The 54283-nt window shown below is 36.1% G+C and overlaps 5 protein-coding genes across 9 annotated transcripts; 2 read left to right on the top strand and 3 right to left on the bottom strand.

Moving 5' to 3' along the window:
* Positions 1-5185: 5185 nt before the first annotated feature.
* On the top strand, positions 5186-5809 carry LOC123691033. The gene has a single exon (XM_045635209.1). It carries the CDS (start codon positions 5186-5188, stop codon positions 5807-5809), a length of 624 nt encoding a protein of 207 aa, XP_045491165.1.
* A 1053-nt stretch (positions 5810-6862) lies between these two features.
* Positions 6863-9876, bottom strand: LOC123691422. Of its 2 annotated transcripts, XM_045635803.1 has the most exons (5): positions 9660-9876; positions 8568-8861; positions 8344-8380; positions 7374-7826; positions 6863-7194 (listed from the first exon to the last, which is right to left on the bottom strand). In XM_045635803.1, coding segments are annotated over exons 1-4 (768 nt in total). In that variant the 5' UTR covers positions 9662-9876; the 3' UTR covers positions 6863-7194; positions 7374-7391. The 2 variants fall into 2 exon arrangements, with proteins under 2 accessions (XP_045491759.1, XP_045491758.1); XM_045635802.1 differs by lacking the exon at positions 6863-7194 and having other exon boundaries at positions 7231-7826.
* Positions 9877-15875: 5999 nt separating this feature from the next.
* LOC123690850 lies at positions 15876-17619 on the bottom strand. Of its 2 annotated transcripts, none has more exons than XM_045634928.1 (2): positions 16920-17619; positions 15876-16465 (listed from the first exon to the last, which is right to left on the bottom strand). In XM_045634928.1, exons 1-2 carry the CDS (start codon positions 17340-17342, stop codon positions 16088-16090), a joined length of 801 nt encoding a protein of 266 aa, XP_045490884.1. In that variant the 5' UTR covers positions 17343-17619; the 3' UTR covers positions 15876-16087. The 2 variants fall into 2 exon arrangements, with proteins under 2 accessions (XP_045490884.1, XP_045490886.1); XM_045634930.1 differs by having other exon boundaries at positions 16926-17618.
* A 5146-nt stretch (positions 17620-22765) lies between these two features.
* LOC123690851 (ubiquitin-conjugating enzyme E2 S) lies at positions 22766-29956 on the top strand. Its single transcript, XM_045634931.1, has 2 exons — positions 22766-23345; positions 28823-29956. The coding sequence occupies exons 1-2, from the start codon at positions 23198-23200 to the stop codon at positions 29203-29205; spliced, it is 531 nt and encodes a 176-aa protein (XP_045490887.1). The 5' UTR covers positions 22766-23197; the 3' UTR covers positions 29206-29956.
* A 6281-nt stretch (positions 29957-36237) lies between these two features.
* On the bottom strand, positions 36238-50719 carry LOC123690849 (lens fiber major intrinsic protein-like). 3 transcript variants are annotated; one of them, XM_045634926.1, is made up of 4 exons: positions 50527-50719; positions 39402-39937; positions 38056-38136; positions 36238-36699 (listed from the first exon to the last, which is right to left on the bottom strand). In XM_045634926.1, exons 1-4 carry the CDS (start codon positions 50564-50566, stop codon positions 36565-36567), a joined length of 792 nt encoding a protein of 263 aa, XP_045490882.1. In that variant the 5' UTR covers positions 50567-50719; the 3' UTR covers positions 36238-36564. The 3 variants fall into 3 exon arrangements, with proteins under 3 accessions (XP_045490882.1, XP_045490881.1, XP_045490883.1); XM_045634925.1 differs by lacking the exon at positions 50527-50719 and adding an exon at positions 40941-41328; XM_045634927.1 differs by lacking the exon at positions 50527-50719 and adding an exon at positions 41214-41324.
* Between the last annotated feature and the right edge of the window lie 3564 nt (positions 50720-54283).

The following is a 54283-nucleotide window of genomic DNA, read 5'->3' as shown; positions in this document are numbered from 1 at the left end:
TATTTTTAGGCCTAATTTGTGAATAATAATTTAATGGTATTTTATTGATTAAAAAGAAAAATAAACACCCCTGGACAATATTCCAGGGAAAAGCACACAACACCCTGAGATGGCGGGTGCTTTTAAAAAAAAAAAAAAAAAAAAAACCTAACCTAACCTAACCTAACCTAACCTAACCTAACCTAACCTAACCTAACCTAACCTAACCTAACCTAACCTAATTATGGCCGCCAAGCTGTCTGGCGCAGTGGAAGTGGTCTTAGTCGGAGATGTAAACCAACTGCCGTTTATCGACAGAGATAATCTCTTTCACATGAGATACTGTCGGCCCGACTCTATCACAATGATCCACCAAAACTTACTTTGCACACACCGCAATCCGATGGATGTTGCCTTCGCCCTCAGTGAAGTGTACTCTGGCATATACTCATCTCAGCCCAGAGTGCACTCATTAATCCAAAAGGGATATAGAGATGCGGTTATCCCAAGATCCTTGGAAAATACCCTCTACCTCGTACACACACAGGAGGAAAAGAGCACCCTTTCCAACCAGGGCTATGGAGCGGGGTCGGGTTCCCGCATCTTAACCATCCACGAGGCACAAGGCCTAACGTACGAAACCGTCTTCATCCTGAAATCAAACGCCAAAAAACTCAGCCTGCACGACAGTGTACCTCACGCGGTTGTCGCAATATCTAGACACACCAAGACCTGTGTCTACTTCGCTGACGACTGTGGCGACGCGATCGGCAGGTTGATAGGGAGGGCACAGAGGGCCAGTACCAAGAACATCATGGAGTACTGTTTAAAAATGGCCCTCAAGGATAGAAACGGCAGAGTCGTGGAGGCCCTCACAAAATCAATTAAATAAAACCACCTCACCTCCAAAAGCTTGGATTGCGGCAACAATAACCAATACTTCATACTCCTTACCTATCCACTCAATAATATGTATTGTGTTTTTGGCTTTAATAGATTAAATTAAATTTGTATTAGAATTCATTTTAATTGATAAAATTAATAAATATCACTATGTATTAGATTAAATTTGAAACTGTTATAAATTAATTGTATCACTTATAATATTATGTAAAATAGCATGCACAAAAAAAAATATATATATATATATATATATATATATATATATATATATATATATATATAAATACCAACTTGGGCACTAAGTTGATCCAGCCCGACTGCCGTGCATTCCTGACTCCACCTTTTCCCCCATATTACTCGACTCCGGTTGCATAGATCTTGCCCGGAGTGGCAAAGGCGCAAATATTTGGGCGACGTTGCCAAACGTATTCATGGAGAAATTGATATACTCAACATTTTTATTGCTAAGATCTCGAACTGAATCGACTCCGTAACGGCCGAAATTCAGAAACCCATAAACACTTGTTGGCTCCATTTTATATACCAAATCCAAAGTCGTATGTTGATCAGATCCATTTATATTATCAAAATTACAGCTTTATTTGATCCGACAAAACGAAACTGTATATTAAGTAACGTAGATTAATTTTTCGTAATCACTACAGTATTTGTTGGCTCCGTACACAAACATATTATAGTTAGGTATAATGTTCCATACATTGCTAAATCCGCCTAGACTAGACGAACTCGACTCAGTAACGGTTCAAATTTTGAAATGCTCAAACACTTCTTGACTCCGTTTTATATACCAAATCATAAGTCGTATGTTGATCTGTTCCATTTATATGCACTTGCATGATATTGACATGGGGATATGAAATTAGGGCTAACAAAAAATCTCCTGAGTTTTATGCAAGTTGAAGAAGTTGACCGTAATTCAATTGAAACTTATAGAAAATGTTGTGAAACTAAAAATACGGAACCCTAAAAAGATAGATATTTACGAACCTTTCGTCATACAGTGACGGTGATAATTCTCAAGTAGTATGCATCCTACAAATAACAACCTACCTCTTGAATCATCAGTAAATATCAAGATAATTATCATAATATTTATTGACATGTAGCGTTCGCCTTTGCCCTGATTCTGATATCAATCTGATAAAATAATTAAAATGTTAGATTTAGGTCAAACAAATGACGACTCATATTCCTGCACAAATTATCCATTGCGGAGTAAATATGAGTGTACGCAGATCGCCAACACGTTTAACCAGCAGTGGTGCAGTGGGTACTACCGGTGGATCGCATCCCGATCTATCGAAGCTAAGTTCGTTTTCTACGAGTTCTACGCCAACTGATACTCAAATTACTTACAGAAAACGGAAACAACCGCTAGAACAAGATTGCAGATTTAGTGATGATATGAAGGATATTCGGTCGGAGTTGAGCCGTATTAGAACATTACTTGAAAAATATGTATGCTCAAATGAACAAAATAGTAAACAAAATTCATGAAAACATTTCTGAGGTAAAAACACAAATTACCGAAATTAAATCGTCCAACGAACAATCTTTGAATTTAATTTGCCAAAATACGATCAAATCAATGAAATTAAGTCATGAGCATGTATGATAATTACTGAACAAAACATATTATTGAAGAGTACTATTTCTCAATTAGAATCCCAGATAAACCAGGGTGAGAGTAAAATAAAATTACTGAAATTAAATCTTCAATCAATAAATCAGTCAGTCATGAGCCAACTCATCGGGTTTTACGTCTAAAAATCAACTTCATATAAATAAAAACTTAATCAAGGAACTACGGGACAGAAAGAGCCGCGAAAAAAATGTAATTTTTGCTGGTTTCCCAGAATTGACATTTTATAACTCAGAGGAGAGGAAATCTAAAGACAACTACGAAATTTTAAAAATTACCTCACTAATAAGTTCAGACCTACCGAAGCCAGTAAAAATATATAATTATAAATAAGCTTAAAAACTTACTTCAAACTGTAGTACAGGTCTTGATGGTATTACTACAAAAGCAATTAAATGCATCAAAGAAAAATTAAATCATACCTTAAGCGACTGTTTTAACCAAGCCATAATTCAAAGACGTTTTCCGGACTCGTCAAAAATAGCGAAGGTAACTCCTATCTATAAGAGTGGCTCAAAATTTGAACCTGGTGACTATAGGCCAATTTCGGTTTTGCCAGTATTGTCAAAAATATTGGAGAAGATTTTACACACGAGATTAGAAAAATATTTAGACTCATTTAATTTTATTTCAGTGCGTCAATACGGATTTAAGCCAAAAAGTAACACTCTGTCAGCGACTATGGACCTAACTATTTAAATGAAACAGAACATTGACACAAACAATATAGTTTTGGGAGTGTTTATTGACCTACAAAAGGCCTTCGATACCGTTTCTCACGAACTTTTAATAAAGAAATTAACATCCATTAACATTAATGGTAAAGCACTAGATATGCTGAAATCATAATATTTAAAAAATCGATAAATATTTCACAAATAGTTACAATAGATAACCACGATAGCATTCCCTTACCAATTACATGTGGCATACATGGTTCGATTCTAAGCCCATTGCTTTTTTTAATTTATATTAATAATTTACAAGATTTAAAGCTAAAGGGTCACCTAACACTTTATGCGGATGACACTTGTCTGTTTTATTTTGTTCCCTCTATACATGACATGATAGCGCAAGCACAAAATGAATTAAATAAATGGTTTCAATGCAATCTCCTAAAAATAAATATATCTAAATTCAAAGCTCATAACAAAATTATTCCGCCATACGCTCCATTTAAAATTAACGGTGTTGTATTAGAACATAAAACCCACGAGAAATAACCTAGATTTGCGAATCGGCAGCTCTCTGAAATGGAATTATCACATCGACCATCTAAAAAATAAATTATCAGCACTTCTTAGATCTCTGCTAATATTACTTCTTGCATACCCCATAAATTACGCCACACCATCTACAACACGTTAGCAAAGCCGCACCTAATGTATTTAATAGAAGTCTGGGGGAGTGCTTACAAAAATAAATTAGCGCCACTCCAAATTTTACAAAATAAAATCATAAAATCATCTTAAACTATCCTTTTTTAACTTCTACAAATAAAATCTACGACGACACTAAAATAATGAATTTAAAACAATTATACTTTTTATAATACGTGTATGTTCATCCGCAAAGCGCTACATAAAAACATAAATACAAATATTATAATCTCAACATCAAATCGCCACTATCCTAATAGACGAGCTAACTATCTTGCCCTCCCGAAGATCCGAACAAATTATGGAAGGCGAACGGCAACATACGTTTCTATAACGGAAATAAATGTCTTTAAACCTTCAAATGGCTAAGGCCGCAAGCGACCAATGGCTGAGCTCGGTGGGCTCTGATTGGCTCATTTGAATCGGATCAACAAGAGCTTAAACGCAAAAAAGGTGGATTTGTATAAAAAGCACGTAATTATTATTATTACTGATGGTTACACTTGTGGCTCCGTTCGGATCCACATACGGACGGTGGTGTGGCAATGGATCCACAAATACCAACCGGATCAACAAGTGAAAACGGATCAAATAATTACTAACTATATGGCACGTTTGATCAACATAGTGCCCATGGAGATATCTATATATATATATATATATATATATATATATATATATATATAATAAAAATTAAAAAAAATAAATAAATAAATAAATAAATATGTAAAAAAAGAAAAAAAAAATACTAATAAAAAAATAATAACAAAAAAATATATATATTATAATAAAAAAAAATATATTAATTATAATATTAAAAAGAAAAGAAAAAAAAAATACTGCATGTTATAATAAAAAAAAAAAAAAAATGCATGTTATATTATAAAAATTATGCATGTTATAAAACTAGTTAAGAGACTAAAAATAATATGTAATTGTATTATGGTAGTTGACGGGACTACCTCATTAATTGTGACGAGTAAACCATCCTTTTGAAAAACAAAAAATTATATTATCTAAAAAAAAAAGGCACGGACCTTGAGTCTGTGAAGTTTGTTTTATTTAAAAAAAAAAAAAAAAAAAACCTAACCTAACCTAACCTAACCTAACCTAACCTAACCTAACCTAACCTAACCTAACCTAACCCAACCTAACCTAACCTAACCTAACCTTACCGGTCCAAAAAAGGCTGAACACCGTACAACGGGGCTTCGCCCAAAAGATCTGCCGAGCGTATCGGACAGTCTCCCTGAACTCAGCTATGCTGTTGGCTGGGATACTCCCCCTTGACCTCAGAATACTCGAAGTTTCGAGATTATATGGGATCAAGAAGGGGGTGTCGCACCCAGCGTTGGGAGACAGGGAGGTGGAAAGAATGGCTCCGGCGATTGAGGACCCACATCCGGCAGAGCAGGAAGGGCTGGGGTTCGGGCTGGTGGACGAAGACTCGTATTCCGACGTGGCTAATAGCCACGTACACAGGATCTACACGGACGGCAGCAAGATTGAGGGTCGAGTCGGAGCCGCCCTTTCCGTATGGGAGGGGGAGGCCGAGACGAAGGCCGTCAAGCTTGCTTTGCCGCCGTATTGCACCGTCTACCAGGCCGAACTTCTAGCGCTCCAAAGAGCAGTAATTAGAGCCTGCAAGAGTGGAGTGGCGAAGGTCGGCATCTTCAGCGACTCTAGATCGGCCCTCCAGGCGGTCACTCTCGGTTCCCCTCACCCCCTTGCTGTGCAAACAAGGGCGACCCTCCGAAAAGCTGCTTCGCAGAGGCGGGAGGTCGCTCTGTTTTGGATTAAGGCGCACGCAGGGCTAAGGGGGAACGAAAGAGTTGACCAATTAGCCAAGGAGGCCGCTCTGGGGTCGAAGAGGAAACCCGACTAAGATCTGTGTCCCGTTTCATTCGTCAAGCGTATCTTGAGACAGGATACGATTAGGGAATGGGACAGGAGATACGATGTGGGGGAGATGGCTGGAGGCACGAAGCTCTTTTTCCCAAGCGCTGCTGCTGCATACAAAATAGTTCGGAAAATAAACATCACTCACCACACCACACAAGCACTGACTGGACACGGTGGATTCGCCTTCTACTTGAACAGATTCAAGCTGAAGGAGAATCCATCTTGTCTGTGTCAGCCCGGAGTCGACGAGACGGTTTCTCACCTGTTGTTCGAGTGTCCGATTTTTGCAAGAGATAGATATGTTATTGAGCAAAAATTGGGCATCGCGATGACGGGTGAGAATCTGCCTGCGGCCCTGGGGGATAAGACGAGGACTGAATTCTTAGAATTTTGTGAACAAATTGTGAGGGTGGTGAACAAATGACATTATGATAAGCTGCTGTGATATTAGGGTTAAGTAATTGTTGTGCCGTGTTAACTGATATTGTTTTATGTTTTAATTGTAATATTTTAATTGTAATTTTATGTTTTAAATGTGATCTTTTACCATTGTATTTTATAATCAATTTGAATTTTCTATTGGATATTGTTAACTTGTATTTATTCATTTTTTGTATTATCAATTTGTATTTCATTTTTGTATTTTATATTTGTAACTGTAATCTTAATTGTATTTTAATTCAGGCCTAATTTGTAAATAACAATTTGTGGTATATTTATTTGATTAAAAGAAAATAAACATCCCTGGACTATATTCCAGAGAAAAAGCAGACAACACCCTGCGATGGCGGGTGCTTTTTAAAAAAAAAAAACCTAACCTAACCTAACTGGAATTTTGTGAACGTATTGACGAAAAATTAAAAGACATTGTGATAATTTGTGATGTTAGGGTTAAGTTTTATAATTGTTGTGCCGTATTGTTTTATTTTTTATTTTCATCATAATGTTTTTTAATTATTGTAAGTTTAAATGTGATATTTAATTGTCGTATTTTATTATTATTTTGAAAATTTTATTGTAAATTGTAAATTTGTATTTTAAAGTTTTAACTGTATTTTAAATTAGGCCTTATTATTAATAAAAAATATTGTGATATTTTATTTGATTGAAAATAAAGGTATCTGGACTATACTCCAGAGAAAAGCAGACAACACCCTGCGATGGCTTATAAAAAAAAAACCTAACCTAACCTATCGTTTACAATTATCGCATCCGATAAAACGAAACACGTATTAAAATATTCTCCGAAAAAAATCCATCGTCTGCGCGTTGGCGGTGTAAGCCTTCTTTCCAGCAGCGCGATGGAACAGAGTGAGGTTTTAATCGGTAGGAATCCGGGTGCCGAGGGTATCTATGAAGATTTTCCCACTATAAGAAAAGTGGTTATGTTATAACATGCACAGATAAATTTAAAAATGTATTTATTTACCCCAGACTTAACAAATTGTAGTTAATTACTTCATGTAATTATATTTTTTTTCTAAACATTTTCTAAATTAATAACCATGTACTTTAATTTAAATGTTTTGGAAGGAAAATATAAATACCTAGTTAAATAAAATGTATCAAAGTATGGATCGCACGAGTCTCGGTGCGCGCGGGCTGGCGGCGCGGTTGCGCTGCACCGGGTCTGCGGGGGAGGCTGGGTCGGCGGGGGCGGCGCGCTCTACGCTACCTTCTGTAGTTTCGTCACCATTGATAGGTGCGTTTGAATTTCTTTTTCTGCGCCGAACTCTCCTTCTCTTCTGCGCTGGAAATTCTGTTGGGTAGTTCGTTGATTGATTGTTCTCTTCAAAAACTTTGCTCTCTTCTGAGGCATAATCGCCATTTATACAACAATACTTTTCGTTTAATAATGCTAACGCTTTCATTTTAACATTATTTAAATTATTATCTCTATAAGTTATATCAGTATCTTCTTCGTGCACTTCTTCGCATTGTGAAGGTTTAAGGGTTGTAATCGTCCCTGGTATGTCTATTGATATGTCTGAATTTTGAACCTGAAATTCACATAAGAAATAAGCAATTTTGCAAAATACAGGAAAATACATTCACAAAAATCAAATATTCCAGAGAATATTTGATTTTTGTGAATGTATTTGTAGTTAGAATAATGTCATCTTTTCGGAAAAAGATGGCATTATTCTAATTAACCAAAATTTTCCCTTAGTGCAGTGAGCTAGGTATAAGTTCTAGAATTAGTATGATAAATATTTGTGTAAAAAATAAAAATATACTTATATAATTCAAAATCTGGTATTTGGCAAGTTGTTATATAGTATTTTGCCAGATAGTATTTAGACTGCTGGATAGGCAGATAGTAAGATCTACCTATTTCATATTACATATTGTGTTTAGGTATTAGACAAATATTTTATGACTCCCTGTGGCCAGGCTTGCTGTTAAGATTGTTAAGTTTTTAAAACATTGGGTTAAATTATTTAATTAATAAATCATATTTAATATTACAACTGGCCTCTAGTCTGTTAGAATCAATTTATTTATTTTTTCACTTACATTGCTGATTTGTGTTGAATCAGTATTCGGCACAACTCTAAAAGAAAAAAAAATATTGATTAGATGTATCTTGTGTGTGTTATTATCATTAGTAATGGGTATAATGAAGAAGAATAATAAAAAAACACATACACATAAATTGGTTATTACTTATTATGCTATTAATACCTAGTATGACTAGATGACTCTCAAACTCAAACATTTAAATTTGGACATGTACTTACTCAACAGGATCATCTGGATGTAATATAGCGAGCGACTCGGCACTCGGCAACAAGTGCCCCCGCGAGAGCAGGCAGAACGGGCCGCGCAGTGCGAACAGCTCCCGCAGCCGCTGCTTCAGCCAGCGCACACGACGCCACTTGCTCACTAACACGTAGCAGCGAGCACGCTCGTCACTGAAGTACTTTTGGAGGCATACTCGCACCCGGTATTTTAACTCGACACTTTTTTCATTCAAATTATCATCTTTTGAATTTTTATCCGAAACAGATCTTTCTGGACTGCTATACGAAGACATGGCTAAACTGTACATTATAGGGCGTAGAGTTGAGAGTCGTAATTTTTTTTATGGTTAGCTATTGTCCTATGGAACCTAAATCTGAAATTTCACACCAAGGAAACTTTTAGTTTTTGAGTTACGAATTTTTGAAAATCGTAAAATTACTATAGAAAGTTACTCCATCTTGTTCTTGTTACGCATATTTATTGTTTTGTCAATGTCAACCTGACACACAGCACCTGCTTAGTGTGATTCATTTCAAGTACAACATTTCTAACCATTAAGTAGAGTAATTAATTTTGTTTAACTTTTTACGAAAAAAAAAACGCTCCGAACTCGAAACAAGTTAGGTTAGGTTATGTTAGACTTTTTTTAAGCAATCGAGCGGAGCGAGCGCAGCGAGCGGAGCGTCTCGAATTGTTTTACGTGAAATGCAAATGAATAGCCAAATTTGACACTTAATTTATTTTGTTTAACTTTTTACGAAAAAAAAAACTCTCCGAACTCGAAACAAGTTAGGTTAGGTTATGTTAGACTTTTTTTAAACAATCGAGCGGAGCGAGCGCAGCGAGCGGAGCGTCTCGAATTGTTTTACGCCAAATTTGACATTGACAAAATAATAAATATGCGTAACAAAAACAAGATGGAGTAACTTTCTATAGTAATGTTCCGATTTTCAAAAATTCGTAACTCAAAAACTAAAAGTTTCCTTGGTGTGAAATTTCAGATTTGGGTTCCATAGGACAATAGCTAACCACAAAAAAATTGTCGACTCTCAACTCCACGCCCTATAATGTACAGTTTTACCGAAGACATTCTTGTTATATTATTAAGTTAATAGTATAATTTGAGTTCTTTTGACTTTTCTTGTTCTTTTACTTTCTTTTAGAGTTTAGAGTTCGTCATAATTATTACTTGCTCTGTGAGTTCGTCTTTTATAACTTACGTAGTAATTGTATTCTCTTTGTTTTATAAACTTTTAGTAAACACCAAAGAGTTTATTGTATACAGTATACTACCTATGTCACAGAACACTATTAGAGCGTTTTCACATTGTCCGGTCCGATATCGGATATCGGAAGCCGATAGCCGATATCCGATATCGGACACAATTTGCCCTTTCACATTATCCGATAATATCGTCCCGATATCATGAGTGTTGCCAGAAACTGGAAAAGTAGATATATGGAGAATTAAAAAAAACAGTGGATGCATTTATGTTACAAAAAATAAACTTTATTTTAAATAAAATAAATAGTAATAAATAAACTATGTTTTTCAAACCGGTTTAATCTGCTGACTGCGGAGTTTGGATTTGTACCCTCTGCAGAGTCAGAATCTAGTTTCAATATTCAATTTCATTGTGAGGCTTGTTTTTTTTTATATGCTGTTTTTCTTTTTTTAATAATAGAACATGTTGTGTGGTCGTAGTGAATTTTAGAACTTTTTTATATTAAATCATGTACGACTGTTATGTTCTTATACAAATAAAATAAAATAAAATTCAACTCAGTATTAAAGCGACGAAACTGGCAAATATAAATTCAAATTACATTTACAAATGTAGATGCTGTTATCTACCACAGAACAGTAAATTATCTACGTAGTACCACAGACTAATAATAATATAGCCATATATAATCTAAGCATACGAGCCATGAGTCATGACAACCAAAATAGTAAACAAGCCAAACAAGCTCAAAAGTCGCCGCGCGTTCTTGACAAAATGTAAGGTCGCCGCATTCTAATTCTGAAATTTTAGAGAAAACTAAACAAAATTGCCGTATTGTAAATTTTCTTTTCAATAAAAAGAGTTTGATTTAAAAAAATTCAACTGATAGATCGTAGTTCTACATACAGTAAAAATAACTACAAAAAAGAAACCGACTTCAAAAACAGCTGGAAAAGTAAAATATAAAAAAGATTTGATATTATTAATTACTTAATATTATTTAGATGTGCTATTTATTATACAGGTTTGATATCGGCGCTAAAACAAAGCACTAAATCTGTGACTCAATGACAACAATACAATAAACAGCTTACAGCACAACAGTAGTCCAAGTAGGAGGAGGAGCGAGGCAGAATGAGTAAATAAAGATAAAAGACACTAATATTTCGAAGATACGGTTGAATTAAAGAACGCAATATATTTTTGTTTACTTCAGTTCAGCCAATTGCCGTATATTATAGGACGGTATTAAAATAGCTCCCGTAAAAATAGTATTTTTAATACCTTTAAATACTTAAATGAATGTTTTCTTAATAAAAAGGTTTAAAGTAAATGAAAGGATTTTTTTTTACATTTAGCGCCTAGAAATGACTGAAAATACACAAACTAGTGCTTTTTTTGCTGTTGGTATACTACCTTTTCGAAAATTGAGTTGGTAACACTGAACATTATCGTCCGATAGTTCACGGGAATATCGGTGTTGGCTCCGATATCCGATATCGGACCGGACAATGTGAAAGACAGGTACCTAAATCATACATTTTACTTAGCCTCCGATATCGGATATCGGCTATCGGCGCCCGATATCCGATATCGGACCGGACAATGTGAAAACGCTCTTACTCCTAGACCTATGTCAGTATAGGTCTGCCAGAATCTGATGGCATATTTACCTCACTAGGATCGGGAGTTGCCACTTGGAAAAAAGAAGAAGAAGAAGAAGAAGTAATTAAGAAATAAAAGATTTTCATATGGCAATGTTATTTGACAACTATCAAATTGGTTGTCAAATTATTTGTCTTCTTTGGAAATAATGAATAATTTTTAGGATTTTGTCTAAAAAATCTTCGAAAAAGTCGAAAAAGCCGCTGCGATCACAAGCAAGAGATGTTATTTATAATGTGTATGGAAAAACATTCGATGAAGAAGGGTCAAACACATCACAATTTTCAATTTTGAATATTTTATTGGTAAATTGGACTTACCCGTTTTGATACTTAAAATTAAAAATATTATAAGTAGGTAACTATAATATTGTTTGTTGATTATAGGTAAACCAGAATCTGATGGCAATTAGGGAAATCAAAATTTTGAGTGTGCAACCCTGGGGAAAATGGACTGAACGATCTTGATACTGCTTATTTTTTATTTTGTCCTCAATATCATTAGTCACATTACATAAGTGGACAATACTGTACTTAATAATGAGATATCCACTTAATATTATATAGGTACATACTTACATGTATAATATACAATTATACATATTACTTTTATACAGGTAATACATATTATTATTTACACATACCTATATTTGTATATTCATTACCAGTATGCCATGTGAAAATATCGATATAATGTTAATGTAGATCAAAACTGCTTATAATTTTTTATAAAATAAAATAAAAATAAAATAAAACTATGTTTATTTTCGTAAGTATTAACTTATACACACATTATAAAATTGACTTGCTTGCTGAGCTTGGACTTGACGAATAGCCGTATTGGAAACTCCTTTAATAAGTTTTCATAAAATTATATTCTAATCACAAACAATATTATAGTTACCTAAATATTATAATCTTTTTTAATTTAAAGTATCAAAACGGGTACGTCCAATTTACCAATAAAATCTTCATAATTGAAAATTGTGATGTGTTTGACCCTTCTTCATCGAATGTTTTTCTATACACATTATAAACAACACCTCTTGCTTGTGATCGCAGCGGCTTTTTCGACATTTTCGAAGAATTTTTAGGCAAAATCCTAAAAATTATTCATCAACTGCAAAAAAGACAAATAATTTGACAACCAATTTGATAGTTGTCAAATAAGTTGCCACATGAAAATCTTTTATTTCTTAAATATAAATATGCCATCAGATTCTGGTAGACCTATACAACATAATTTTATGAAAACTTATTACAAGAGTTTCCAATACGGCTATTCGTCAAGTCCAAGCTGTCCAATTCAATTTGATATTGTGTGTATCTGTTAATACTTACGAAAATAAACATAGTTTTTATTTATTTTATAAAAAAATTATTAGCATTATCTAGTTTTGATCTGCATTATCATTACATCCATATTTTTACATGACATAATGATAATGAATATACAAATATAGGTATGTGTAAATAATATGTAATATGTATTACATAGATAAAAGTAATATGTATATTAAACATGTAAGTATGTACCTACATAATATTAAGTGGATGTCTCATTATTAAGTACAGTATTGTGCACTTATGTAATGTGACTAATGATGTTTAGGACAAAATAAAAAATAAGCAGTATCAAGATCGTTCAGTCCATTTTCCCTAGGGTTGCACACTCAAAATTTTGATTTCCCTAATTGCCATCAGATTCTGGTTTACCTATAAACACTAAACAGAGCCTGCGAACTGCTGCGAACTGTGCCTGCGAATTATCTATGCCTGCGAACCAACTGTGAACCAAGAAGCTTATATCTAATACACTGGAGATTGCACTATGACCATTGACTTGTCACAAGAAAATATAACCTTGAATGACGTCAGTGTTGTTTTTTGTCTCTTTCTGTGGGTGACCACACTGGTTTGTATATTCAGGATTTTTCGAAATAGAAAAAACTAAAAATCATGGTCTATAAATAATAACGACATATATTTTTAACAGTATTAATTATATTATAATATTACTGGCCATACTTTATAGGTACATACAATTTTAATTGGTATAGAATGATAGTTTTAAATAACTCTTGGCTACAAAGCCTGGATATGAACCGATTTAACATCCTTTGTAAATAGAGGAAAGTTGTGTTTTGCATCAGATGCTGTTTACCAAATTGTAAGCTACTCAGATTTTCTTTTTAAACGCGTTGCTTCGACGGGTCAATTTCAAGCCAAAATCATCAAAGAAAAACTGTTTATAATAAACGCCTTGCACAAATTTCAGCTAACTTTACAAAGTTTATTTTTCAAAAGGTATTTTTTTCTGGGTCGTAATCCTCAGTAATTTTGCCCTTGATGGGCACATATATTTCTTTTTATTTTACTTTTTGGAAAGCTGAAATACCTAAAACAAAAAATATGAGGTAAGTTAAAAAAGTATAAATTTCAATGTAACAACGAACAATCTTATAACTACATGTGAGTGCAATACCGATGTCGAGTGTTGTTTGATTACTAGTAAAAATCTTGAAAATGGTGTTCTAAATTTCATCATAATATTGTTATTACAATATAATATTCTCTTCACTATCCATAAAAACTCGTCATCATGGTTACCTTACTTGTTAATTTTGTTTATTGAAAACTTGTTGAAAAATGATAAAGTAGGTATTAGGAAAATAACAAATTTAACATGACTGCTTTCTAAAATGATGCAAAATTTTACAATTTTTGCCATTGAAATGATTCTAAACAGGTAAATGCAGGAGTATTGAGGAATATTGTAAATAACGTAAATATACACTTGCCTGTGAAATTCTATGCCAGAATTTGGTGTCCAAACACTTCTGCAATTTTTCACAATGCAATACATTATTTATATTCGGAAAATATTTATTAAATACGCAACAATATTAACTTAAATATTCGAAGCGACGCAATTTTTTTGACACTAATGCCATATTGTCAAAGTGAGAGTTGCTACAATTTTATTATGGTAACTACCCATAATCAGGGAGTATCGCTTTTTAATAATTGGTCCAGATACTTATTTTATTTAGCATAAATAATAATTGTCTCATCCAACAATGCTTCTGAATGACGTTGTTGGCAATTTATCAACAAACTCATGTACAAAAACTAACCTTTTGCACAGAATATTACGGCATACATAGTAGCCTTGGGAAAACTTCGTATTAACCGTGGCAATACCAAGTTAGGTGTGAAAGTGATAAAACACAACAATTTTCTTGTTACACGTCAAATGTTCATACCGAAATCTCCAGTGTATAAGATGTAAGCTTCTTGCTGTGAACCAACTGTGAACAGAGCTTGATTAATTTTGACGTTATCTTGACAAATGACTTTGACTGACGGACCACAGAGTAAGTAATAGTCGATTGCTCTGAGGTCGATTGTAGTCGGACGGCGGTCCATTGCGGTCCATAGATATTATTACCACCTCAAAAAATGTTTTAATAAAATATTTCATCTCAAACCCTCAAACTCTTCTAAACAAGAAGAGAAGATAGAAGATATCATTCATAGATTATGCCACAGATATATAATAAAATAATAAATAAAATAAATAAATAAATATTATAGGACATTATTACACAAATCGACCTAGTCCCACAGTAAGCTCAATTAAGGCTTGTGTTGTGGGTACTAGGCGACGATAAATATAATATTTAATAAATACATATATAGATAATAACACCCAGACCCAAGAACAAATAATTGAGTTCAACACACAAATATTTGCCCTGACCGGGGATCGAACCCGGGACCGTCGCGTCGGCTCAGTAGGCAGTTACTTTACCACTGCGCCAACCGCGTCGTCGAATTAATACGATTATGTGCTATACGCTGGTAAATATTGTATCATTACTAAATATAATATATTTATTAGTTACGTATTACCCACTAGGTACCCAAAATGTCGGAATACAATTCAGACCGTTATTTTTGAACGGTGTCGTTTAGGTCGGTCAAAGCTAGGAGCTGATTATGGTTGTTAACAGTGTCATTGTGTTAATTAAAGTTAACTTTAACCTAAGTGGAATTCAATCTAGGGACCACAGGAGACCCATAGCACGGGGTTTACTCAGTTTGGGCTCCTGTCTCCCACTTCAGTATTATAACTGGTGTTTTGTATTTTTTGTAATTTTTTATTGTAGGAGGAATGAATTTTGAATTTGAAAAAAAAATCTAGCAAATATAAAATTACTAATTTCATGAGATTTGGGCATTTGGCATCTATAATAGTTATAAAGTTAACTAAATAATAATCCTATTCTGCACCAATAGTATACTTACACCAGACATTTGCCGGTTAGAGTCAAATAGGTAACATTTGCAGATTTTCACTTATAAACTGAGGATAACTAACACTAATAAACAAGTGAGAGGAAACCCAATATAATCTATAATGATTTTAATAAAATAGTGCAAGCAAAGAAATCTCTTTGCTGGTTTTTGATATATAAAATAAAACTTTTAGCCTTTTATGACTTATACTAAAGATGTCGATTTTAGGTGAATGTGAACCTTTTATAATACACATTTTTCGAAAATCTTCAAATTTGAATGATGATTCATCAATCAACAAGCAATTTTAATACTCATGAGTACTCATGACTCGTCTATATATGATGGAGAGGGTGTAGAGCTGTACTTGACAGCAACCTGATCTTCATAAATAGTTTCATGTAAAACATTTTCAGATGTTTCATTTATCTTTACTGAATTTCGGTGTAATAGTCCTAATTGTCCCTCCATTAAGATTTCAGCAATTGCTTTTTTTGCAAAAATTTGTTGAGTTGGTTCCATTTTTTTTAAATCAGCAGCACAGGCCATTGCCCAGTGCTTGTAGTCATCAGATTTGTCTTTTAGATGCTGGCATGCCAGGTCCATCAACTCTTCCAGTTTCTGCAATTTCACAGCTTTCTTCTTTTGGTTGCTAAACAGTGGGGAGCCCTGGGTGATGTTCACAGCTGAAGTGGAACATTCCTGTGAAAATAAACAGATACTTATATATTACATTGTTTAACTGCATCAGAAATATTGAAGTAGAGAATAATTCTTTCCATAAATTGCAGAGAAATGTGAGTAAATGTACACTTCTACACTAATGTTATAAAGAGGAAGGATTGGATTTTTTGTTTGTTTGTTTGAATTGAATAGGTTCCCAAACTACTGCACCTTTTAAAAAAAATATTTTACCATTAGAATCCTACATTATCCCTGATGAACATAGGGTATATTTTATGTTTCTATTCCGGGTCAACCTGGGCAGAGCCATGATGTGTGGCTAGTGTCAACATAAAAACATAACCTTTTCTGTTTAATATCACTCTTCTACTCTTACCTCTCACCCCACTCTCCCCTTTTAAAGTTAAAACCCTTACAAAGTAGGAAAAAAATAATAATAGCTAGTTTTATGTTAAGAACTGCAAATGCTTACACTGACATATTTATCATTTTCCTCAATGTCCATGGATATATTCCTGCATTCCAAGTCCATTGATGATGATTCTGATGTGCTCTCTTGTTCCTCCAAAAAACGCATCTCATTGTAATAGTACAGCGTGGGTTCATAAACATCATCACCAGTTTTAAGAGAATGAAGATGTTTCCTAAGTTCTTTACGGTAACATGTCCTTAGAGAATTAATTTTTCTTTTTACATCCTCTTTTGTAGCATTAGGATACCTTTCCCTAAACTTATTAACCAACATATCATATGCAATGCTTTTCTTTTTACGGTCATGATATTCTTTGCTCTTCATGTTCCATAAACTTGGTAGTTCACGATAAAAACGAATGCAATCAATAAGGAATTTTCTTTCACCATCTGCTAGAGTTTTAGTGAACATATTTTCTGTCATATAACAATCCTTAGGACTACGAATTGCTATTCTAACAGATGAGTTCTTCTTCCAATGTTTGTTTTCGGTACAATAAACTGCGTCAACAATGTATAAGTAGGTACGTATGCTTACGACAAACAACTAGGTACATAGCATAGTAAAAATCAGAAAATCAATAAATACCCATGTGAAATAAAAATAGCGAATCTTATCATGATTTAATTATTAATTAGATAATTAATTTAGAATTATAATAATTCAATATTTTGGAGGTCGATTGTGAAATGTAAATATTTTCAATTGTCAAATGTCAATTTATTGACTGTCTTGGACTTGTCAACTTGTCAGTGTCCACAGGTCCCTAACTAACTAGAAGAACTTACTAACTAACGATTACACCCCGTATAGTGTATACTATACGGGGTGTAATCGTTTAGTGTATACTATACGGGGTGTAATCGTTTAAGTGTGCACAGACGATTATTCCGTAAATAATGCAGATATCAAAAAACTTTATACTGACATCGAAAGCCCTTTACCCAAGAAGCTTATATCTAATACACTGGAGATTTCAGTATGAACATTAACTTGTAATAAGAAAATATGACCTTGAATGACGCCTGTATGTTTTTTTATCCCTTTCACACCAACTTGCCAAGTTAGGTGTTTTAGGGCCGATTTTTCAATGCCCAGATAAACAGCTAGATAGACTTTATTCTTCAGTTAACAAAATATTCAATTTTTCAATAGACGAATAGGACTTATCTATCGAATAACTACGTTATTTGAGGAATAAATCTATCTGCTGCTCCAACGGCCAGATAGCGTGCTATTCGACGATTAGACGTTTGAGTTGACAACTGACGCGTAGAATTTGGGATATTTTCGTATGTAATAACATAGAGCGTAGAATTTTTACAATAAAGCCTCTTTCTATAAAATAATTATCAATTAAAATCATATTGAAATTGATGTTTTTGATAGTACCTACCTCGATAATAAATAATAAATAACGATCATGCCATTGAAAATTTGCCGGACGCTGCCTTTATGTCGTTTCCATCGTAAAATATATAAATTTTAACACAAATTTAATCAAAACTCTTTACTCGAATCAAAACAATAATCAACAATCATAGAACACAAGATAAACTTAAAAATTAAAATGCACTCCTGACGTGAGTCATAATGACGGTTGTTGACATATTGCAAGTTGACTCTATCCCGCTCTAACCTGACTAATTTAATATGTTTGTTTCGCCATCCAAGAGCAGAGCTGCCAATATGGAAATATTTGGTCAGATAGTTATTCATCAAATAAATCACGATTGAAAAATAGGCGAGCCGTTATGAGTTAGATAAGCAATTGAATAAATCTATTCGAGGGGTAGTTATTAGACTGTTTATCTGGGCATTGAAAAATCGGCCCTTATTATTATTAATTTATTATTCAGCCATGGCTGTCCCACTGCTGGGCAAAGGCCTCTCTTCCCTTCATCCACGTTTTCCTATTGTGAGCAATTTTAGTCCATTTCTTGCAATGATAGTCCAGTTCGTCGCGCCATCTGATTTTGGGCCTTCCACGCAGCCTTTTTCCATTGTCGGGGATCCACATAGTGGTGATTTTTGCCCACAACTCTTCGGACATTCGGCAAACATGTCCAGCCCAGTTCCATTTGAGCTCGGCAGCTTTATGGGCTACGTCGACAATCTGTGTTTTTGATCGCAGCGTTCTATTTTGTATACGATCAGAAAGTTTTACGCCAAAATGCTGCGCTCCATTGATCTTTGGCAAACCCCAAGTGCGGACTTTTGGCGATCAGTCAATGACCAAGTCTGTGCACCGTAGGTGAGGATGGGCAAGATGCACATGTCCATGAGCCTTCGTTTTAGTGAAAGAGGCAAGTCTCCTTTCATCAGCTCTTTCATCGACCAAAAGCTTCTCCAAGCGTTTTCAATGCGTTTGGCAGTTAGGTGTGAAAGGGATAAAAAAACATACAGGCGTCATTCAAGGTCATATTTTCTTATTACAAGTTAAAGTTCATACTGAAATCTCCAGTGTAGGTATTAGACATAGAAATCTAAATAACAAGACACATAGAAGTGCTATAATGTCATAATTCGTATGAAAACCGCTGTCGCCAAAATCAACACATTTAAATCGATAACTATGAACCGATAAATTAATGAGGCTAGTTTTTAGAACCTCACAAAATATAAACAGTATGTAAAACTAGCCTCATCAAATTATGGGGTTCAATAGGTCATTAGTTGTTTGCTTTGTGAAAATAATTAAATTATTCAAATTAAAAAAAGTTATATTTTGGAATAAACATTGTTCTCTAAGGGAAAATAAAACAATTGAGTTTTCAGCCAACCTAAGAACTTAATACATCTTTGTAAATAAATTTCTGGACTGTCTGCAGAACTTGGCACACATTTAGATCTCATTTCTTTTTTTGGCAAATTAAGTCAACGATTGAACTCGGCTCCAAATTTTACATTTATGTTTTTGATGGGATTATTTTTAACACATTTTTAAAAGAGTTTTAATTTTAAAGTTAATTAAATAATATGTTAAAATATAGTTCTTCTTGTAAACTATCGAGTACAGCGTTGGTCAAGTCACATCACTACGATCACGTGGCGACAGTGAGGTGAGCGAAGGGTGCGCGAGCGAGCCTGCGCGTGACCGCCTCCCACTTCCCCTTCACCCCCGCGATGCTAGCTTTATTTTCATAAAAATAAATACAACAATTAACGATTTATCGATGAAAATATGTGATACTGGATTTCAATTTTGTGTTTTTTCTAGTATCGCTCTTGCAAGATCGAACTGCACATTTCACCATGTTTATTCGTAAATATGAAAAAAAATCCCTAGAGAAACGCACTTCGATAGCGCTCTCAAGCGCTCGCGGCGGGAACGTTGTGTTGTTCCCACCCGTGCCTACTGTTCCCACTTCGTTATATACTCTGTGTATGGGAGTGTTTGGTATATTTTTTTTGGATATATCCAGTTTTAATTTTATAAAGTTATTGTTGTCATTTTATTCATTAGGTAAAGGGCTTTCGATATCAGTATAAAGTTTTTAAAGTGAAACTTTTATTACGTTCAAACTTTTTGGTCTGTGTAGCGCATATCGCGTGACGTACGATAATTATCGTACAAATACGATAATTATCGTTAGTTTCACACTTTTATCGTGGTTTCATAAAACCACACAACATTTTTTTGATATATCTGCAATAGTTACGGAATAATTGCCTGTGCACACTTAAATTATAACCTGTATAAATACGCCAAATATACGCTATAATTATTATATATTTATACACAGATATTATTTTCTACCAGATTATTGCCATGATTGAAAAGACAGCTGCCAACTCGGATATTAAAAAAAAGACGTGTGGCACACGGGGATTGCCGCGGTAAAGCTGTTGCATAGCATGCCTTCAAGCCACACCTCCGATCCCGTCGGAGTGGGGAGCGTGAGGTTTTTTTCCTTACGGAATTTCTCGATTCGGTCCCCTCGCTCAAGGCCCGCGATAGAAGCTATGCAATAGCTTAAAAATATAATTGTTGAAACTGGACGTGAACTGGACCTTCCGTTTTAAGCTTAAAATATTAGAAATTCTCAAACTTTTATATACTTTTGGCTGGTTAAGATACATATTATCAACTTTTTTGTACATATTTTTTACTAGGAATTATAAAAAAATATTCCATTTAAAGTTTAAACCAAGAAGTACTATATAATACACGTTTTATTTTGTGTTATGATCATTAATTCTGTGATTGTATAATGTTTTAAATTTTATTTTAAACATTATATGTATTTACATTTTTTATACAGGGTGTCCCGTTTACAGTGGTTCAAAAATTTTTTTCAGCTTGAGAGCATCATGAGTAATCATTTAAAACAAACTTTAGTTAAGCGAAAACTTATGGTTTAGAAATTATGATTTTTTTTTAATAATCCGGAGTTTCAATGTTTTTGACACAAAACTACTCTGTTATGAAAACTACTGGACCGAATTGAATGAAATTTGGTATAGGTATAGCGCAATAACATACCTATCGCGCTATAGGCTCATCTTGTGTAAATAATTACACTGCATTTTTTTATTTTAACTTTTTCTGTAGTTTTTTGAATTTTTCGGCAAAATGTCGATTTTTCGAAATAATCCTGTGAAAAAAAAAATGTACCACCAAGGTTTTGCTGGTACTGCTAAAAACTTCCTTAACATAAGGTTATTCTTTACACAAAAAATCATAGTTGTCCTTCGATTGTAACATCTTCAAAAACAATATCATGTGCATTAACACATGAAAATCGAAAAATTACGAAATTTACTATAATTCAATTTTAAATTTTAATCATTTGGAACGATCAATTTTTGATTAAAAAACCATTTATTGCCATAAAAGTCGTAATACAAATCAGTATTCACATGGCTATAAAAGTTAAAATGAATGAAATAAAATTTTAACCTGCTAGCCAAGATAACTTTACTTTATTCTAATGTCAATTTATTGAGTTTTTTTTTGTTATTTAGTTTTTAGATTTAAATCTTAATAAAAGGTTTGGAGAATCAATAAAACAACATAAATATTAATTAACATATTGTTTATTTTTTACAAAAGGTTTTCGAAATGCCGTCCGCCTTTCGCTAAACATAAGATTATATTCGTCCATGATTCTACTATCAAAATCTTCAAAATCAATTAAGCGGTTCAGAAAATATATCGTAACATTACATATATACTTTACATTTACACTATAATACATTCGCATTCTTAATATTAGAAAGTGTATCATACAAAACACACCACAAATTTATTTATAATACATTTTTAAAAGAGTTTTAATTTTAAAGTTAAATTAATAATTTGTTAAAATATAGTTCTTCTAATAAACTTTATATCGAGTACAGCGTTGGTCAGGTCACATCACTACGATCACGTGGCGGCAGTGAGGCGCGCGAGCGACCCTGCGCTTCACCCCCGCGATGCTAGATTTATTTTCATAAAAATAAGTATAACAATCGACTTACTGATGAAATGTGATAGTGGATTTCAATTTTGTGTATTTTCTAGTATCGGTTTTGCAAGATAAAACTGCACATTTCACCATGTTTATTCGTAAATATGAAAAAAATTCCAGAGCAACGCAATTCGTGAGCACTGAGCACTCAACCACGTCGCGGGCGGGAACGTCGTGTTGTTCCCACCTGTGCCTACTGTTCCCACTTGGTTGTTCGCACTCTATAGATAGTATATATTATACTCTAAGTTTATAACATATTGTCTGTTTCTTTTTTTACATACGTATTTACTTGGTGCTGAATAAAGTGTATTTATTTATTTATTTATTATTTATTACCTTGTATTGTTTCACTGTGTTACATAATCTGTGGTCTCAACCGTCATTCGGTTGAAAATTGAATTTTTTTTAGTTTTGACAAATCGGTTTATGATTTGATTCATTTGACGCATGTAATATTACCTACCTATATATTAATTTTCTAAAAACAAATCGTAACGTTTTCTAGTATCAGAAGAGTATCAGTGAACAGTTTTTATTTTTATTTAATCCTCTACTCTCTATAATTATTATAACAGTGTAATATTGTAAAACGTCGACCGTTTTTACGTGTTTATACGACTGCTCTCGATACCTGCACTCGGGTGTTTTGTTGTGCAGAAATTTTAATGTGAAATTTATAAGACATAAGTCTTTTATTATTCGTTGTTAACAAATTTTTAGTCGAAATGTTTTATTTGACGCGACGCTGAGCGTCGCCAGACATCGCGAACCGAAAAGACGCTTAAGTGCAGGAAGCAGGCGACTGGGGCGCGCTAGAAGATGTCGAACGTGGAGAATGTGTGCCCACAAGTGCTACGCGGCGTGGGGCGTGAGCTGCGGCGGCTGGCGGCCAACCCGCCCGCCGGCATGAAGCTGGTGCTGCGGGACGATGATCTCACCGATGTTGTCGCTTTGATTGAAGGACCTGGTATGCTTCTTCGTTTTTGTTTTGTATTTTGATATTGAACAAAATATATGTACTTTGAAATGGAGCAGATACATCCAATCCAATTTCATCAATATTCTTTAAAAAACAATGTCTAAATTAGGCTAGAGAGCACTTTCTTGTTGAACATTCCATACCTTTTTACTATCACACCTTGTGCTGTCTGGAGTTCCACAAAATTAGTGGAAAATGTTTTTGACTGAGGGTGTCAATGAATTTTGACTGTAACACACATACAGTGGTGGTCACATAATTAAAGACACTGAGAGCATTTTAAGTATAAAATAGGTAGTAACCTACCCGTTCACTACACCGGGCGCGAGGCGCGTGGGACAGTCAATTCACCGCGTCTAGAAGCGGTTGCGGTGCCTACGACACGTGTCCAACATAATCTGTATTTATGAACTCAAAGCATTGGCAAACACGATTGATCTTATATTTATTTTGTTCACTAGTAGGCTACATAATAATTAACCTTTTCAGCCATTACTGTTGCCATTTTAAATTTTATTAGAGTACAAAGTCAAAAAATTGTAGAAAATTCCGTCATATTTAGTTAGTAAGTAATTGCTTAATTTAGTTAGTAATTGCTTTTATAGACTCAAAGTTCTTTACAATATTCGGCCTTTTCTGAGTGTCGATCTACGAATAAGATTGTGCGAAAGCATCGTACTTTCTAAATTAAATTACGCTCTCCCTGTTTATGGACCTTGTCTAACGGCAAAAGTACAGCGTCTTATTCAGAGAGTCCAAAACTCCTGTGCCAGATTTTGCGTGACAATCCCACCCAGGTCTCATGTCACCCCTTTTCTTAATAGCATAAAGTTTTTAAAAATGAAGGGTCGGCAAGATTTACTATTGGCTTGCCTTTTATTTGATACGATCCATACAAAGCAGCCTGATTATCTGTACACAAAACTATTGTGGCGTAAGGATACTAAAAGGGGTGAAATAAGAAGTGGGACCCAAGAGTTATCCATTCCCCAACATAAAACTACCGCCTTTCGTGGGTCATTTAAATATAATGCGACGAAATGTTGGAATAACATACCACCTCCAATAAAAAAACTCAAGTGCAAATCCAACTTTCGTCGCACTTACAAATCACTACTGCTCAATTTACAAGCATCTTAATTTTATTTCCTTTGACTATACGTATCCAAATTTATAAATTAACACATTATACATATATACCTACATATAAATACTGATTTTAATTGACCAAATATATCTATATAAATTTAAACAAATATATCTATTCTACTGCTTATATAATATTATTATTATTACATTTATTATACATTACATTTATTATTTGTTTAATTCATAATTAATTATTCTATTTTTATTATACCTATATATACATACTTGATTGGAGGCGCAAACTATTCATCTGGGTATCTGGCAGAATTATCAGCGTTGTGGAGCTTTCTCCCACAACATTATGCTGAGCCAGGGCCTAATTGCAGCCAGTGCGCAACACACATACCTAATACATTTGTGTACATATAACTGTTAGTGTTTTAATTTGTAAATTCTTTATTATTTTGTGTTATTTTATGTTTGTTTTCCTTTTTTTTATATTTTGTATTATTATGTATGTCTGTTTGGTTGCAATAAATCTTTTTATTATTATTATTATGTTTCTCTTCTCCATAATACTCGGGTACCACCAGAAGGACGGTACCCGGATCTTTGGAAGGCTTACGTGGGGACACGGATCCAACACGCAGAGGCCCTTTCGAGACTTTTAATGTGTTGTGGGACACCAGCCGCAGCCTGCCCATGACTGCACTATAGAAATACAGCCCTAGGCAGTCCGCGGCCGATGTAGGACTATTGCATGGTATGGAAATTTAATAATTGGGCTATGGATTGGGATGCTAAATGGACTGGTACTGGGGACTATGGGAAACTATGGCACCTGCCTTTCTACTAAAAGAAAGTAAAAATATGTTGGCAGGTGGTGACTCGCCCTCTCACTGTATGGGCCCCCGAAACAAGTCGCTGCAATAGTGCGACAAGGGGGCAACATATTGTGAGCAGCTAAGGATGGAGAGGCGTCCCTGGACTTTAAACTCCGATCACGCGCTCCCTGAGGGTCCAGCATCACGTGCCCACTCGCCACTTACGATTCGCATCCACCCTTCGAGCTAAAAGCTCTCGCGACTCCACTCTGGCCGGCCGGTTAAGGCAAGCCAGAGGTGGGGGTCCTGTCCTCGTCAGGCTTCACTCCGACCGGCCGGTGAAGGCAAGCCGGAGATGAAGACAGGGGCCTCCCCCGGGAGCACTCGGTTCCCGCGGGGTCGCTACTCCCCGACACCCCGCCACAAGGTGTCCTGCGGGTTGACTGATTGCACGGGTGGAATATCTATTATTATTATGTGTATCTCATTCCATAATACTCGGGTACCATCATAAGGAAGGTACCCGGTCCTTTGGAAGGCTTACGTGGGGACACGGATCCAACACGCAGAGGCCCTTTAGAGAACTTTACTGTGTTGTGGGACACCAGCCGCAGCCTGCCCATGACTGCACTATAGAGATACAATCCTAGGCAGTCCGCGGCCGATGTAGGACTATTTCGAGATATGGAAAACAAAATAAACTGGGCTATGGAGAGGGATGTTAAATGGGCCGGTATTTGGGGACTATTGGAAACTATGGCACCTGCCTTTCTACTAAAAGAAAGTAAAAATATGTTGGCAGGTGGTGACTCGCCCTCTCACTGTATGGGCCCCCGAAATAAGCCGCTGCAATAGTGCGACAAGGGGGCAACATATTGTGAGCAGCTAAGGGTGGAGAGGCGTCCCTGGACTTTAAACGACGATCACGCGCTCCCTGAGGGTCCAGCATCACGTGCCCACTCGCCACTTACGCTTCGCATCCACCCTTCGAGCTAAAAGCTCTCGCGACTCCACTCTGGCCGGCCGGTTAAGGCAAGCCAGAGGTGGGGGTCCTGTCCTCGTCAGGCTTCACTCCGACCGGCCGGTGAAGGCAAGCCGGAGATGAAGACAGGGGCCTCCCCCGGGAGCACTCGGTTCCCGCGGGGTCGCTACTCCCCGACACCCCGCCACAAGGTGTCCTGCGGGTGACTGATTGCACGGGTGGAATATCTATTATCACGTAAACAATAGACATCCCAACCGTGGGCGATGGGGTCGTCACATCCCTACGCCCTTATTATTATTATTATTTGCGTTTCAATTGATTTAGTACGAATTTGGTAGCATGGATCTATATGTTTTTATTCTTATAAGTATTGTTAGTGCCTATTATGTTACATTATGTAAGAAACAAGTCTTATTTCGAATAAAATATGAAATGATTACTTAAACTTGTTGAACAAACTTCACTAGTAGCAAACGGCCAACTTTGAACTGAGTTTCCGACGCAACAACTGAATGATCCCTAGCGACATCTAGCGAAAAGTATTAAAAAATTTAACCGAGAAAAGGAGGGAATATCGCGTTATACTATTTCCAACGTATATAAGCAGGACAAATGTATTTTTCGGTGTTCGCCTCCAGGGGCACTGTAGTGTCCAAGGTGCAGTGACGGACAAATGACCTTGGACACCATAGTTATACATTGTGTAGTGAGCGGTTAAGACAATTCTCTCAAAATTTTTTTTACACTACCATTGGAACTTGTTAAATAATTTTAAAATATTTAGGTGGGTGTCAAATGCTAAACTAAATTTTATCTACAAAACTTGGCTGTTTGTTAGATTTTAGTCAGTTCATCCTTACAGCAGTTTTCACCTAGCAAAGGTCTGGCCATATAATTAAAGACATTAGACTCGCTTATAAGAAATATAATTTATTTTTATTTCAATGAGATTATGTTTCTAACACAAAGTACCTGACATATTTACAAAACATTATTTTCAATATATGGTTGCATGCCCTTTGGCAGTAATGACGGTTTACATATCTTGGGCATTGAATCAACTAATTTTGTACAAGTTTCATCTGTAATTTGGTTCCATTATTCGGGAAATGCTTCCCAAAATTGGTTAACATTTTGTCCACTTTGCCGCCCCTTTTTTATTCACTTGATACCATAAGTGTTTTATGGGATTTAGATCTGGACTATAGGGGCCAATCCAAAACAGTTACAGATTGGTTCTTTAACGAGCCTTTTATTACTTTTGCTGTGTGCTTCGGATCATTATCCTGTTGAAAAGTCCAAACAATAGGTAAATTTTCCTCCCCAGCATAGATTGGTCTAAAATATTCTGGTACTGCGTGCCATGACTGAGCCCTATGCCCAGCAGTGGACAAACATGGGCTGGTAATGATGATGATGATGATGATTCTGGTACTGGAATTTATCCATGTTGCCTTCTATCGTTTTGACAGGTCCAATGCCAAGTCCAGAAAACAGCCCCACACTTTGATATTTCCACCCCCACGTTTGACTACTTTCTTGGTGTATCTTGGATGCATTATTGGGAGGGCTCTTAGGGTATAAAGCTGAAAAGTGTGTGTCACTACTATGTTATTATAAGCCTAAATTGGAACATGAACCTCTTTTTCTTGGCATACACAATCAGTATAAAAACAATACCCGTCAAAATAAGTCAATGAGAAATATTTTGTTTGTTTTTAAATAAAAATGGTGAAATGTGCGGTGCCATTTTGTAAAAATGATTCCCATTACCAAAGTTGAAAAAAAGTAACATTACTTTTATTAAATTTAAAATTAAATTTAATATTAAATTCCCACAGAGAGCAAGTGTAGAAACTAACAAGGAATATAACTTATTTTTGTCCCTCATTTTAAAGCACACATTGTTTTGTATGGTTTAATAAAAATAATACTAGATTAAATATTTTTTTCAGATAATTGTAGTTCCTAATGTAAATCTTTTGTGGTCAATTAGGAGGTGTCTTTAATTATGTGACCACTTCTGTATATATAAATAATATTATGTTTGTTAGTCTGCTGAAACGCAAGAATGTCTGGGCTGATCTAATTGGTTTTGAAATTATTTGGACTCTAATCAACCGTAAATTATTTATCATTAAATTTTTATTGAACTACACTATGTGAATCAACTTTGAATAGCTTTGTAAAAATGATATTTTGTTCTGCATCACTCTCAAACTTCAATACCAATGCGCGTAAGGTGTGCGTACAATAAATAAATAGGTAAACAATAACTTTGTTTAATAATTTTTGTTCATTTTCTTGTTATTTTTTAATTAACTAAGCCAAATGAAAATTATTATAGATCAAAAAGTTATTCAGAGCGAAATTCAAAATTAAACTAAGTTTTTAAATGTCAGTAGTCACATTTTTGTATAAGTGTGGAAATCTTGCATGTAATACAATAATCACTGATAATTTGACTCAAATAGAAGAATGATAAATTATTTTTAAAAACTAGGGCCAATAACTTACGCAAGAAATAACTAAACAACTGAACCAAAAAGATAACGTGACCGTTCCAGCGGACACCCCGTACGCGGGCGGCGTGTTCCGCGTGCGGCTGTCGCTGGGCCGCGAGTTCCCGCAGGCGCCGCCGCGCGCGCACTTCCTCACGCGCATCTTCCACCCCAACGTGTCGGCGACGGGCGAGGTGTGCGTCAACACGCTGAAGCGCGACTGGAAGCCCGAGCTGGGGCTGGAGCACGCGCTGCTGGCCGTCAAGTGCCTGCTCATCGCGCCCAACCCCGACTCGGCGCTCAACGCGGACGCGGCGGCGCTGCTGCGCGACCGCTACGCCGACTACTTCGCGCGCGCCAAGCTCTACACCGACATCCACGCGCGCGCCGCGCCGCCCGCCGACCGCCGCGCACAGGTCTGCCATTCTCTTCTCGTTAATAGCCGTTAAACGATGTTAAATGATATCATACATAGGTCTATAGCAGATAAAACATAATAATATTTAATTAATTAAGTTTTACACGAGCTATCGTGTTTCAACCGAAAAAAGTGTTGATTGACGGGAATTTTCTTTTTTATATTTCTACATTTCTCTCCGATTTATTTTTTTATCAATTTTTACCAGTGACAGTATTAATCTCCATTAAATTAAATTACCTATATAAAATGATACCAAAATCGTGTTGCCGCCTTACTCCATGACGTGACGGTATTGCCATGACGCGATTTTAAAATTTTACTCTCAGTACGCCTAAAGAAGTTTCACTTCAAAAATCTTCATAAATTCTTATTGTTTACGACCCCCATTTACCAAAATACATGTGTACATATATTATGTAGTTTAGTACAGTCCCCAATTGAAATAAAATTAATTTCCGTGGGACTCACCTCCGCCATACGAACTACTGATATCCACTTAATCGGCATGTTTTTCTGAACACAAAAAGTGCGGTAGTCACTTCCTAAGGGTGTGGAGGGGGTAGCTATGACGTAGCAAAGATGGCCGTCGGGCCATTCCATTGTGCAGTATATCTAGATACCTACTGGACAGATTTACCTAAAAAGGGGGTCAATTGAAAGATAATTAAATAAACATTATTTGATTCCTAACATTCATTATTGTAACACTAACTGAAATATTTTCAAAAAACAATATTTTATGAAATACTAGCTTTCCGCCTGCGGCCTCGCCCGCGTTTTCAAAGAAAAACCCGCATAGTTCCCGTTCCCGTGGGATTTCCGGGATAAAACATAGCCTATGTTGCTCAGTGAAGATGCAGCTTTCTAATGGTGAAAGATTATTTGAAATCGGTCCAGTAGTTTATGCGTGAAAACTATACGTATAAATACATAATTACAAACCTTTCCTCTTTATATATTAGTATAGATATATTTTTTTAAATGTGAAATACTCGGTAAACGTTAGAATTATGAGAATTTAGCTTATTTTAAAACATATAGCTTCTTTAATCACCTTTCTAATGAACTTTCAATAATGACAATCGAGCAATTAACAACGAAACTACAGCCACAGTATTACAATATTATTTCCTACAGTAAGGTAACGCCTTTGATGTCGCGCGATGCCGCCGCCAGCGTTGGTACCGCTGCCACACGAAAATATGCTAGGGTTGCAACAAATCCATACTAATATTATAAATTTGAAAGTAACTCTGTCTGTCTGTCTGTTACTCAATCACGCCTAAACTACTGAACCAATTTTCATGAAATTTGGTATGGAAATATTTTGATACCCGAGAAAGGACATAGGCTACTTTTTATCCCGGGAAAATGACGCAATCCCGGAAATCCCGGGACCGGGAACTATGCGGGGTTTTTTTGACTGCGCGGGCGAAGCTGCGGGCGGAAACCTAGTGGGAAATAAAACAATTGTGATTATTATTGTATTATGATGAAATCATTTATTCATATTATGTACATTCCTAATAATTGCGATTATTAAATCTGATGTAATTATTTGTTCATAAATATAATATATAATTATTAATTACATATATTGCACTGCTAAATATTTACGTGGACACTTTATTTTTGGATGTTCTTAATTGTGCGTTAATGCATGCATAGACCAAATAGCAACAAATATAAAAAGAAATGTGAACACAGAAGTACTACACCTCGGTTTGTCAGACCATGAAACGGCACAGATATTAAAAGTTAGTATGACAAAGCGCAAAACAAACGTATCCTGGTTTGAGACAAAAAGAGACTACTGTAATGAGAATATTCGTAAATTTTGTGAATGTATGTCATCATTAAGCTTCTCCGAAACACATGAATTTAATAATTTAAATGAATGCTTTAATGCTTTTTATGAGTTATTCAAACTGTTTTATGATCTCTGTTTTCCTATTATTAAGATAAAGAGAAGTACAGGAAAATCTAATCTTAACTGGATAACAAAAGGATTGAAGAAATGTTGTATAAGAAAGCGACAACTTTATCTTAAAAATATATATTAAAAAAATGTATACTCATAGTTGGAATCATTATGTGAAATATAAAAATATACTAAAAAGGTGCATTCTTAAGTCAAAACAAATTCAAAGTGAAAAATTTATTAAATTGGCAAAAAATAAGAACAAAGCTTTATGGCAAATGATATCTAATAATATTAATGACGAAACTAATATTACAGAAATTGAAGAGATTGTAGTTAATAATAAAATATACAACTCAATGAATGAAATTTGCGAACAGTTTAATAATTTTTTTATTGACATCACAAATCAAACGAAATTTAATTTTGATGTAAATGCCATAAAAAAGACTTTGACTACAGAAAGTTGCAATACTATTTTCTTAACACCTACAAACAGTACCGAAATTTGTAAAATAATAAAATCACTTAATAACACTAATTCAGTAGGAACAGATGGAATAAGTACAAAAATATTAAAATCCTGCAGTAACCATATTTGCGAACCGTTGTCTTTTCTTGTAAATTTATCGATGGAACAGGGAACTTTTCCACACGCGCTAAAAACATCAGTGATAAAACCATTATTTAAAAAAGACGATCCAAAAGATATTAAAAATTACAGACCGATAGCGTTAATACCAGTGATATCTAAAATATTTGAAAAAGTAATCTTAGAAAGAATTAGAAATTATATTGATAGAAACAAGATCTTATGTAAAGAACAGTTTGGATTTAGGAAAAATAGTTCCACTTCATTAGCATGCTTTGATATGGTGAAAGAAATAATTCAAGCCTTCATCGAAAAAAAACCCGTACGCGCTATATTTTTAGATATGAGCAAGGCATTTGATTTTGTAGACCATGAATTACTCTTGCTTAAGTTAGATAAATATGGTATAAGAGGAATTGCCAAAGAATGGATTGCTAGTTATTTAAAGGATAGAGATCAGTATGTGGAAGTACAACAAATAGTAAATCAATCAAGAAACGTATATAGATCAGTAAAAAAAACTAATAGATCAGGTGTACCACAAGGAAGTGTGCTCGGCCCGTTTTTATTTCTCTTGTATATTAATGACCTACCGAAATCAGTGAAACACAAATCAGTTTTATTCGCAGACGACACTACCCTAATTGTTAAATGTACTGAAAAGGAAACGTACGAGAGAGATATAAATGAAGCAGTTAAAAATATTGTAAAATGGTTAGAAGACAACAATCTTAAAATTAACTTATTAAAAACAAAAATAATTCAATTTTATACTAAGAATTGCTCCAAAATAAACCTAAATATAAAGTGTGATAACCAAGTAATAGAACAAGTAGATCATCATAAATTCTTGGGTGTTTTGTTGGATGAAGGTCTAAAATGGAACAAACACATTGATTACGTTTGTGACAGAATTAATCGTTTCGTTTACGTATTACGGCGTCTAAGAGATACTGTTTCTATGAATGCAGCAATAAATGCTTATCATGCCTACGTTTCCTCTGTACTTTCATATGGAATCATTCTTTGGGGACAATCTTGTGATGTGCGGAAGGTATTTGTCTCACAAAAAAAATGTATCAGAGCTCTGTGCGGTTTGAACCAAAGAGACAGTTGTAGACCTCTGTTTAGTAAATTACGGATCCTTACTTTAACTTGCATGTACATAAGAGAAGTATGTTTATTTGTAAAATATCACCCGGAATACTTTAAGAAGAAAGGAGAAGTAAATTCGCATATGTTGACAAGATACCAAAACAAATTACATTTCCCAACGTGTAGAATCAACAAAGCTAAAAACAGTGTAACATTTATGGCTATTAAAATATATAATAAAATACCGGACAATTTCAAGGAACTACCAGTAAATCTTTTCAAAAATAAACTGACGAACTGGTTAATGGTAAAACAATTTTATGACATTGAAGAATTTATGACTTTGAAGTAGTGTAAACTGAATTGTGTGTGATAAGTGAAGTGTGTAGTGATATAATCGTGTAAATCGTAGTGCGTTCGCGTAATTGTGAAAATTGAATTGTGTGTACATTTAAATAATTAAACTAATCAACTTTCTTTTTTAATATTTGCACACCCAATAAATGGGTAGAATGTATTAGCCACATAATATTGTAATGAAAACATCTATAATTTGTAACTACATTCTTGCAAATAAATATAATTTGAATTTTGAATTTGAATTTGAATTTGTCTATTTTAACATTTAACTAACTAATGCATTCGCATTGGGATGTACAATCTGATAAGACAAGATTGAGAAAAACATATACACAGCTTTGATTAAAATTCTATAGATACAAATACAATCTATCTAAAATATATTAATAACTTCTGGGATTTCGATGTAGATTTACATCCATACACAGAACAGTTTGTGCGCGCCATTAGAGAACATGTAAGTATAATAAAATTATTACATGAAAAATACGAATGCGTCGTCCTTTCGCGCTATAATAGGTACTGGAAACTTATGCCTCCTCCACACTACTCGCGAAGTTGAACGAGGTTAGACGAATAGAATAGTGTAGAGAGGCACTTCGGCTTACTTCGTCCAACTTTACCTCGCCTCGGCCGACTTCCGTTTGTTGTCGGTTTTTGCGCCCGAGTCAAAGGGCACGAAGTTACCTGAAGTTCGTTCTGAATATGAACGTATGCGTTCCTCGCGAAGTTGAACGAGTGTGTAGTGTAGCACCGCGGACTTCAGTCAACTTCGGCCGAGTACTTCGCCGAGGAACTTCGCGAGTAGTGTGGAGGAGGCATAAGAGTGATTGCAGTACGCGGCTCGCGTCCCCCGACTCCCCGCCAGTTCCCCTTCGTTTCTCTGTGCAAGTACATTCGTCGCCATACCATGTAGGAATTATTGTAATTGTATACTGTATTACATAATTATATACTAATTGTATACTATATTACATTACATAATTGTGTATTGTAATACTGTGCTACAGCCTATTAATTGAGCGTCGGTAGCGCTGAATTAGCCCTTTGTTGGTTATGAATCATCTTGAGATTATCTTTAAATATAATAAAATCGTAGGAAAGTCAAAACTGTACATTGAATATTTATTTAAAAGAATACTTGGGGCGCGATCTACAATAGAAACCGAAGCCGAAATTATAGTTTTTAGAATTTTTGTCTGTTTGTCTTTATGTATGTCCGGGCTAAACTCAAAAATTATTTTATGGATTTACTTCGGAACCGGAGCTATCTCAGGATACATATTATATACATAGGATAGGACATAGGATTGGTTTTATCCCGGAAATCCCACGGAAACGGGAACTATGCGTGTGTTTCTTTGACTACGCGTGCGAAGCCGCTGGCGGAAAGCTGTGTAAAATAATAAAATTCTGAATAAAAAGTACGTGCAATTTTAATTTCCTGAGATTTATTTGAGCAGAAACATAGTATTTTTAGTGTTTTTTCTAATGCTATCAGCATAATAAATAGCATAGGACAGTGCACTTATTTTGATATTAATAATAATGGTTTTTAGTAAACTCAATACAAGACAAACAATTAATAAAAAAATATTTTTTATCTAATTAGTAATTATCATCGTCATTATTTTGATGAAAGGATGATATATTTTCATCTACATAATAAAACTGGTTAAAACATTTGTATCCGACGTGGCATATCCCTTCCAAGCACTTTTGTTTCATGTCAATACATACACAACTTTTCTTCTGCTAATCTCAATTTCCGGGTTTATTCGTCGAAATTGTGGCATTCTCTCGTCTTTTTAGTACCTATCCCCACGGAAAAAAATCAATGGGATTTAGGTCGGGGGACCGTGGAGGCTATGCTAAAAGGCAAAGATACCCTGAAAGATGGATTGGTCATTACGGCCTGCGCGTGCGCCGGTGACGCCTGTCTTATAGCCCGGCCTCCACGTAAACAACACTAGAGACGATACACAAACTCCTTGCTGCACTCTGTTCATGCGCTAGAATAACAACCTAATCTGACACGCGCGTTTCTTTCCGTTTGCTATTTAGGTATGTAATTATTTATTTATATAAGGGCTTATAAGGTCCATAAATTGTAACACAAATTGACAAGTATACATAAAATATTAAACCTAAGCGTACAATTTTAGTTATTTAAACACGACATGCATAATTAATAAAAACCTATAACAAATAACATGTGGTCGGCACACAGGAGGCGGAGAGCGCGGGGCCGGCGGCGGGCGGCGCGGTGGAGGCGGAGGGCGCGGGCGGTGCGGGGGGCGCGGAGGGCGCAGGCGGTGCGGGGGGCGCGGAGGGCGCGGGCGGTGCGGGGGGCGAGGGGGGAGCGGCGGGCGAGGGGCCGCGCGCCAAGCGGGAGCGCCGCGCCGCCGCGCCGCTCGCACGCGACAAGCGCCGCATCCTCAAGAGATTATGAACGCCTTGCGCCGGCCGAGCGACTACACCCTACCTTTTATTTTAACTTTAATGTAATTAGGATTGTAAAAATATTTCATTTAGATTTATTTAATTGATAATAAAATTATTACAAATTACAAATTATTAAAACGTTTCATTTCTCCTGTAATATAAGTAATATTGTTACCGTCCTTTTTTTACTTCTTAATGCTGATTATCGTACTGATGATAATTATAATACTTAATTATTGTCCTTTGTGCACAGTCAAAATCATCTTTGGAAAAAATGAAGACGTAGTCAAATGATGCACGATGGTGGGACTTTTAGGGTGATGATATTATATAGCCTATAATAACCTTCCTCGATAAAGGGTAGGTAGGTAAAGTAGTTCCTGAGATTAGCGCGTTCAAACAAACAAACTCTTCAGCTGTATAATATTAGTATAGATAGATATTAAATTGAATTTTAGAATACATACTACGTACCTACTAGGCAGGATATTTACCAAAATGTTTGGAAATTATTATTTACTCATGTAAAGCAAAAAAACAAAGAAAACCAAATAAAAACAATATCTTTATATTACAAATTACATCATATTACAAGGTTATATTATGTACAAAATTTTACAAAAAGACTTAATTACGCATCGTGAACAATTTAAATAAGATCGTATAAAAATATTGAATCTTCAATGTAAGTAAGCATTTCACTAACTTTTTATTTTTAATGATAGGTACCGAATTCAATGTTAAAGTTCCACGTATATCAAATCGTCTGCAACAAGTTTATCAATCGGGATTCGTCTCATATACCAATATTACAATATGTATATCAAGGTCATATTCGCTCAAACTTGCATATTCAAACCCGATTCACTAGGTCGAGAACGGTAGTGTGAAGTGTAAACGATTACAGGGTAGGCATATATATAATAACACAAGGCGGGCGAGAGGGAGCGGTCGGTGCTCACTGTGCTCAGCAGTCAGCAGTCGGGCTTGTCGTGCAGCGGCAGGGTCTCGGGCAGCGGGCGCGCGGGCGCGGCGCGCGGCGGCCGCAGCGCGAAGCGGTGCAGCAGCGTGGCCAGCGCCGCGCCGCCCAGCGGGCCCACCCAGTACACCTGGCCGTAGCAAATTATATACACAGGGTGTAATCGTTAAGTGTGCACAAGCGATTATTCCGTAACTATTGCAGATATTCAAAAACTTTAAACTGATATCGAAAGTACTTAACCTAATTAGTAAAATGGCCATAATAAATTTTTAAAAATAAAACCAGAAATATCCAAAAATGTTACATTAAACGCTCCCATACATTTTGCATTCATAGCAGATTTTCGAAGTGACGTCCTCATTGTGCAATACAATGAGGAGCTCTATTTACAGTTTCTATGAACTTCCCTTCAAATTTGCGAAGTAATTAAAAAAGAAAACCAAAACAAGTAATTATTATTAAAAAAACAAAATACCCGACTGCACACTAAAAAAAGAGTAAAACAAACCGCATACATATTTTTTTAAAGGGAAATTTAGAAAAAATATTATTATGTCTTTATCCCGTGGGACTTTTAGGATAAAATGTATCCTATGACACTCCCGTAATCAAGACAAATCTAACGATACCTCATACATCAAAATCCATCAAGCCGTTTAGGCTACAGGTGGTCACAAAGGAAAAGACATACATACATACTTACATACACTCGAAAAACATTACCCTCCTTCTTTGGCAGTCGGGTAAAAAGAAAGAAAAAGCTAAAATCTTTCATATTAAAATGTACATGGGATATTCGTATCTCATACTAAATGTACGGGTGGGTTTCAAGTTATTTTTTTAGATATTTCTCGTTTTATTTTTAAAAATTTATTATGGCCATTTTACTCATTAGGTTAAGTACTTTCGATATCAGTTTAAAGTTTTTTTATATCTGTAATAGTTACGGAATATTCGCCTGTGCACACTTAACGATTACACTCTGTATAGTCATAAAGCTATACAAACAAGCTTCCGGACGCGGCTGACTTATAGGATCTTGATAATAATTATTATTTTAAAGAGGTGTGTAAATTACTATAAGACGAAAGTCGCGGACTAGTGCTTGGGCTGACCTTGAGCGTTTGGATGTCCGACGCGTATATATCCGGCGCTGGATGTTTGACACTGTGCATACCTATAAGTCGCGGCTGTAAGCCGCGTCTTATAAAAAATACTGGCGTTTGATAATACTGACAAAAACTGCAAATCCCTAAATATTCACTAATATCTCATGTTCATGGTAACATTATTATATTATCATTTCTATATATTTAAAGGTTTAAACTTTAAACGAATCTATTTGTAATATAATCTTTTTGTATAGATCTTAATAGAAAAAGGAATCATTGAGAACATTCAGTAGTTAGTACCTATAGTATAGAATTTAGTTGAATATAATGTTCCTGTTTTGAATGTTTCTGTGAACACAAATAAAACTCACCCAGTGGTCTGCCGTGAAGTGCTGCAGTAGGGCGGGCGCGAAGCTACGCGCAGGGTTGAGGCTGGCGCCGGTCAGCGGACCCTTTAATCGGAAGTTTTTTTTAATAACGTTGGTTCCTAATAGACCAGGGCCGATAATTTTTTAAACAAAAAATAATCACAGTAGGATGAAACCCATTAGAAAAGGAGGGGAATGTGATAAAAATTAAAGGAAAAATAAATTACAGACAATCCGAGTTCGGAAAGTGGGAGGGGGGGGGGGGGGCTGCTAAGGCTAAAAAATTGTTTCTCTTGATTTCCGACAAAACTACAAGTCCTATGGAAAAAAGTTCAATGGCAAAGTTGTAGGTAATAAAAAGTTCTACAACTTTTGTATTCGCAATTTTTTCACATAACCTCAATTATTATAATAATTATTACCATAATTTAGATGAAAAATTGAAAAAAACAAGTTTTTGGTTTTTTATAATAATATCTTTTTCAAAAAAAAATTTTTTTCTACGATATTTGGTGAAAACTTACCTTATTATGTCCCAAATACAGTGTAATTAATTTGATTGAAAATATTTATTTTTTCGCCTTATTTCAACAAAACCAATTTTTACCAAAAAAACAACCTAATTTTCAATCGAAAATTCTGACGTCAAAATATCAGCTTTTTTCAAAAGGCTTTTTGTTCGTTGAAATATCTACTTTCTGATGGTGTAAAATATAATATACTTAGGTACATTACCATAGTAAATTTACTCAGAAAATGCATACAAACAGTGTGATAATGAGCTTTTACTAAATCAGGCACACTTCTCGAACTCTATATTTTCTCTTGTATCGGCTTTTCGGTAACATTTCAAAAGAAAAAATTTCATCTGATCAAAGTAACGATACCACAGCTTACATTTGACAGCATGTTCATAAAAACAAAATGATGTCGGTAAAAACATTTCAGGTCGTTTGAAAAATTTTTGGAAGGGATTGTCCCTGGTCTATAAATCCTAAAGGTTTTCTGAAGGATCTGTTTTTTGAATGAAGGAGTCAAGGGAAAAAAGCTTAGATACGCGCGTGGTACCTACAAGTCCTTCACGCTGAAAAGAATGCATGACTAACGCATAAAAAATCTACACTAGCTTTCCGCCCGCTTCTTCGTCCGCGTTTTAAAGGAATGCGCAATGGCATTAACGGCAACTGTATCAAATTTCATCCAAATCGGTTCAGTGGTTTAGGCGTGAGCGTAACAAAGAGGCAGTCGTACAGAGGCATCTCAATTCACAAAAAAAAAAAACATTTTGAGACTAGATTGCGTAAAGACTAAAGAATGAACGTGAACGAATTAAAAGAGAACGTGCTCACCCCCGCATAAATGAGACCCGCAACTGTGAGACCGAACTTGATGGAGACGGTCGGGTCCTGCTTGCCTTCCTCTTCAGCGGTCCAGAGGCCGCAGCAGAGCAGCGCCAGCAGGCCCGTGAGCAGCGCCTCCACGGCGGCGGCGGCCAGCGGGCCCACCGCGGTCGGCGTCGTGCCGCCCACCACCACGCTCGCGTCGGCGAACGAGCCCGGCGCCAGCGCCATCAGCGCCGCGAAGCCGAGCACGGCGCCCAGCAACTGCGCCAGCACGTAGGCGAGCGCGGCGGGCGCGGGCAGGCGGCCCGCCAGCACGGCGGCCAGCGTGACGGCCGGGTTCATGTGCGCGCCAGACGCCGGCCCGAACGCCTCGATGTTGGCGAGCACGACGAAGCCGAACGCGAGCGCGGGGTGCGTGAGCGGCGCGCCCGGTGACAGCATGGTGGCCACGCCCAGCAGCACCAGCAGCGCCGTGGCCACCAGCTCGGCCAGCAGCGCGCGCCACCAGCGCGCCACCCAGCCCGCCGCGCCGCGCCCTGCATCTGCAACGCGCCACGCGCCTCTTTTAGCCGATGTTGCGGATGCGTACGATATACGAGTATTATTTAGTTTCGATTGGAAATGCTCAGTAGCAAAATTTTAATTATCTTCAATAATTTTTATCGGTCACGGTTTGGTTATGAAGAGGTTACCGTTTCGAAATCGGTGTAACGTGGAATACCAAAAATGCTTAATTTAAATAATGAATACGATTAACATTTAAACGTCGGATATTGTCGCCCGTACAAGGTAAACTAAGCTAAGCACACGTGCCTCGCGGCGACGCCACTCAGCCACTGTCAGCACTCAGCCTTCGTAGTTACCTTAATTGTTATTTATGTATTGATATATGTAATTACAGATGTATTTAAATCTCATACAAATACTTGCCCTCTTTCGTAAAATATATAACGTACTACGTCGTAGATGTCATTGGAATTTGGATATGCTTTAAGCACTAAGTGGGTAAAATCCTCCTTGCCGCAGGATAATTAAAATTATGTTTTAATATTGACCGTACGACATTGATACATGTTTATACATGTAAAGCATGTGTACCTTTTCAATTCGACATTTACGAGCGATTGTTTAAAAGACATGGCACATTAAATATTCTTTATGAAATAACTAGTTACGATCTATTAACTAATAAATTGGAATAAAAATTAAGATTTATTTTAAGGACACTTTTTCATTTATACCTAGGTACTTACTCATTTAAAGGTAGATAGAGCTTTAATCGTTTAAGATTTTGTAATGGGAGAGTCAATATAGAAGAATGCATTTTTATATCAACCATCTTTTAATCCGCTCCACAGTTAATATGTAGCTTAATTCTCACAATAATAGTAATCAAATGTATACTGTAATTTATTGGGGCGTTGTAGAAAGTAGATACCCGATCATATCAACACAATAAACTCCACACATTAAATATTAATTTCGCTTCTTTGGCTTTATGTAGATACAGGGAATGCGTGATATTGTGTGTAGGTAGGTACTCACATTTTTTATGAATGTTTCGATAAATTATGGGACTCCAAATATAAATAGATTGCGAATGTATTTTTCGTTCGCGGTGAGAAAATAAGAATATCATCACAACACACGCCGGCGCCCGCGCTGATGTGAACTTACATTTTTGTTTCCGGTATATTATTTATTTACACTGAGCTTTTAAGTTTCACATCACGGAAAACGTCACGGGTACCCGAGTATTTACATCGTGTGGGCCACTAACTCTAGATTTACAAGGCGAATAGGATCAAGGGTACTGACCGTCGGTCGGCATCTGTGAGAAGTTGTCAAATTGGTGGGATATAAAAAAAATACGAGTTCAATAAGCGCGGGGCGCGAACTCACTGGCGCTCGCGACGAGTTGCGCTTGGCTCGGGCTGTCGGCAGCGCGGCCGGTCGCCCCTGCCCGCTGCCCGCGCGCTGCCCCGCGCCCGCGAGCCGCGCACCGCTCCGCTCAACACTCTTCAGCGGCGATCCCGGCGGCGCGCTGACCGCGTCCCTCCTACACCCACTTACCCTGCCGTTACTTACATTGTAGGCATGCTATATTTTTTTTATAAATTAATTTAGGCTACAAGCACGCTATTGTGTGTGAGCCTGAAACGATGAATATCTTACTTACCTACCTACCTATGTGAATAATATTATGAAAAATAACAGGAACATCGGAACGGAGCCGAGCGTAGATTTTTTTTTATTAATATTAACGTTGCAATTGCATATTTTTAAATATTTTTAGACGTTGTAGAATCCGACAGGTCAAAGCTCATTTGAGGTGACTTGTAATTATTGTGAAACTACGTTTATATAGTATACAGTCCCATTCATATGGTACTGCCGTTCTGACTCTGTTGATCGTAGAGCTGTGCTATTTACGGTTTAAAAACTAAAGGAGCAATCTTTTGGATGTAGCCGGTCATTCGTCACCGAGTCAGCAGCAACTCTATATTTTCGGCGGGAGTAAACCGTGTTCAGCTTACCAGCATAATTTTGTTTTTATTGTTGGGTGCTAAAACGCCGACACGCCAAGCGACAAGCGGCAAGCTTTCTGACGGCCTTGCCCTCGGCTGTCTTAAATTATCTTCCGTCTCGTTATTTGTTGATGTCAGTTACGCCGTACTTTTGTTTGGTAGCTTGTCGTATCCTTCGCGATAATATTGCTTATGTTAATATTAGATTCTTAGATTGTACTCAAGTACTTATTTGTTCATCTGACTTGATATGTACATAATTTCTAGTAAAACGTTCGCTTGTAATAATGTTTAATGATTATTAATGAGATTGTTTTATGAATGTATCCAATCATTCTAGTAAATCTGGGGGCACGGTAGTGCCCCCGCCAAGACGAGCCAAGCGAACAAGCGAAGCGCACGGGCACTACCTACCTTTTCTCGAAGCGCTTCGACGTTTTTTTGAACCCTCATAACTTGGGTTTGGATTATGCTAGATCAACAAAATTTTCGGGATATATTGTCAATAGCAGACTTATTGAACATAATATTAAGTTTTAATTACATTAGCTTTTTAACTTCAGATTTTATTTATATCTAAAAAACGCTAATTTCGTCACTGACTCACTGATGATCATCAAAATTCTTAAGGTATTTCTTAATGTCCTAGAAAGCTGAAATTTTGTATGTAAGCTAGTATTAGCACACAAACAACAAAAAATTATAAAACTTATAACTTTCATCCCCCAACCCCTTAAACTAGGGGATGGGAGTTTGTATGAGACCTGTAATTTTAAATTAAATTTTGATGACGATTGATCTCAAACTTGGTTCCCCTAGATATATAATACATATATGTATAGGTACTCCTTGTTAAAAAAAAATTAAAACTTTAATCGACATATAAAATTTTGTTACAAACAACTTACAAAAAGAAATGAAATCCCACCAAAAACATTTTCATGTAAAATGTTGCCAAGACAAGCCCATATGACTCGCACTGTCAAAAAGTTATCAGATCTCATGTAGAGCCAAGCTTCTAACACTACACGCCCTAACTCTACAAGGCCTAACTTCACAAACTCTACACCTTAGTCAAAATATGTGGCTTGGCCGTTCGTTACTACAAGAACTATTGTATAACACAAAACAGTGAATTAATTTTTCACCTTACGCCGATGTGAATGTAGCGAAATGGCCAAGCCACATATTTTGACTAAGGTGTAGAGTTTGTGAAGTTAGGCCTTGTAGAGTTAGGGCGTGTAGTGTTAGAAGCTTGGCTCTACATGAGATCTGATAACTTTTTGACAGTGCGAGTCATATGGGCTTGTCTTGGCAACATTTTACATGAAAATGTTTTTGGTGGGATATTCTCTACACAAACATTTAAATCGGACATTAATTAAATTAACAGTAAAGACGTATAATATAAATTACTTATTAATGCGTAATTTACTAACACCAGTCAAATAAATGTTATGAATTCGATTTTCCGCTATAGTGTCCGATTGATAAAAATAATTATTAAGTTTTACTTAATTTGTTTTAGCTAACCGATAAAGTAACAAATAATATTATACTCATACACAGTAGCACCTCTATAAGTCGAACATCAAGGGAGACGCCAAAAAATTCGAGTTATAGAGTTTTCAACTTATGGAGGATTTCGACTTAGGCGGATTTTGATTCGACATAAAGAGTTTGAGGTTTCTTCTCATAAATTTTGAGTTAGAGAGGTAACGTACATTAAAATTCAACTTGCAGAGGTGACAAACATGTTTTTATTTATCTAGACACGCGGCAGCGTGTCAAGCCGAGTTCAAGCGAAGAGAACTGGCGAGCAGCAGCCGTGTGTATATTTACACGAACCATTTCGAGCCACTTTTCACCCTCTTATAACTCGAAAACTATTTGAGTTAAATAAACCAAATTTGGTACATATCAAGAGGACCTCAAGATAAACAAGAACCTTAAATTTCATAAATATATATTAAACAGTTGCGTAGATATTAATATCCAAAAATCGCAATTTTTAAGACTGACTGACTTATAGAAATGAGATATACAAAACCTAACCCACTTCCAGATGACCTAGAAAGTTCAAATTTTGTAATCAGCTAGGTAATAGTGAGTGTACAAAGGAAAAAATCAGAAAATACTGAATTTATTTGTATTTAATTTTTTTTTCAATGACATTAATTTTGTTTGTATGGAAAAATGGAAAAGTTTAAAAAAATAGAAAATAGTATATTCACCTTACTAGTCTTAAAAAATAGCTCAAAACTAATCAGTGGCCGAAAAAAATTTTGAAATCCGTCAATAAATGACTGAGATATAGATTATTGAAGTTTACATATTTTAGGACGAAACATCTGTAGATTCGAAGCGCCTCTGACATCACACTCACTCGCGCTAGTATCGCTAGGGTGGATTTTTTTTTTTTTTTTTTTAATACCACAACCGACAAAGGAGCGGGCGGTGTACTAATGAAAATGATCACCGCCGCCCATGGACAATTGCAAAGTTAGGTAACTTTGCGATTGTTTTGCCGGCCTTTGAGAGACGCCACATCAGCCTATTCCCGTCCACTGCTGGACGTAGGCCTCTCCCAGATCGCGCCACTTTCCTCTTTCTTCGGCATACCGCATCCACCCAATGCCGGCCACCTTCTTTAAGTCGTCAGTCCAACGCGCCGCAGGGCGTCCTACACTACGCTTGCCTGTACGTGGTCTCCATTCAAGCACATGCCGACTCCATCGGCCGTCTGTTCTCCTACACACATGGCCAGCCCACCGCCACTTCAACGTGCTTATTTTGCGGGCTATGTCGGTTACTTTGGTTCTTTGTCGGATAACCTCGTTACGAATTTTATCCGACAAAGAAACTCCTAACATAGCTCGCTCCATAGCTCGCTGCGCAACGTTGAACTTATGGATGAGTCCGCATGTAAGAGTCCACGTTTCGGCTCCGTACGTCATTACAGGTAGGATGCACTGGTTAAATGCTCGCGTTTTTAAACTCTGAGGGATTGACGACTTAAATATATAGCTTAGCTTGCCGAATGCTGCCCAACCAAGGCGAATTCTTCTGTTGGCTTCCACTTCGAAGTTTTGTTTGCCTAGCTGGATGTTTTGGCCAAGGTAGATATAATTTTGCACAACCTCAAGCGTGGATTCATTAATGATCACAGGTCTTGGGACTGCGTGCGCGTTGAACATTACCTTCGTCTTGTCCAAATTCATCTTGAGGCCTACCCGTTGTGAAGAATCGTTTAGGTTGTTCAGCATATCGTCAAGCTGTTGCACGGATTCCGCTATTATAACTATATCATCTGCAAAGCGCAGATGCGAGATGTATCGACCGTTAATGTTGATTCCGCGTTCTTTCCAATCGAGTGTCTTGAAGATGTCCTCCAACGCATTTGAAAAGAGCTTTGGCGAAATAACATCACCTTGCCTTACTCCACGTTGCAACTGGATTGATCTTGTACTCTGCCCTTGTACTTGAACGGTCATCGAAGCGGTTTCATAGATACACCTCAGCACATCGATATAGCGGTAATCAATTTGAGCTCGCTGCAAAGAATCCAACACTGCCCAAGTTTCGATGGTATCAAAGGCTTTTTCGTAGTCAACATATGCCAGACAGAGAGGTCGATTATATTCTTCCGTTTTTTGAATAATTTGTCTAAGTGTGTGTATGTGATCTACGGTACTGAAACCTTGTCGGAATCCTGCTTGCTCAGGTGGCTGAAATTCGTCAAGCTTACGAGCGACACGATTTGTGATAGTTCTCGAGAAAAGCTTATATACATGACTTAGGAGGGATATAGGACGGTAGTTTTTCAACGCTGTTCTATCACCTTTTTTGAAAAACAATATCGTTGCACTCCTACTCCATGTTTCTGGGATTGAGCCGCTGTGGAGGACAGAGTTAAAAAGCTTAGCGAGTTCCTTTATTAGTGGCAATCCACCAGCTTTAATGAGCTCAGTTGTAACTCCGTCCTCTCCAGGAGCTTTATTGTTCCTAAGCTGCTCAAGTGCTATCTTGACCTCATCTACGTCAATGTCAGGAAGTTCGTCTGTATAGTGGCGAGTTAACTTGGCTCTTGGATCATCTGTAGTAGGGATTTCAGGCCTTTGATTTTTGTGTCCATACAGATCGCTATAGTATCTTTCGACTTCCATGAGTATATCTGGTTTCGAAGAGACTATATTTCCTTGAGATGTTACTAGTTTGGTGATGTGACAATGTGAAGTATATGGCTTAGTGAAGACTTTAGAGCCTTTATTGTTTTCTATGGCCTCTTTGATGGTTTTGGCATTATATTGGCGGATGTCATGCCGAATACGTTTTTTAACTTCCTTATTCAAGTCTCGGTATTCTAACGTATCTTTGCTAACGTATTTTCTTCTCTTACTCATCAAATCGAGAGTCTCACTGGAAAGCTTAGATTTATATCCCTTCTTCGTTTGTTTAAAGTATTTTTGCCCCACCTCACGGATTATTCGCACAAGTTCATTGTTAGTGGCATTGACATTGTCGTCGTTAATTGGCAATGCTTCAAATCGATTTTTTAATTCCAGCTGAAACTTTTCAGTACCATCTTGCGTATAGAGTAGGTTCGGACGTAGAGTTGACTTCATCAGGCGCTTACGCTCTAGCTGGACATCAATATTAAGCGTACCTCTTACCATTCTATGGTCGCTACCGGTATTGAACCTATTGACCACAGAGACGTCGGTGAATATGTAGCGCTTGTCGGTAAGGATGAAGTCAATCTCGTTCTTTGTCATGCCATCTGGGCTCCGCCATGTCCACTTTCTTTGGGGCTTCTTTTTGAAAAATGAGCTCATATTGTATAACCGCTGACGTTCGAGAAAGTTAACAAGCATTTGACCCCTTGTGTTTCTACATCCATATCCGTGTGGACCTACTCTAGATTCACCCGATTCTCGAAGTCCAACCTTAGCATTGAAGTCACCCATTACAACCTTAAAATGTGACTCGGAATTAGACATAGCCTTAACTATGTCATCGTACATAGCCTCGACCTCATCGTCAGAGTGCGCAGACGTTGGAGCATATACTTGGATAACCTTCAAGGAGTACCTTTTGGTTATCTTCAGTACTAGAAACGCAACTCTACTAGACACACTCCCGATTTCTACAATGTTGTTAATGAGTGACTTATGAACGACAAAACCGACACCACCTTGGGAAAGTTGGTCTCCCTCACGGTAGTAAAGTAAGTGGCCTGATTTTAGGGTCAAAGTATTTTCTCCCTGTCTCCGGACTTCAGATAAGCCCACAATGTGCCATTTGATGTGACTAAGCTCTGTCTCAAGTTCTGTAATGTGTTCGTCTAGCCGAAGAGTTCGTCCGTTATACGTAGCCAAGGTCAATCGTTTACGGTAGCCATCATTAACCCGGGGATTCCTAGCACCCCCTGCCCCGCCGTTACCTAGGTCGCTACCATGACCAGGAATGAGAGACGCGTAGGCTCTTTTTTTGAAGGCATCCATATCATAGGTAGATGGAAACACCGAAGATGGCAAGCTGTTCCACAATTTAGTTGTTCGGGGCAGAAAATGCCGTGAAAAACGCACAGTTGTTGAGAGCCACTCATCCAGGTGGTGCGGATGGTACTTGAGCTTATGTCGTGCAGTGCGATTGTGGAATTTGGCAGCCGGTATTAAGCCAAAAAGTTCCTCGGAACACTTATCGGATTACTTCGATTGCATGATTTCTTTATTCAAAACTGTTATTAAACGTAAAATAAAAGAAAATTGTAATAAAATTATTGCTCATACAGTTAAAAATAATATATAATTTTACATATTCACATTTATTTATTCTTTATTTATGAGCGTTTAGTTTAGTTTTAATTTCAGTGTAAATAAATAAATAAATAAATAAAATCTTTATTTTGCTTTAAACATGGTATTCAATGGTGATACAATTATATTAATAAAGCACAAACATGTTCAGCCAATACAAGCATGCAAAAATAATTAGGTACCATAAATGGTGTAATGGAAGAAGGCTTCGTCGAAGGTCGAAATGATTTAATTTGCGTAATATTAATATGAGTGAAACATCTTTAGGCGCGTTTAGAGTAAAATTTTAAGATCGCGTCATGGCAATACCGTAACGTCATGGAGTAAGGCGACGATTATTCTACAACGATCTTTGCATCTTGGTAATAGTGTGTGTACAAATTCACGCTGGATGTTTGGAAAATCATGTAATCTTTTAAACAGAAAACGAGTTTAAAAAATTGCAGATAATGACGGGGCAATGTGCGCTGACATTCATAACATATAAGAAAATATAGAAAACTAGCGGTCCGCCCCGGCTACGCCCGTGGTACATATTTCGCAATAAAAAGTAGCCTATGTCCTTTCTCGGGTATCAAAATATCTCCATACCAAATTTCATGCAAATTGGTTCAGTAGTTTAGGCGTGATTTTACTATTTATTACATACTGCTTATATTTTGTGAGGTTCTAAAAACTAGCCTCCTCAAATTATGGAGTTCAATAGGTCATTAGTTGTTTGCTTTGTGAAAATAATTATATTATTCAAATTTAAAAAGTTATATTTTGGAATAAACATTGTTCTCTAAGGGAAAATAAAACAATTGAGTTTTCAGTCAACCTAAGAACTTAATACATCTTTGTAAATAAATTTCTGGACTGTCTGCAGAACTTGGCACACATTTAGATCTCATTTCTTTTTTTGGCAAATTAAGTCAACGATTGAACTCGGCTCCAAATTTTACATTTATGTTTTTGGTGGGATTATAAATCAACATTATTTCAAATCATTTCAAAACAAAAAAATATGGAATGCCATATTTTTTATTTTAATGAAAAAAAGACAGTATTTTTTTGTCTTAGATAATTTGGTTGTTCTCTAGCATTGTCTAATCTATAAAGAGCAGAAAATTCTTCTTCTTCAGAGATACTGGTTTGCTCTATAAAATTTCGTGTACGTTTTGCGTAATGCGTTTCTTGCCTTTTTGATGGAAACGCATGGAGCGCATGTACTATTCACGTCTTCTATGTCATCTTAATCATTAATATCGGTTTTCTGAGCTACTGAATCGATAATTTCGTCTTCAGATACTTAATGCAAACACGTGTTTACTTGAGTCATAAATTTATTATCGTATACCTACTCCTAAAATGTTTTCTAAGAAACAATAGTGTACTTGCACTGTCGGCAAGTTGTTAAAGTCGGTAACTTATTTTTGTTCGAACAATAGAGGTAGATAATAAATTCCAAATGATCAAGCTAGAAAGGTTGTAAAATAAAATGTTGCTATGTTCGAGATACAGAGGTCAAATTTAATTTTTCGAGTTATAGAGTGAAAATATGTATCAAAATGGCTTGGAGGGACTCGGTGATTATTTCGACTAACAAAGGGTCAAGATTTCAAGTAACGTAGGTTTTGGTGTTTGAAGGGAAGGGAACAAAACATTTTTCGAGATTTGGAGGTTTTTGACTTATCGAGGTTCGATTTAACGAGGTGCTACTCAGTAATATTATTATATTTACTTACGAGTAGTATAGAATATAGATACTTTCGATAGGTACCAGTTGAATTTTTTTTTCATATCTCTCTTTTCTAAGGATACAAATACAGGGTTTAATGTAGATAAGTAAGGAACGTATTTTGTAATTAAGCATAAGGTGCTTTGTCCCAGGATATGAGGGCATATGCAGTCTTGTTAACTGTCTCGAGGATCTAATTCCTATACGTCCATTGAAATATCTACTTTGACTCTAGATAGAGATTTAACACAAGAAAATACAAATTTATATTCTGTTTCCTAAATTCTACTGGGTTTTCAGGATTTATATATAGTTAATCTCTTTAGTGTAGATTGTGATTTATAAATTGGATCCTATCGTAACCGTTATATAAGTTTAGATTTATGTTATTATCAAGAAATCCGTTAAATAATATGTATTTATCAAAATATGTTATCGCTTGTCAAAGGGCGAAGGGCACCGGGCTATCCACGCAGACGCATCACAGATCACAGCTTACGAAAATAATAGATATTGACACTTAATATTAATAACTAGCTGCGCTTTACGGTTTCACCCGCGTGGCTCCGCTCCTATTGGTCTTAGCCTTCCTCAATAAATGGGCTGTCTAACACCGAAAGAATTTTTCAAATCGGATCAGTAGTTCCTGATATTAGCGCGTTCAAACAAACAAAAAAAGTATAGATTCAATATAATAATACCTACTGTACTGCGTGCAGAAGTCTGCAGTGTACGGGCGTGTGGCGTCAGCACATGAGTAGAAAAACGAATGAGCCACGAGGCGCGCATTCTGTGGCGCCGTAGAGTAATGTGGCGCAGTCCCTAGCGGCTGGGGGCTGGCTTACCCCGGAGCCGGAGGTGCACGCGAACACCTGTGTACGCGGCGTGTTGTGAGCAGCCACAACACGAAGCTCGCCTTTTCTTGTAACCTCAACGCTTTGTGAACAATGTTTTGTATGTTTGAGCGTACCATATCACATATTTTAGCGAAAATTTAAATAGGTACTTACCTATAAATGTATAATTTAGTAGTTACCCATCATTTCCGTACACTATTACATTACCTTTTTCTCCGGGTAGATTAAACGGCGCGGTGGTTGGCATCGCTTGCAATGCTGATACTAGCGACTAGTTAAGGTGGTAATGAGAATAGTTTATATATTTGTTTAAGACGCCAGTCTCCCTCCCGTCACTTGCGCAGAACAAATTGTGGCGACGAATACACGGAAGCTGCTAATTAAGGTATTTGGTGCGGGACATTACGAGCGTATCCGTAATTAATGAAAAATAGACAACGCTTGAGTAGGTTCACACCTATTTCTGAATAATGAGATCTAAATATATCCGCGACCTGTTTACGATAATTCTTATTTCATTTCTTACATCTTTTGAGGAGACCAACACTCGCTCACTCGAAATCGCAGGAAATCTAAACTTGATGAAATCCTAATAAACTTACATTTCCCCGATGTGTCTAAGTACCTAAACATAATAAACATACGTACCGAAATTAAAAAGAAAGGTGGTACCTGCCTACCAAGATACAATCTTTTACCCGCAGTGCTCCGCTCCCGTTGGTGTTAGGTTGATGATATCCCTTAAAGCTTTTCTGTCACTTTTTTTAGTAGGTACATGTTACCTACTTATTTCCGTGTAAATCTTGAACGTTCCAAAAAATCTAGAAAATTGACTACCTACGTCGGAGAAAGTACGATAACAATCATTTATTTTTCTCCTACATGCCAATTATAGAAAACATTTGATTCGTGTGCTAGAGTATGATATTACTAGCTTACCGCCCGCTTTGTCTAAAACCTAATAAATTATTTACTAAAACCTTCCTCTTGCATCCCTCTATCTATTAAAAACCGCATCGAAATCCGTTGCGTAATTTTAACTTTTAAAGATTTAAGCATACAAAGGGACATAGGGACAGAGAAAGCGTTAAGCGACTTTGTTTTATACTATGTAGTGATAGTATAGATATAATATCTATTAGTATAGATAAATGGGCTATCTAAAAGCCCATTTATCGCGGAAGGCTATAATAGGCTATATACATATTATACCATCTCGCTATGACCAACAGGAGCGGAGCCACGCGGGTAAATCCGCGAGGCACAGCTATTAGTAAATACATTCGTAAATAAACTATTATGTAAGTAGATACCTATTATTAAGTGTATGTTATGCAATATTAATTAGGCACTTTAAATGGTTAACCTTAAAAATAATAAGTTGATAATAGAAAATAACGAAAAGAATAGAAAATAAGTTTCAGTTAATCCTTTATTTTGAAAAAACATCCGATTGTTAGTTAGATATGGAGGCGATTTTTCAATCGGTTCATAAAATATGACTGACAATGCAAAAAAATAATAATCTACCTATCTTTATCTTTGTTGTCGCACGGCTTGTACGGGGGTTAGCTACTTATCTCTATACATATTGCATTGTTCTACACTTCACGTAGGAACATGTACCACATTCTATGTGATGCAACCTTTTGCCTTTTTCTTTATTTCTATTTTTTATATCTCTATATTTTTATTCAGAAAGTATCAGAATAGTTCAATAAATCGATTACCTACGATAAAATAAAGTGAACGTTCCCAAACGACGGAAGATTCTCAATTAGTATAGGTACCTAGTGTTAGTAGCGTTTGTTTATTTTATTAGCCAACTTTGCGATAACCCTATTTAGATTGTTTATAATATAACTAACTAGTTGGAGATTTTATTTGATTGATAGAAATAGGTTAAAGTATTTTGTTGTGTTCGATTTTACGCGAGTATTATGCATTAAGAAATTAAAACTTTGAACGGACCACCAACACCCCCAATGTCACATATAAGTTGAGGTACATAGTACACTTATTTATCAAACTAAAACTTATTTTAGTCTGATTTCACAAACCTAACAAGTTAACAACTTCTGTAAGTCCGTCCAAAGCAAGATATACAGATATGTAAAATCTGTCTCCCCGTGACCACACTCGCTATAAACATAAAGGTTTGAAAAGTAGCGTCGGGATGAATCTCTATATCTAATCGGGTACAATTTAGACGGTCACCAAAAATATTTTTTGGACTCTAAGCTGAGGCACCAAAAACAACTCCAAAAAAAATAAATTGACTTTATTAAAAGGGCCCTAAAGTATATAATATTATGATCCAAAATAAATAAAATAACATCAGAAAAATCGCAAACCTCGCACAAATATTATTTTTGGTTCCCAAAATGGATTAACGGTCACCGAATTCTATCAAACCCAAAGATTAATATTACTACCTAAAATCTTACTCCAAAATAGTAAGTCGTCGTCCAAAATACATTATTTGACCACAGACTACTTTAATGTAAGACTAAAATTACAATTGTATACCTTTATTTCTTAACCCCACACTCCGCACCCCGCACCCAGGAGAACCGCCCCCGATGCGTCTTTCCAATCTATACATAGCCAGAACGCAACAATTGTAATGCAATTGTAATAAATAGGTAACAGATAAAGATTAGGATTTAGGTTGGGTTAGGTTAGGTTCGTGTTTTTTTGAACTACACAAAAATAGGAGCCCCGCGAAGCGGGACTCCGTCGCCTCGCAACCGTCTTCTTCTGGATTTATTAGATTTTTACTTTTTAGCACTATTGTCAAAACAAGTGACGTTTGTTTGGGAACCTCAATATATTTAGCGAATTCCAGATAACAATAAATAAGCGACGTACGTATGGGAACCCCAGTTGGTATTTGGGAAATATTCTAGCGATCGTTAGCTTTTTTAGCCTAACAATAATGACCAAATTAGAAGTCATGGTATTACATAATTGGTAACATCTAAGTAGTGACAATATATAATATTTGGTCTAAAGTGTATTTTAGAAAGAAGAAAGAAAGAAAGAAAATACGTTTAATCACAAATACTTTTACAAATTTTTGACTTATAACTAAACACTTTACATGGAAAAAAAAAACAAATCTTAAAATACAATAAACACATTCAAAAATATCTTAATATCGTATTCGTGATTGGGTGGACTACTCAGCATTTGCCTCTCCGTATTAGAGGAGAGGCGCCGGTTTTCAGTAGTCCCCTCGACTTGCTACGCTTGGAGCACCAGTATACGGTCTTCTGGCAGGTTAAATTATAAGAGCTAAATACATAATTAAAAAAAGAAAAAACAATAGGTGATTAAATGTTATATAGATAGTTAAAATTAACAATCCATAATATGTAGATAATAAACTTACTTGTAAATACATAATACTTAAATATAAAAGGATTACTGAGGTTAAAATAAATAATATATACATTATACATATTACATATATATAGAAAAATGAAAAATATACGTAATAATATAGATATATAAGGCTATACATTTAGCCCTACTAGCGCTACTTTTAAAGGCGTCCATATATTTTTTTGGTAGTCAATAATACGAAAAAATGGTTTTATTTAATAATATTTTAGGAAACGTTATTTGGTGACCATTTATCCATTTTGGTAACCGTTTAGAATTTTTTTGGTAGTAAAATAGGTACTTTTTTGGGTGGTGTTTAAACACAAGCCTATCTAATCTCTATACAGGGTTACTTGTAAAACACCAGCAACCTCGCAGGACAAGATAGGTAACATCATAAGTAACAACATTTGTTCTACGACTTTTGGTAATTTGTTAGATTTTATTTTCATACAAAAATAAATATTCATTTAATTTTCCGTTTGAATATTATAAACTCTATGCGCATTCCAAAATTTACGTAAACAAGAAGCGAACGGGAGGGGAAAGGGGGCGTCGCGTCGTCCTTTCGATAATG

This window comes from Colias croceus, chromosome 4 (assembly GCF_905220415.1).
Source record: "Colias croceus chromosome 4, ilColCroc2.1".
In the NCBI taxonomy this organism is placed as follows: Eukaryota; Metazoa; Arthropoda; class Insecta; order Lepidoptera; family Pieridae; genus Colias; species Colias croceus.
This window is presented reverse-complemented; position numbering and strand designations above follow the sequence as displayed.

What these genes read in the sequence shown, in the direction of transcription:
- LOC123691033 (XM_045635209.1), top strand. Translation starts at nt 5,186, where the DNA reads ATGCTGTTGGCTGGGATACTCCCCCTTGACCTCAGAATACTCGAAGTT.
- LOC123691422 (XM_045635803.1), bottom strand. An exon ending in CATCCAGATGATCCTGTTGA is followed by an intron (nt 8,381 to 8,567) that starts GTAAGTACATGT and finishes TTTTTCTTTTAG; the next exon opens with AGTTGTGCCGAATACTGATT. An exon ending in ATTCAACACAAATCAGCAAT is followed by an intron (nt 7,827 to 8,343) that starts GTAAGTGAAAAA and finishes TGTGAATTTCAG; the next exon opens with GTTCAAAATTCAGACATATC.
- LOC123690850 (XM_045634928.1), bottom strand. Translation starts at nt 17,342, where the DNA reads ATGACAGAAAATATGTTCACTAAAACTCTAGCAGATGGTGAAAGAAAA. An exon ending in AAAATGATAAATATGTCAGT is followed by an intron (nt 16,466 to 16,919) that starts GTAAGCATTTGC and finishes TTATTTTCACAG; the next exon opens with GAATGTTCCACTTCAGCTGT.
- LOC123690851 (XM_045634931.1), top strand. Translation starts at nt 23,198, where the DNA reads ATGTCGAACGTGGAGAATGTGTGCCCACAAGTGCTACGCGGCGTGGGG. An exon ending in CGCTTTGATTGAAGGACCTG is followed by an intron (nt 23,346 to 28,822) that starts GTATGCTTCTTC and finishes TGACCGTTCCAG; the next exon opens with CGGACACCCCGTACGCGGGC.
- LOC123690849 (XM_045634925.1), bottom strand. Translation starts at nt 41,034, where the DNA reads ATGATATTCTTATTTTCTCACCGCGAACGAAAAATACATTCGCAATCT. An exon ending in TCGAAACATTCATAAAAAAT is followed by an intron (nt 39,938 to 40,940) that starts GTGAGTACCTAC and finishes GGCGCGTTGCAG; the next exon opens with ATGCAGGGCGCGGCGCGGCG. An exon ending in CGGGTCTCATTTATGCGGGG is followed by an intron (nt 38,137 to 39,401) that starts GTGAGCACGTTC and finishes TTCCGATTAAAG; the next exon opens with GGTCCGCTGACCGGCGCCAG.